This window comes from Mya arenaria, chromosome 13 (genome assembly GCF_026914265.1).
Source record: "Mya arenaria isolate MELC-2E11 chromosome 13, ASM2691426v1".
Classification (NCBI taxonomy): Eukaryota; Metazoa; Mollusca; class Bivalvia; order Myida; family Myidae; genus Mya; species Mya arenaria.
Genome location: NC_069134.1, coordinates 50,683,953 through 50,744,900, shown reverse-complemented (window position 1 = coordinate 50,744,900; position 60,948 = coordinate 50,683,953). Strand labels below are relative to the sequence as shown.

Sequence of the window (60,948 nt, the reverse complement as noted above, 5' to 3'; positions counted from 1 at the left end):
CTTAAAGTTTTGTCCGGGGCATATCTTGTAGAATATAAGAGTTATCAACTTGAAACTTCATATGTAGATAGATCTCATGGAGGGCAAGTGCAGTGCACAATAACAGTAACTCTTGCTTTCTTAGTTTTAAAATTATTGCCCTTTGTTAATTTTCATGCTTAAAGTTTTGTCCGGGGCATATCTTGAAAAATATAAGAGGTATCAACTTGAAACTTCATAGCTAGACAGATCTCATTGAGCGCAAGTGCAGTGCACAATAACAGTAACTCTTGCTTTCTTAGTTTTAAAGTTATTGCCCTTTGTTAATTTTCATGCTTAAAGATTTGTCCGGGGCATATCTTGAAGAATATAAGAGGTATCAACTTGAAACTTCATAGCTAGATATATCTCATTGAGTGCAAGTGCACAATAACAGTAACTCTTGCTTTCTTAGTTTTAAAGTTATGGCCCTTTGTTAATTTTCATGCTTAAAGTTTTGTCCGGGGCATATCTTGAAGAATATAAGAGGTATCAACTTGAAACTTCATAGCTAGATAGATCTCATTGAGGGCAAGTGCAGTGCACAAGAACCGTTACTCTTGCTGCCATATTTTAGAGTTATTGCCCTTTGTTAATTTTCTTGCTTAGGTTTTGTCCGTGGCATATCTCGTAAACTATAGGAGGTTTCAACCTGAAACTTATTCCGTAGGTATATCTGATTGAGGGTTCAAATGCCACCTACACTTGAAATGTAAATGGCAACATCATTGTCTATAAATGAATAAAATGCCAATCTAACAGCTATAATGTCGACAGTAAATAATTCGTCAGGCGACACATCCGATTCGCGGAGTTCTAGTTATACTTTTAAAACATGTTTTCAACCTGACCTGTTACTCATTCAGTTATGATTAAAAGAAAGGAATCCATGCCAATGTCTGTCATAATCTTTTATTTTTTGTGATTAAATTTTCACCTTAAGGTTGAACAATATTTTTAGCTTAAAAGATATGTAGAGCACCTACTTAATAAGATTATCCAAACATCACTCTCCAGGGTGATACATTTGATAATGGAGTAATAGTTGTATTGTTCCATTTCTTTTCGACCTTAGAGAGCTTGCATAATGGCGAAGAGTTAGTATTCCTCTATCAGTTAGTGGAGGGCCACACCAGTTCGAGCTATGCCTGGCTGCCAAGGCTGCTCTTCCCCCGGCCATCATAAAGAGGGGCATTGAGGTAATGTCGGGGTGTATATTACATGTGAGGGCCCCATGAACTGTTGTGGTAGCTATTTAAGGCTCGCACCAGCTCCAGCTATGCCTGCTATGTGGCTGCCAAGGCTGGTATTCTCCGGGACATCATAAGAAGGGGTATTGAGGTAATGACGGGGTGTATATTACATGTAAGGGCCTTAATTTGTTTAGTAGTAGCTAGTGGAGGGCCACACAAGGTTGAGCTATGCCTGTCATTGGCTGCCAAGGCTGGTCTTCCACCGGCCATTATACGGAGGGGTATTGCGGTTATGTTATGTTGTATATTACATTTGAGGGCCCCATGACCTGTTGTGGTAGCTAGTTGAGGCCCACACCACCTCCAGTTATGCCTTCCGTGTGGCTTCCCAGACTGTTCTAATACCGGCCAGCATCAGGTGAGGTATTGAGGTACGGCTGGGGTGTATAACAATCTGAGAGCTGGGGTTCGAGCTAGTTGAGGACAAAACCAGCTCCAGCTATGCCTGCTATGTGGCTTCCCAGGCTGATTTTCTCCAGACCAGCATTAGGAAGGATGTTGAGGTAATGTTAGTGTGTATCACAACTGCAAGACACAGGGGTATGAGCACAAGCTTGAGATATGCCTACCATGTTGCTTCCTAGGTTGGTTTATCCCCCGCTGTCATCAGGAGAGGTATGGAGGTAATGTTCGGGTGTATAAAACAAACAATGGCCTTATATGTACTGGTGGTTATAAAGCGATAAATAATCACTTGATACTGCTATGATATTGATAAGTGACAATTTGTTTTGTACCATTTGTTTAACAATATGGAGTAAATGGTCAAATCATGGTGTTGAATTATATATTTGTGAACTATTTCCAATGTAACTCAAGTATCACTTGTTAAAACTAATTTAATCCATTTCAGGCATCAGAGCTTATCTGCCAGTGTAAGCCTGTGCAGGGAGTGGATCCAGTCGACTCAGACACACAGTACAGGAGGTGGGTGGAGTTACAGAAATCTGGGCCCATTTCTCAAACGTTTGATTCAAAACTTCTGAAAACTTTGAACTCCAGGGAATTTAAAAACATTTATGAAATATTTCATTATTACTGCAATTTTCACAAGTAAATAGTAGAAAAATATGCTAATTCATATAAAGCACTCATTGGCATAATTGTCCTCACTGGGGAGCAAATGTTAAACTGTTGTCATAATGTAGAAACAACATGATATCCAAATTAATTAAGCTTGGCACACATTTTGCTAGAATCAATTCAATCATGTTTTGCATGGTCCTTGCTCTGACTAACAATTGTTCAATCATGCCCTTTTTTAATGAAATGCTTGAGACAAGCTTTAGGATTAGTTCCTGGGCATTCTTGTTTATAGTTTGATAGCTATATAATTTGCTGGTTATGCAGCTGCATTTGTTTGTGTTCCATTCAATTACAGTTTTCCCCAATTTACACTACGTTTTGCCATTTACATCTATTTGTAATAGTAGAATGCTTGTTGTATATTTGCGAGCATAATAGAATAATGGGTTATTATATATTAATATGTATATATATTGTGTATATAGATACTGTGTATATAATAACACATATCTTGATTTATACAATTGTATCACTAAGTTTTTAATTAACAACACATCTATTTCTTTAGTGTTTGTTGCAGATGTGAGGCGATCTTTAGCAAGTTTATGACATTGGATATGGAGACAGCGGACGTTAATTCTTTCCTCTCACAGTTTGTGCTTCCAATAGGGAAAATTGTGATCATATGTGTTAAGGCTCCAAGGAAAATTGTGAACACATTTATGTGTTCATGGTTGTTAAAATTTCAAGAAAAATTGTGGACAGTTTTCTGTGTTGCCATTTCTATTAAAGCTGCAGTCTGACCATTTTGACAACTTTTTTTCTTTTTCTTTTTTGTCTTGGAATGAATCTTGTTTTGTGTATATATGTCTACAAGATTCCTGACAAAAGATAAGATCGCAGTTTTTCATAATTGCGTTAGAGAATTGATTTTTTTATGGCTTAAAGTGAAACTAACTACAAGTGGAATTTTAGGCAGTTTCCCAAACAATTGAGAGCAGTTCTATTGTGAGTTATCTTATATGATCAAATTGAATGTATTTCTACCAAAATAAACTGATTTTGAGACGAAAAATGTCAAAACTGTCAATCTGTGAGAGTGCAGCTTAAAATGTTGAAGCAGTCATGCTTAAAGCACTTTGTAATGTAATAACGTAATAAAATAAATGATTAATGATTATGCCAATTGGTAAAATTCAGATAGGAAGTTTATTCTTAAGTTGTTCCATGTATTTGCGTATTTATAGAAAAACTTGAAAAATGAGAATCTTTGATGACAAGTTGTTATATCAGGTTGTTCAGAGAAAGGACACGATAAGGCATGATCATATCGGTACACATTAAGATATCACATTGAATTTAAATAATGAATTTGAAAACTCCATAAAGGTGTAAAGATACAGCTGTACTGATTACAAAGCCAAGTTCCCATCTGTCACTGGGTGTTTCGCCCCTTTTCTCGGTACACCCTCTTTATGGCGGGGCAGGTTGTGGTGATCACTCACTACCTTGTCTATGTTGGCTTCCAAGTCGATTCACTGTGTCATAGCCAGAGCCAACTGGATTATCGCCCCCGCCTGTCCCCTCTTTTTTTTCCTTCGCCCCTAACTAAAATTGTTGAGCTAGGGTCTGTTTTTCATAATAGGATCAGTGTCCGTAAAAGCATTTATTTATCCCTATATTATAGATGTGTTAACATTAACATGTAAAAAAGGAGAATTGTTTCCATCATGTTCTTGCGTTTTTTTTAGAAACACATGTATATGGTCCCTTATACAATGAAAGAGTATAAGCATAATTTCTTCATTTTACATCTAAGAAGTTTGCATAATAAATTATTTGTGTTATGAACATATTCATGAGTTTTTTAATTGTACTTTATTTTTATGTGCTATTGGAAGGCATTGTTGTAAAAAATGGTTGTGTGTTGGAATGGTTTTGCAAGGCATCTTGACATGACCTTGTGACAATTGTAACAACTCGGCCATCTCCGGCAGGCTTTGAGACCTTCGGAACTTAGCCATTTTCTATCAAAAACAAACTTTCCAATGTCAGAAATCTTTACATTTCACAACACTGCAAGTAGATCACGAAGTAATTTCAATTTAGCAGTTAAATTTAGTGACTTTACTTTGGGAATCCTAATTATTTATGCAATAATACACTTCACTTGCAATCATTTTAATCTTAGATATACAAAATACATGTTGAACACTACAAATAATTAATACTTTTATTTAAAATTTTACGTAGTACTTCCACTGATGTACTGGCATACATCCGAGGTTGTTTTCGATGGAAAATGGCAGAGGTGTTCCGAATGTTGTTTTCGATGGAAAATGGCAGAGATGTTCCGAATTGCTTCAAGACACACAAGTCTTGGATAATGAACGAGATGTTCCAATTAAACCTTGTGGCATTTGAAATGGTATCAGGTCTACACGGAAAAGTAACCAATATATATGTATGTGTAAATATTAAGATGAAACAATAAACCACCATTTTTTCTGTGGATAGCACAGTTGCCAAAATGAAAAACCATAATAAGCAACTATATTTCTACACCTTTTTCAGTAAATATCACTTCAAATCAGAAATACGTTGGTATATGTTTTGAAAAAACCCCACAACAATAACATGAAAATACCTTAACTCAAAAAAAGAGAAGAGAATAGGGGTGTTAAGGGACTTCTACTTGACCAATTTCAATATTCCAATGGGGGCTATTTGACCAAAATGGGAAAGTTTGACTTTGAAGCTATTTTGACTTAGGGGCAATCTGACAATGAAGCCTTCCATGTGATTTAAAGTTTTGTCTTTTACATTTGTCGGCTGATAGTGTCTCACAAAAACGTCATGGCCATGATTATTGCATGGTTGGGTTACGCACAATTCCTACATTATATCATTGATACTGTTTTATAATGTAATGAATTCTAATTGTTTTCAAGTGTACACATTTATTATTATTATTTTTAAATATTTTAAAATAAATAAAACGTCCTCCGAAACTTTTTTTGAGCTTTGATGAGTCGGGTCCTAAGGTTTAAAAGTCCTAAGGTTTGTAAGCAAAGCTTTAAAAGTTGGCAGCAAACAATTTTGCGGAAAAGTTTTTAAATTCACAATATTTTCAGGAATAAATGTTTTCATCTTGATATTTCTTTTTTCTTTAATCAGTTTGTACCATTGTTTGTTCATTAAGGTTTTTTAATCAAACGTATTGTTGTCTTATTTAACATTCTTAATTAATATTTATTTTTATTGTTGGCTGTTCCATTTTCTGATCATATGACCCTCCATAGTACAGCACTGAAACCTATTCAATACTGATGCCACGTTTCCACGGGGTTTCAATACAACCAATCTGCAGAGATGTTCAAATTCTGATTAAACTTTACACTCAGTATTATAAGAATAAACTCAAAAGTTATTTGAATAGCTCTTAAACAAAACCCTTATAAACTTCTTGATACAATCTGTTAATGCTTTAAAGTATCTATTAAAAGTTCTTAGTATCTTTTAATAGTTCTAAGAAACTCTTAGTAGTTCTAAGTAACTTAAGTAAATGGCTTTAAACAGGACCTTGATTTAAGTCCTTGTATCAACATAGTTGAAATGTTATGAAGTACATAATGACTTATGAAGGTACGGTAATTTAAGTTTTCCATTCTTATTATTCCCTGTTGCACTTATGCAATTTAGAATTCTGGTAAACAACTTTTCTTTGAATAGAGGTTGCGAAACTCTACGTGTTACACACTACTAATTAATTTCCCTATACATTCAATACAGACACACAACACTTTAGATCGAAAAAAATGCCATTTCTAGCATTTCACATATATGACAATCATTAATTGCCTTAATATTCAGTTCAAACCCAATTTATTTAAACAATAAAAAGGCAGTCTTGTCTCTCCTAAGAAAACTCGCTCACAATTTTACACTGTTTATTTCTCAATGAATCCATCCTTGGAAGCCAGTAAATTCTAGTTTCAGCCAAAAATATTTAATCTCTCAGATATTTATGATTTTTTTTCTCTCTGAGTGCAGGTATTCACTTTTAGACTGAATTCAAAGTATAAACTATTAACTATATGCATCACTCAGCCATCAACAAAACATCAATCTGAAGTAGCATTCTCAATCTGATATATAGGCATTCTGGACCACATCCTGTTGTTTTGGGTGTAGTCATATTGCATTTATAAACCTTGTAAGGTTGCCGGTATAAGTGGGATATTTTCTGTGCACTACATTAACCGTGTTTGAATATTGTGCACATTTAAGGGGATTAGCTTATGTTTTGGCCCTAACTACATTTTCCCCCGTAATTCATTTAAAAACACTTCAGTTATAACTATTTTACTCTTTGATACCGAAATTGCAGAAAAAATTAGACATAAGTTTCAAACAAATATTTTGGTTTTAAAGTCGGCATGCAACGAACAGTCACGCCGGTACAGTCAAGAAAAATTAGAAAACTGACAACTAAACCACACGTCCACAAGAACTCGTACACAAATATAAGGATAACTTAACCTTTAAGCCTTTTGTTGAAAAGTGTTTCTAGCGCTATTCAAAATCGTGGACTTCCAATACAATATTTGATCATATATTAATATTAATTTTGGTAAAGGGATCCAGCCGTTTCGGTATCTTAGTTTAACACCCTAAATGATTTGCCAAACTTTATTTCGTCATACAAGGACAAGAAAAGCCCCACTGAGACAACCATAAACTCTTCCTAAATACAACGTTTAGTCACGATATGTCAACTAAAGTTGTTCAGTTTCAAACATTTTTTTATATTTTGTAACAGTAACCTTGATTTTGACCCCAGGGGCCCCAAAAGCAATCCCATGAAAGGTCTCCATAAACTATTCCTAATTACCATGTTAAGTCAAGATATGTCAACCCTAAGTTATTTAGAACTTACCAACATTCTATTATAAGTAACAGTGACCTTGACCCTTGGGATTCCAAACACAATCCCATAAAATATATCCATAATCTCTTCCTATAAATGAAATTTGTTTGAGTTATGTCAACCCTTTCTTCAGTAATTCAGTTTTAACCGGTTTATATTTTTAGTTTAAGTGACCTTGACCCTAAGGGCCCTAAACGCAATCCCATGAAAAGTCTCCATAAACTTCCTAAATATAAAGTTTAGTCATGATTTGTCAAGCCTTAGAAAACTGGAGGTATTCAGTTTCAACTGTTGTCTATTTTTAGTTACAGTCAGTGATCTTGATCTTGACCCCAGGGGCTGACAACACAATCCCATGAAAGGTCTCCATAAACTTTTCCGAAATTCCAAGTTTAGTCAAAATATGTCTAATAACATTTAAGTAATTCAGTTCATACCAATTTTCTATTGTAAGTAACAATGACCTTAAGGGTCCCAAAAACAATCCAATAAAAGATATCCATATACTTTTCCTATAAATGAAGTTTGGTCAAGATATGTCAACCCTTACTTAAGTCATTCAGTTTTAACCATTTTTCTATTTTTAGTTTAAGTGGCCTTGACTCTAGGGGCTCCAAATGCAATATCATGAAAAGTCTCAATAAATTCTTTCAAAATATAAAGTGTAGTCATGATATGTCAACCCTTACTAACTATATTCAATTTCAACCATTTTTTTCTATTTTTAGTTACAGTGATCTTGATCTTTACCCAAGGGGCCGCAAACAAAATCCCATAAAAAATCTCTTTAAACTCTTCCTGAATATAATAAGTCAAGATATATCTTATGTTACTAAAGTTATTCAGTACTAACCAATTTTCGACTTGAAGTAACAGCTAGTGACCTTGACCTTGACCCTAGGGGCCACAAATGCAATTCCATGATAGATATCCATAAACTCTTCCTATTATGAAGTTTGGACAAGATATGTCAACCTTAACTTTTTCAGTTTCAACTGTTTTTTTTCTTCTATTTTTAGTTGTAGACCTTAACTTTGACCCTTGGGGCACCAAACAAAGTCCCATGAAAGGTCTCCATAAACTCACAAATACCACGTTTAGTCAAGATATGTCAACCCTAACTCAAGTTATTCAGTGTCAACCGTTTTTCTGTATTAGTAACAGTGACCCTGACCTTGACCCTCTGGATCCCAAACACAATCCAATGAAAGATATCAATAATGTTCCCATATGTGAAGTTTGGTCAAGATGTGTCTACTCTAACTGAAGTTATTCTGTTTCAATCGTTTTCTTTTTTTAGTAACAATGACATTGACCCTAGGGGTCCAAAACAAATCCCATGTAAGATATCCTTAATCTCTTCCTTTATATAAATTTTGGTTAAGATATGTCAACCTTAACTAATTTAGTCAGTTTCATAGGTGAGTTTGAAGCTGCCCACATTGCCCGAACAATGACATACATCATTTTTATAACCAGGTTTCAATAATTATGTAAAAACCAGGTTAAAAAAGTGCATTTCAAAAATTATAATAACACAAAAGTGATTTATGTGAAAATCAACACACCTACAAGCACAAGTGTAAAAGTAAAAAAGTTTAAAAACAATTCAAACCCCACTGTAACAGGATATCTATCTATTACATGTAGCTTTACATGTTCTTGTATCACACATCACATTTTCAGAAGAATTTCAAGCAGCTAAATGTGTTACTTTGTTATCAGATATTCTGAGCTTTCTTTAATAGTTTAAACTACCATTTATTTTCCATGTATTTTAAAAAAATTATATAACAGTTGCTAAGTCACTCTCCTAGGCATGATGTTGCATGAGAGTGTGGTCTTTTGTCGAGGAGGAAATCAGATGGGAAAACCCTCTTGTCTGACTTGGTGACCGAAAACAAAACTTATCGGCCCAGGCCAAGAACAATAACAAAACAAAAAATGGTAACTCATAATATCATTACAGCATTAACGTTATTAATATCAATAACAAAGTCCATGTATATGTACATAAAAATGTAGCACATAAAAACAATGTAAACGGAATGAATTCCCAAGAAGATGCACCAAAGTTGCGTTCATACTTTTATTTCAAAGGAAATCATAATCAACATTACAATTAACAAGCTAATCAAGCCATTTTATCATATGCTTTCCGATGGTTAATGGAGATTTAACAGTGAAATTACAAGAGCACTCAACTATACACAACTTTGTCTATAATACCGTAACATTGGGCGTCGGCAGCTGTTACACTTATGGCGGTTGTTTGGACGCCCAATATGCTAGTCGTGAATAATATGTTACGAGGATGTCAAACTTGTATTTATTATTTAGTTGGATAAACGTCCTTTTCACTCACTTTAACAGTGACTCCCAGGGCCCCAAAATGCAATCAAATGAAAGGTCTCTTGACCAAACTTTATACATAGGAAGAGTTTGTAAAGTATAAAATGAATGAAATGGAGGGTATTGGAGTTAAATAAGTGAAAATGCAAACTTGCACTATAATTTAAACTGGATGCTGACGCCGGGGCGAGTAGAATAGTCAATTTCAAATCAAACGTCAGCATGCACTTAAAGGGACTGTGTCACAGATTGGCACCAAAAAAAGTTTTTTTCTGTAACGAATCTCAGGACAATTATGAATCTCAGGACAATTATCTAATAGAATGTGTCATGCTTTGATATCATAATTGTAAAAACAAGAGGCCCAAAAGGGCCTATGCTCTACTGGCATGGCTTTTGTGGTCATATCAATCCAGAGCATGTATGTATGGGTAAAAGCCAACAGACATATACTTTATGTTTTGTGTTTGGGTTACCTGAAAACGTAGCACGTTCAACATCTGAGCCCAGAAAGTATTGTAAGCAGATTAGTTGCATGAACTATTTTAATATGTGCCAAGTAAAAGTCATCTGATAAAAAAAAATGCTTTCAAAACTGTACTCATAGTAAAATTTTTTGTAGTTTTAAAAGTTAAAAAAAGTTGGCCAAAGGGTCAAAGTCAAGGGCATCCTAGGACAACATCGATCAAACATTTGAACAAACATTCACAATCAATTGTGCTGAGATGGATGCACGAACACACAAAAAGATTTTCAAACCTTTCCAGATTTATGTTTACCAAACCTGTGAACCCTGGGTGTGGCCAGTAATGACACCAGGTGCATAACTTAAACATTCACAACCAATTTTGTTAAGATGAATGTGCAAACTACAGAACTTAAAGCTAAAAAATGGCCTTTGGGCTTTCAACAAGAACAAGGCAGAGTAATTCACAAAATCAACTGCAGAAGCAAAAAGCAAATTGTCTCTTAAAATCCTAGACTTGCAAATTGTCTCCCTTAACTCTAGAGTTGAATTTACATGTACATGTAAACTTGGCTAAAAATAGAATTCGCTTATGCAGACCTGGCTAAAAATAGAAAGCATTTCTTTAAAACTTTCATGGCCCATAATCTAGGCATTTATGGACGGATCTGGCTGGTTTTTGAAAGGAACCGAGCTCTAATGGATATCTATATACTGTACAAGTTTCATCGAGTTACAATCAAAACTGAAGACTGTATTGTGTTCACAAGCAATTGTTTACAGACGCACGAACGCATGACCGCGCGGACGCACATACTACGTACATATTACCATCGCATAAGCTCTTCTGGCTTTTGGCCAGTAGAGCTAAAAAGTACCAAATGTAAAAAAGAAAATTGTGTCAGAGACCGGGTTCGAACCCACGTCGCCAAAATTGTAGGCCAGCGTCTTACTCACTGCGCTAGAAAGGCTTATTCTAATCGGGTGACATAATTAAGCTATACACCTACCTCGGTAATATCACGTGATAACACCGAACACAGCAAATCACGCATAAGGAATGAATTCTACCTGGTAGACATACCCAGTAATCTTTTTTAATGGAAAAATATGAAATAACTGCTAAACTTAAATAAATTGTAAACTATGTGGTAGTTCAGTTAGTAAGTCTCAATGCATTGTACACATCGATGCCAAGTTTATGTCAGTTTTCGACAATTTTCTTTTTTTCTCTATTTTATCATACATGAGATACATTACTTTAAGTGAGAGCCGGGACACAAATTCAACGGCATAGTTTCCGAAATAATATTATGTTCCCATACAATTTGCTGAGCTTAAACAACAATTAATTGTCATAAATATCCGTTTTAGGCGCATAGTAAAAAGAAAAAGTGTTTGCTTCAGTGTTAGATTGTAATATGTTTCACCTTGTAAATACCAAAAGAAAACAGCTAATGTGAAATGCAGCTTTTGGTGCTTTTCTCAGTGAATTATATTATGATCTTACACTTAAAACAATTATCCACTATATTATTAAAAAGGCATATTTCATTAATAACTAACTGTTTGGGGTCTTTAGATGAAAGATTTCTGAAGATTTGTTACAAGAATTTTGAAATTCATCAATAGAACAGTTACACAATATTTATAGCAGTGTGTTTGAAATGAAGAACAAGAAATTAAAGGCTAATATATAAGTGATATTGAAGTGATAATATATTAACTATTTTTGAAAAATTGTAATACATTTACAATTACCAAAGTAAGAAGTACAATAAACCCAAAAAGCTAAAAACATTAAAAGAGAAAATGTAAGATAGAGGATAATTGTTTGTTTTCAGTGTAATATGCAATCTATTTCATGGGGTGAGCACAAAAAACTATATTTACCTTAAAAAGAAATATTTACTTTTGAGGTTCACGATGGTGAAAAATTTTGCAAATGTACACTAAAACAATTTTTCATAAATAAAAAAAGAAAATAAATTTTATTGTAGTTTTTCAGAATTGCGCACCAAATTGTATGCAAAAGGAACGTTATTTTGGAAAAGAAGTCATTGAAATTGTGTCTCATCCGTGTGCACACTGATGGTTGATCTGTGCATCAAAATGGGCTTAGATTTTAAAACAGAGATACGTTCAAAACAGTGATAAATATCGAATTAATACTCACTGACATATCTCTATTAACCATGGGAGAACATATAATAACCAACAGGATGTGATCCTTTGACAGCTGTTTTGATCCAGGTCTTAACCACTGGGCCACTGAGGCATGGATATGTCACAGACTATAATACTGTAACCCAGTACTAACACTGTTAACATAATTATATTAGAATTACAATATCTGTCATTCTGTGTTCTTGTTCAGGATAGAAATATCTGACACAAGCTAGGGCACCTGATTTTGACTGATGTCATGACGCAGTCATTTGTATTCACTAGTTCCTTCGATATCACGGTTATTTTGTTTTGTTATAAAGATATATTTTTGCAAAGTTAATGTTTATGGAACTCATCTATTGAAATCTCTTAATTATGGTTATATAAAGTTACTTTAAGTATATAATAAAAGAAATTAAAAGTATTACGCCACAGTGCGTGCCTCATCTGGCATGGAGAGGTGCCAGATGAAAGTTTCCAGCACAGCTGACATCACAGGAAATGCCTATCCAGAGTGCTAGAAAGAGTTGACGAGACTCAAAATTTTCTTTAGATTAAGGGAACTTTTAAACAATTTTTTTTAATTTACAACACTTAGATCAGAAACATTAGGGGACCTTATGCAACAAGTAAATTGTTTTTATCTTCGTTAATATAAACAAATACATTATTTCTTCAATTTGACCCATTTAAAAGGATTGAAATGTAGCAACTTTACAACAGTTGAACCCCGTTGGCTCGCACTCCTAGGAACCAGCAAAGATACAAGTACTTTGAGCCTTGGAAAATTTAAGCTAAGTGGGAATGCTTACATTCAGTATAAAAAAAACGCAGGACAATTACGGTCATCATGTGAATGTGAATACTAAATCCAATCTCAACCTTTAGAGCAACACAATTTCTTGCCATGCTAATTTGCCAGTTCCCAGCTACGTAAAGTGTGTCTGCACCATGAATGGAATGCTTGGAGCGAGTACGGCAGTGGTAAGGCAAGCAACTAGGTGTACACTGATGTCAACATGAAGGACAATAAAGTTTATTATGTGAATTTCGAACTCAATCTTTTCCCAGCTATGTGAAGTGTGTCCACACCATGAATGCAATGCGGGGAGCCAGTAAGGCAGTGGAAAGGGAAGCAACGAGGTTTACACTGTGATTATCAAGAAACACTGTCCCACATATATGCTCCACGCTTGGTCCTGGCTTATTCACTATTCGGCCACTTGATTTGTCATAACCTGTAAAAAATATACAAACCAATATGATACCAAATATGTCATAAAACAAAACCTTGGTGACATGCCAAATTAATAAGCTATTCTCAATATGTCAAGGGACATAACTCAACATTTTACAAAGGGAGATCTTTGAGAGTTGCTACATATTTGTTAGCATTTTTATCAAGCTTTATGAATAAAATTTAGATCAACACAAGTTTGAATTGTGGCAAACATAAATATTTTTACACAAAGATGAAAGTTAAAACCAACATCAATAATAACAAGGCTTTTGTTCCTTTATACTGCCCTAAAGAGCATAACAGAAAGTATGCCATAAGGCTCAGTAAAGGTGACAGATTACCTGAGTATTGCAAAGTTGCCCCTAGGAATGAGTCAATTATTGACCCAAGCAATCCACACATTCCTCCCACGAATATTAGGGGCCACTGGGGCGGGGACGAGGTAAGGTAGTCCTCATTGGCCACAAGAACAAGTGTGAGGTAAAAAGCCACGCTCACAACAGCCCCACCTACAAAACTGGCTAGTGTGCCTATAACTGATATCCCACCATTAGTTCCTGAAATTACACAATGAATCGGTCATCAGTGTTAGATATCAGGTCAAGACAACTTCCAGTACAAAGTCCTGCCAAGTGTTTCTATATTTGATATCCCTCCATTTAATTCCTCAAAAAAAAATGAACTGGTCATCAGTGTGAGATAATATGCCAGTCCACAGAGCTGGCCAGCGTTTCGATAACAAATATCGCTTAATTGGTACCTGAAACTTCCTGATCTTCTATCAATAATGGTAAAAAAATGTGTGCAAAGTTATTTAAAATTCCTTCAGACAATAGAAGTCAGCATAAAGATGATGAAGGTGCCCAAACAGTTTGATATAAAAGTTTAAAAAGAAAAAAAATGATTTTGTGTGATTTTCTCAATATTATTACGTATTTTACCTTAATAAGTTCCTTCTTTGTAAAATATTCTATAAGGTTGATAGACGGTATAACCGTATATGTCACTGTATTTTAATGAAAATCCAGCTTTATGATAGGAGTGATTCATACACTATTTCAGCCAGTCCAGACCTGTCAAAAAATTCATATGTACCGCTGAAGACATAAAACTGTGCCGCTTTGCGATTTTCACAACAGGGAAAAACTGCAAGAAAACATAGCCCAGGTTCAATAAAACACATCAAAAGCCCTTTTAAACATATTGAATGGTAGTGCAAAGAAAGAATTAAGGACACACAACATAAGCCATATGGTGTAATTATAAGGAATAACCAGTTAGCTTCTGAAGGTGTATAATGGACTGAAGGGTCAGTTGACTGACTAGCCAGTCCTATATAACCCTAAGTTGTGTGATATATTGCTTAATTACATGTCTTCCATTCTAGACCAGCAAAAGTAATATCTGACCAATTGTTAAAGCCAATTGCATAAAGCTTACAAGTTTATTTTTGGTTAGTTCAGCTATCCAACAAGTTTATTTTTGGTTGGGTCAGCTATCCAACATGTTTATTTTTGGTTGGGTCAGCTATCCAACATGTTTATTTTTGGTTGGGTCAGCTATCCAACATGTTTATTTTTGGTTGGGTCAGCTATCCAACATGTTTATTTTTGGTTTTATTTATCCAATAATTCATATTAACCAAACAATTCAATGATTACCTGTGGAACATTTATCTTTTAGTTTTATATAACTGGCTGTTGATGTTAGCAGTTCAGTACCTTTGGGAACAGACTGAAATGTAGTTATGAGCCAAGCTGTCTTGGACTTTCCAAACACTGATCCAATCTCGGATGAGAACGTATCGCCACAGCTACAGCAGAGCGACCCCATAACGGCAATACTGAGCCATGAGGCTATATAGTAGCGTTCGAAATCAATCAGCTTCTCCGTGCAGCCTACTTCCAGCAGATACAGGAAGGCAAGCTGCGCAGCTATCCCGCCATTGCAGAAAACTTGGATCCAGTTGCGCTGTCCACCTGAAAAACAGTTAACTGTGACAGGTTCACAAGGAAAAAATACTAAGGTTGGCCTTACCCCAGTTTTTTGTTTGTTTGTTTTACTTCCAATTTCATTTTGTCATGAAAATTGGAAAAAAAAGACCACTGGAGAGGATAAAAAAGACTTGCTTGGGGGTATTTTGCGGAGTTAGTAGGGTAATGTCTTGGGTCAAGGGTATTTTAGGGAGTTGGTAGGGTAAGGCCTTGGGGTGGGGATATTTTGGGGAGTTGGTAGGGTAATGTCTAGGGTAAGGGGTATTTTGGGGAGTTGGTAGGGTAAGGCCTTGGGTCGGGGATATTTTGGGGAGTTGGTAGGGTAATGTCTTGGGTATGGGGTATTTTGGGGAGTTGGTAGGGTAAGGCCTTGAGTTGGGGATATTTTGGGGAGTTGGTAGGGTAATGTCTTGGGTATGGGGTATTTTGGGGAGTTGGTAGGGTAAGGCCTTGGGTTGGGGATATTTTGGGGAGTTGGTTGGGCAAGGCCTTGAGTTGGGGGTATTTTGGGGAGTTGGTAGGGTAAGGCCTTGGGTCAGGGATATTTTGGGGAGTTGGTTGGCCAAGGCCTTGAGTTGGGGGTATTTTGGGGAGTTGGTAGGGTAAGGCTTTGGGTCGGGGGTATTTTGGGGAGTTGGTAGGGTAAGGCCTTGGGTCGGGGATATTTTGGGGAGTTGGTAGGGTAATGTCTTGGGTATGGGGTATTTTGGGGAGTTGGTAGGGTAAGGTCTTGGGTTGGGGATATTTTGAGGAGCTGGTTGGGCAAGGCCTTGGGTTGGGGATATTTTGGGGAGTTGGTAGTGTAAGGCCTTGGGTCAGGGGTATTTTGGGGAGTTGGTAGGGAAATGTCTTGGGTAAGGCGTATTTTGGGGAGTTGGTAGGGTAATGTCTTGGGTAAGGGGTATTTTGGGGAGTTGGTAGGGTTACAAGGCCTTGGGTTGGGGATATTTTGGGGAGTTGGTAGATCATTATAAAAACTATGGTCATTATAAAAACTATTTATTTATTTGTGTCTAGGGTTTTAGCTAGAGCGTTATGAGAGGGTGCTGCATCTTGTCCTTTTTTAGAAGCACCTTTCTGCCCACATGGAGACCTGTAATTTCAGACACTAGGGTTTTAGCCAGGTTTTAAGGACAGTGGGGCTTATGAAAAGGGACAGGGTGCTGAATGACAAAAGGGCACATATTGTATCGGGCAGTCATAATAATTAATTTAATTATAAATTTCATAGAATATGAAATAAATTGTGCTTATTTGGAGTTATATTAGGTTTTTAACTGCAAAATGTTAAGATTGTTTAAATTCATAATCATTTTTCAAGTTTTAATAAAAACAAAAGAAATATTTGATTATCTTAAGCATTTAATTCTTTAAAGGCAGGAGGGTGCACATTCTGGTCTCTTGGGGAGTTGGTAGGTAGGTAGTAACTACCATTCCTATGGATGCCACAGTTTAAATCCTTTCTGGGTATGTAAAAATAGTTGAATGTAATTTTAGCCCTGTTATACTCAACCATTTAAATGGGCTATAATATTCATACAGAATTTGCTAAAGAATGTGAAGTCATAGGCTCAGGAAAGTATGAGGCCAGTCAAGCGGTAGAACTTGCCAGCCAAGCATGCTTTCATATTACAGGCTCTCAAGCGTTCCTACTTTTAGAAAAGGCCTATTTTCTCCTACTTCTTGTTTAAGCCTTAATTTTTTTTGTAACAAACTATGATTTATTTTTTGGTCTGATGGCTGACTTTTCAACAACTTTAAACTATCGTTCAGGGCTTAGTTTCATTATTAGGTAGGATGAGATGGGTATAAGAGATTCAAATATATTTGTTAACATGAAAAAATGCTGTAAATTAATCCCAAACTGATGTACAGAAGACCTTATTTTCGTACATTATTTTGCCAAAAATTCCTACTTTCTTCAACTAAAAGCTCGTATTTAATTCCAAGTTTTCCAGCACACTGCTGGAGAGCCTACATTTTCTAAGCTAAACATGTACAACTCTAACAAGAGATATCCTGGGGCTTGTATGATTAGAAAATCTTACTCAATCTTAAAATCCATTTTAAATGTTGTAAATGTGTTTTTCCATTCCCCAACTTTAAGTTCATTTTTAGTACTGGCTATTTATGTATTCACACCAATAATTTTGCAGATAAAAAGCAACAGAAACAAGAGATGTTTGTCAAACATTATGCCCCCCCTGAGCGCCATGTTGTCAGGATTATATGAACAATTGAATGAAATATGCATGGACCGAAATGACAGCTGATTTGTTGCTGTTATAAGATTATGACCGTTAAAGTGTGAGGATAAAGTGTGTTATGACCGTCATGACCTTTGACTCTATGAACTCAAAATCCAGAGTCATCAGCTGGTCACCGGAAACCTAAATGTCAAGTTTGAGGGCCATGGGTGCAGGCATTGTCAAGTTATCACAAGACAAGTTTTTTTCGTTCAAGGTCACTGTGACCTTGACCTTTGACCCGATGACCCCTTAAATCATAAGGGGTCATCTACAAGTCAGATGCAACTCCAAGTCACGTTTGAAGGCCATGGGTTCAGGCATTGTTGAGTTATCACTCAGACAACCTTTTACCATTCAAGATCACTGTGACCTTGACCTTTGGCTCTATGAATCTACTGGTCAGACTTAACATCCATGTCAAGTTTAATGATCATAGGTTCAGGCATTGTTGAGATATCAGTGGGGGAAGATTTGTTAACTTTTTTGCGTTAAAGGTTACTGTGACATTGACCTTGGCCTGATGACCCCCAAAGTCGATAGGGGTCATCTACCGGGCAGGCCCAACCTTCATGTCAAGTTTGATGACCATACGTCTAGGAATTGTTGAGTTATCACTCGGACAAGCTTTGGTCTACGGACGGACCGACCGACCGACATACCGACATGCCTGTGCAAAGCAATATACCCCTCTTCTTCGAAGGGGGGCATAATTAATAAAAGATCATTTCTCAGAAACACATTCTAGCCTTTTTAAAAGACAAAAGATCAATTTCATTTTTACCAAATATAATGACTTGTAAATAAACGTACATCTTTCGAAATGTAATATTTCAAAGAAAAAGCAGTACCAAGAATGAAAGCGTAACAATGAAAGTAAGTTGCAGTTTCAAGTCCTATGTCTGAATTTGAGACAGTTTAATGGGGCATAGGGATCACTGCTTTTCTCAAACCTTCTTTAAAATCCTCTTCTATTGATTTCTTCTGTTGTGCTCTGAACTTTGTAACCTTGGACCCCGCAATGAAGAATGAAAGTAGCGCAGAAAAGAAGCCCAGGTTACTGATGGTCATTATGAAGCCAACGACACAAGCTGGAATAGACGATGTTAATATTTAAAACAGCCTCTTACAGATTGACATAAGTGATGGGATTGACAGTATGGCTGTTATAAGTTTATAGCGAAAGATCATTTCATAGTAATACAAGTAACTGTACAAATAAAGCAAACCAAATCTGAACAAAACATTAAAAAACAATGATTTCCAACCTGCTACTGCACCAGATATGTCCAGACTCTGCCTTCTCAAGCTCCATTGTGAGATGAGAATCGGCACCACGAGAGCTATGAGGAATCGGACAGGAGAAATGGGCTCTGCATCTAAAATGAGTAAGATTTAATTCAACTAACTGTTAAAGATTAATTGTTTATAATCAAATGAAAATACAGTCTAACAGAACATATCTGTGACCAGGTATTTGATACAAATTAAGCCCATGGAGCAAGAATTTGTGGATGATGTCATATTTTTAAGTTGGCAAGTTAAATTGCTGTTACATCATACTTGGTTTGATAACCAGCTGAAAAGCAGTAAATACAAGAAAAATGATAAACTCTGCTTTCGTTTTAATCTGTTTCAATATAAAACATACATACCGTAATAGTATAACATAATTATCATGTTGCAATCTAATGTTTGATGTTGAATAAAACATTAATTTTTAAACTTAGGAGAACATGAAATCAAACTTTAATAAATCAAAAACACAAGAAGTAAAAACATTTGCATTGGACCAGATCATGCTCCCAGTCTTCCTGCTAATGTCACAAAGCAATAGCCATTATTCCATCAAAGTGGATACTTTTGCATCGAAATAACCAGTAACTTTTGCCATTGAAAGAGTTGTGGCAAAAAAACACACACTAAACTTTCTGCCTCAAATATATCTGCATACCATATGTTAACCTATAGAACAATACAAACTTAAGATAAAAGTTAAAACCCTTTTTTTATTTAGATTAAGAGGGACCTTAACCCCAGGTGCACAAATTCACATGCTGATTAACATAACATGCAGACCAACATTTCGTGAAGGTTTATAACTCTCACTCAAATACATTAAATTGAATGCTCTCTAGGCCTAATTTCAAATAAGTCAAGGGCCATAACTCTGCTAGTCACAACCACAAACAAAACCCCAGATGCACAACTTCACATGCTTGTTGTCATTTCAAGTTTCATGACTGTGAGTCTGTGGCTCATTTCCTTAACACAATAGCAGTGACACAAGATTTCATGCTTTTTATGCTATTTTTATATAAGTGACAAACTCTACTTTTACTCCAGGTAATCTCAAGCTAAACCCAAAGGTGCTAAATTTCACATGCTACTGAACATTCCTTTTAAGTTCCATCACTCTTGCTCAGTCTCATACTTTTTGAGATAATAAAGCTCAGCACATACTTGGTGCAGCCACACACAAAACCCCAGGTACACACTTTTACATGCTGCTTTAATAACATAATTAGAGATATGTGTGACACACAATTTCATGCTCTTTGGGCTATTTTTAACTAAGTCAAGGGCCATAACTCTAGTATGTGCAGCCACACACAAAACCCCAGGTGCACACTTTTACATGCTGCTTAATATAATTGGAGATGTTGGTGACACAAGATAGCATGCTCTATATACTATTTTTTAACTAAGTCAAGTAACTCTAGTATATGCAGCAACAAACAAAAACCACAGTGCACAACTTGACATGCTGCTTCAAAGGTTTATCACTCTTGCTCATATTCTTTGACACTAGATTCCATACTCTAGGCTACTTTTTTCAACTAATTTAAGGGCCATAACATTGTATATGCTGGGCATGCCACACACAAAACCCCAAGTCCAGAACTTCACATGCTGCATAACATCCGTGTAAAGTTTCATCACTCTGGAAAATGCTGCAATGTGAATGGCTTTTTTTGCCAGTGGTTTTTTTCATTACATATAAAGGTTGATAAAATTAACAGCATCAACTGTTACAATATACGCCATTCTTAATTTAAGGACACTCATTTTGGTGAGAAATTGTTGTATGTTAAGTCTTGAAAGTGTAGAGAGCCAACCCTGTCAATACAGTTTTCACCAATTCAAGGGTCATAACTCTTAAATGACAAGAGGCGAAAATGCTGGCAAACAAACCTGACCTAAAGACAGATTTTAGGTCTTTTCTATAATTAAAGGATGATAACTCTTGAAGGACTCAATCAATATGGCTGGTGAACGACTTTGTCCAAGAAATAATTCACAAATACACATTCTGACCAAATTTGGTAATGATTGGACAAAGGCTTCTAAAGTAATTGATTGGACATTAGACCAATATTACATAATTTCTATAATCAAAAGGCAATTTAATCTTATTTGACCCTAGCTGGTTATCGAACATGTCAGACATATTATGCCATACACATTCTGACCAAATTTAGTGATGATTGGACACAGGATTCTAAAGGTATTGCTCAGACAAGACCGATTCGAGATTTTATTATAATTAAATGGCTCTAACTCAGGATCTCAAGTGACTAGAGCCATATGTCCGGTTAGTAAACTTGTCCTAGAGCATTCATATGTCCATACACATTTTGACCAAATTTGGTGATGTTTGGACAAAGGCTCCTCAAGTTATTGATCAGATAACAATAACATACTGGATATGCTGCAGATACTCTTAGACAAGTCAAAGAATCAACAAACTGTGTCAATTTAAGCTTTGTAAAACAACTGAACATTTAATCATATGGACCAAAAGTGGTACAACTCCTCGCGAATTAATATGACAAATCATTGCATCACTCGCGTCAAGCTTTATTTTCTGTCATGTTTCATAAAATGAAATAAGCTTACTATGATTGTAAAAAGTCATAAAGTATGAACACTTCCAGCTGAGTAAACTGAGAGGAATAAGCACCAGCAAAACATATACGGATATCATAGCCTAGCAATTTTAAAGGATCGAAGTAGATTGAGTACGAACATTCAGAAAAATATATACAGTATTTTTGTCTGAAAAAAATCAAAAAGTACTGTTGCAATAACCATTTTTAATTTCATTTATAAAATCCATATCAAATACGTCCTTTTAATGTTCAAACCTCATAAAAAGTACTTTAATTAAAAACCGGAAGTGATAACGATATTTCCTGCGGTTCTGCACTTTTCCCAATGTTGACAAAAACATGAATTTGACATTTTCATTCGAATTTCTAGCCAATATTAAACCATGAGTGGAAGAACGAAGAAACGAATAATTGGTAAAATATCATGGGGACCCCGTAAAAGTCACCTTAAAGAAAATGGAGTGGTAAGAACATTTAAGTTGGTTATGATCTTTGGCAAAAGTTTGACATAATATGTCACATATCCTTCATGATCATCAATCATGTAAATTACAGTACAATTTTGTAATCTCAAGGGGTGGGTAAGCGTATTTATATTCCCACTGAGGCAAGGCATAGGGCTTTCAACAGGGTCTGGAACCCAAGAGTCAATGACTCTTGAGGTCTGATTTTCAAGAGTCAAAATCAGTTTTTCAAGAGTAATTGTCCGTTGTTTTTTTAATTACGTTTCTTCGTAAATAATTGATCTCATGTGTCATAAGATGACATTGCAAGGTTTTATAAAGATCTGCTCTATTCGATCCACTGTTCATTCTGTAAAAATCTCAAGCACGTTGAAAAATAATCAATAAAACTTTTAATAGAATACCTTGTCTTATGTTCATGTCAGTAACTTTCGGAAGAGGAGTTGACATTATGCAGAGATAGAGATAGATTTCCTTTCGCCCCTTTTCATAGGTGGTTAAAAAATTCCCAGAATCAAAACTTGGAAAAATACATTCTAACTCTGACTTAATGCATGTTTATTATGTTACCCAATGCATCCTTGACAAATTCCAAAGTGAACCAGCGATTGTTAAGTTGCAACAACATCTTTCTAACTTTAACTTTTTAGTTTCACTTTCACGTTTTTCTTTTTTCCGGAACTAAACAAAAAAATTCTAAGTTCCTAATGCCAATATTGCATTTTTCATAAATGGCTTAATCATAACTCTTGTACAATACTGTTTTGTAAAATAAATTTATCAGTGATGACCATGTTTGAAGAACGGTTCTAAAATTAATCTCCAGAATACAGATTGACCATGGGAAAACCTGGGCCATTACACACACGATCTGGGATTTACATATTAATAACTGACTGAAGCGCGCTTATCAGCCAATGACAAAGCGGAGTTTCATGTCCACTACTCATAATATTGACAATCAAGTTCTACTTTTGATTCAATGATATAATTCTACCCAGGGATTTTGTGAGCTTTAGCAGTCACGCAAAATGTTTAATTTTCACTCATATTTTGCAAGTATACTATGCAAAATTTGAACCAGTATAACTCACCTAGCTATAATGATGTCGGGTTTTATCTTGATCTGAGAACTTCATTATTATAACTGTCTTACAGATTTGTAGATGTTTGATCAGACTTGAAGAAAAAGTCTCACTGTTCTTGGTACAGTATGAATTCATCTCATAACATGTGCTTGTTCAGGGTTCTTACAAAAGCTATATAAATCTGCAACTACATTATTCCTGTGAATAAATATTATTGTCTAAAAATTAATGTACATGTATGTAAAATTACAGAAGTATCTTTTCATCAAAAAGCTTAATAGAGTATTTGACATGTGATTTAATGTGTCATTAACACGTTTCTAGCAAATGAGAACCCTGACTTCAACATGTATCGGGTATATCTTATTTGGGTGTCACACACTTTCTTTTTAAGGCTTCACAACAATGTAACACAATTTTTGGTTCATCCCTTCATTGATTTGTATGGTATCAGTGATACTTTTTGGTGCCATTTTTCTGCCTTCTAAAGGCTGTTTCCCCTTGCGAAAATATGTTCATTTTCCCCCAAAATTCATGATATTTTCCCAATTTATTAAATACAGATTCGTGAATGAATAAAAAGCAATGAATTTTTTAAAAAAGTAAACAAAATCTTTATAATAAAAGCTCTTTTACAGAATAATGTATGCATAGAAAAGTAAAAACATGTATATTTGCTATTTAAACATGACTTTGTATTTTTCCCCCAAGCTAAAAAAAAGGCAGTTCGGAAGTAATAGACGGTGAAAATAATTCCAGAAAGAATCACTCGGCTTATATAGATTTATTAGCAAAATATTATTGTATGAAATCCACTGTCATTTATGGTGATACTGAATAATTGATATATATATCTGAATTATACAGTAAAACATGGGGATAGTATTCTTATCAAATACATGCATGTTTATTATTGTTCTTATTTTAAAGTGCCTATTTTTTTGTTATTTTTAGCTTGTTTGTCAATGTATAACTTTTAGTATTCACTCTATTGTCATAGCCCTGGTGTTGTTAATTTTCAATGAGAAAATTTAATGACGAAAAATAAAAACAATCATTAGCGATATTATCATGAAACTTGGTTCATATGTTCATTATCAGTCAATGGGAATACACTCATAAACATGCATTCCAAGTCCCATGAGTCTGTGTCAAATATTTTATGAGTTATGACCATTTATTCATAGGGAAAAATCATGAAGTTCTCACCACATAACATTATTGCATTTGTATCCGTTTGTAGTATGCTCAACTGCTCGTTATACATGTATGTTATACAATTGGTAATTGCTTTAATGATATCTGGAAGTATCAGTAGATGTACACTGTATATACATTTATTATATGCTTTCACGTAGTTCATAGATATTTATCAGTGAAATAAAACTGTTTAAAACAGTGATAATATCAATTTTATATTTTTTACTGTTATGAAATTTTAGTTCCTTCTCTCATTTAAATAAAACTTTAGCCGGCACAGGGCTTGGATACAATATCAACGACATCATTTTCTTAATAACTGACTACATGCACACACCAAATGGGGCACATGTTTCTAACAATATGTTATTAAATTTCTTTTTATTTAATTTTAAGGCAAATATTAAATATCAAAAAAATTATTATTTTTTAGTGTAAGATAGCAATATATTTCACCTTATGGACACCAATGAAATATAACTTAAATTAGTTAGTTTATTCTGTTTATCCGCCATTATAAGGTGAAGAGATTAGAAAATTTAAAGCTTTACAAATAAATACTATACAAAGTATGAGGATTAAAACAGAATAAACTAAACTAACTTAATCTGATAGACCTGGTACGAGTAATGTGTGTCAGCGTGACCTCATAGCTTAGAGCTTTATTCTCACAGATTGACCATTTTTGTTTTGTACTGGAATGAAGCATTTATGCGTATGTGTGTGGGAACCAGTCATATAAGACTGCAAAGAAAAGAGCAGATCGCAATTTTTCATATTTATTCAATCGTTAAATGTGAGAACCCTTTATAACTTAGCAATGTTACATGAATTAAAGCAGATAGAAAGACCAAGATGGCTTTTTGCTCAAGTTCCATGGAATAGGAATTGAGGATCTTCAGTATCAGTTTTGGTTGAACTGTCCCAATTACAAAAGTAACTGGCCAGCTAGGGGTTCACTAAAGGTGCCTATTGGCAAATTTGAACATACCTTTAAATCATTTAAACCATATGGTTTGTTTGGCAGGCTGTTCTAATACTGAGAACTCTGGGAGTTAGTTGTACAGTGTTTAGTGAGATTTAGCTACTACGAACAGCAAAACAAGTATTGTGTGTTCTATTGAAAAGCCTTTATGTTTGTTCTGACATTTCTTAAGCTACAATGTATATTAAATGGATGAGCTCAGTTCAAGATTAAAAGTCATACATGCATGATACACCAATATCCTGCATTTATCTAATACCATAATATTTTTTTATAATATATGTATGCCACCATGTTATACTTTAAAAACATCTATATAATTATGGGGAAAGAGAATGAGAAATTGATGATGAACAGCAGTTTTATGCCAGGGGGATTTATAATACATTAATTCTTGGTGTAACATACTGAACATTATATGGCTTGGGATGATAAATCCACAGAATGTAATTGCCAGGGGATGTTTTATGAATAATGCCATCTCATAATCTACATTGACTAAGTTTTCCATTTAGATAATGCATATTTCCTGGTATGTATTCACGGCAACAGACCTTTAATGTTCTTACTGTTTCATGTACATACATGTATCTCCATGTATACAGATGTCATGTATAAAAAAATTATCTTAGTGCGCTCTGTGTTTCTTTAGTTGATGTTCTGTTTGATTACTTTAGATGTACTGTTCAATTCAAATGAGATCTGTGGTCATGTTTACCAACAGACTCATGCAAGTCTGAAGATGCAGGAATACCTGAGTGCTTCTCGTGTCTGAGCCAAACTTTTTTTCTAATACCGTACATGCAATTTCATATGAATTAAATAAACACTATACTCTGATCTGTTTCAAAATAAAAAACAAAATGCATAAAAGAAATGTATACTTTTGACAGCAAATTTTCATTTCATTGTAACTTTCTTTCCAGGTGAGTTTTGATTTTAAATTTTCGTAATTTTATGTTCAAAATTATACCATTACTGATATTCACATTTATTGATGTGAAAAAGGAATGGGATAAAGATTTAAGATTTGTAATTAATAACAGTGCTTTTCTGAGTCTGGGTCCAGGCTTGGACTTGAGACTGTTCATGGCCCATGATCTTTTTTATTGTAGATGACTTTTCGGTTAGGGAATACAAATAAACTTGTCATTTCATCTAGGAACTGGACTCCAAATGAAACAATTACAGGAAAAAAAGAAAATTGTCAAAAAATATGCATAAATTTAAATCCTTGAGTACAACGCATTAAATCTTAATTACTGATGTATCTCATCGCTAACAACATGTATGTTTTGCAGTTTTGACGTATTTTTCCAGTTTAAAATTTACTGGGTTTGTCAACGGTATAATGTTATAAAATACCATGAAATTTAGATATACGGTAGTGTCGGTATGATAATTACAATATGTATCTATACTATTAACACGTCACTTTCACATGTATGGTAAATCTACACACTATAAACTTGGAAACCGTTATGCGCTTATTTTGTTAAACTCGGCTTATGGAGACAGCTATAAAATATCCTTTTAATAATATAAAAACTTTTTTAAGTGATGTTTTATCTGTCTTTTACTTAGCATGTATTGATAATTATAGCGTTGCATTTTAGGAAATTATAAATGTATTTGCCGATTTTGCGACCATTTGGTGTCAAGTCCCTTATTAAAATGATGGTTTTTAATTTCAGTGCCACGTTATCCTATACAATTTTGGATTCATTTGAAAGGGTTTTTGTTATATTTCGCTTGATATAATTTGTCATATTTGACTTTCTGACTAATTCAACCCTTTCAAATGATACCAAAAAACTGTGGGGCTCACATACAAGGGGTGGTATTCAGAACACTTTTATGGCATTTCTTAACTTATCAATATCCTAGAACTTTCATTGTCAAATTATAAGAAAATTATCTGTGTTTTTAATATGAAAGTATGTATTTTTGTCAAAATTGTTAAAAATTAAGTATTTCATATATTATAAAGTTATTATATCATATGCTTAGAGAGTACTTAAGTTAGGAAATGACTTAAGTTAGGAAATGACTTAAAATGACTTAAGTTAGGAAATGACTTAAGATGTTTTATGAATATCCCCCTGGACAGGCATCCAAAATTGAAACATTTATACATCTGGTACCTACCTTGTTTTGTTATTTTTTCATATTAATTTATTTACAGATAAACTCAGATTATTGGTTGGGTTGATAGGTGTATTTTTTCACAGTTTCAGTTTATTTAAAAGAATGATTATGTAACCTGTGATGTATGCATGTGCACACTTATTTCAAATGCTGAAAATTATTCAATAGAAAAGATCTTGGAACAAATTTGCTCAATTATTTGAACTGAATTTTCACTGATATTATGTCATAAATAATGTTCGGATTTAATGTTTAAATTTACGTTCGGATGAACAAACCAAGTATTTTCACTAGTGCTTGATATCATCATTTTTAAAAAAGCCTTTAGGTGCTTTTTAAAATCCAGAATTAGAGCAAGTCGGGCATCTTATGCAGGGCTTTTGGGCTTGTTATATTTTGACCACTGTGCTGTCCACCTACATGTATTAACAGTGACCAGTGCCATTATCAGAACTCATCAAATATTTGATTGAATTGAGATAAAAAAAAATGATGGCCCCTATTAGACATTGATGATCTTTGGTTATCTTTTCATTTATATGTTGATTAAGTATTGTAAAAAGTTATGAAAGCTGTCTTATGGACAGCTCTGCCATGGTTAAAAGTGTTGCATTTAATCTGTGAACATACTGCATGATTGTTTAATAAAATGTTGTTGTATTCTCTTATGTTTAATTCATGCTTTAAATCAGAGATCAAGTTACAAAACTTGTAAAACCACAGTAACCCTAACATGCTCTTCAGTTTGAAAAAAGTGAGAAATTGACCAATGATGTATTGTACTTTTTTTTCAGGGATCAGGAAAATCCCATCCCAGTATTTATCACGCCCTGGTGGTTATTTTCCTGGAGTTCTTTGCCTGGGGACTTCTTACAGCCCCCATGATAGACGTGAGTATGTTTGTAGGCAATATTGGTTGTTGTACGGACTGCCAATGGGGCCAATGGGAAATTTCACCGAATGAATCCACAATGCCCGGGTGGTCCTTCCCCTTATTTTTTTTGTGTGGGGCATTCGATCATCTTACATCCCCCATGATAAATGAGTATTGGCAGGGGGAAGGGAGGTTGGATGAAAGGGATAACTGCCGCTTGGAAAGTTCACCAAATGTATCTACATTGTGCCCATGAGGTTGTCTTTGAGATGGGGGCTTTTACAGTACAGCCTTCAGGAAATATGTGAGTATTTTGAAAGAAGGATGAAGAGGGGTTGTTGTTGTTGGGGTTTTTTGGGGGGAGGGGGGGGGGAGAGGGCAGTATTGCTTGTCATGGAAAGTTGACTAAATACAACATCATCTCCTGTTGGTCATTTTCCTGCAAGTCTTTGCTTGGGGCCTTTTTTTAGTTCCCATGATAGTTGTGAGTTATGTTTGCAAGGGAACGGGGAAGAATGGATTATCATGTAAAGTTGACGGAGTATCTACGCCACGCCCTGTTGGTTATTTCCCTGCAAGTCTTTGCTTGGAAGCTTCTTTTAGCTCCTATGATAGATGTGTGTATATTTGAAAGGGAACGGGACAGTACGGATTGTCATGGGTCAACGGTCATTTTCATCCCACATATCTGACAGAAAGATTAGTTGATGTTCAAACTCAATTATGTTCTGGTATTACTGTCCACATTTCATGAAACTAATAGAGGTCATTTGTTCGAGTCTAACCAAGGGCACATTTCCCCAGCTCAAAAAGGATGGTAGCGTTGGTTTGTTACCCAGGAATTAAAACCTGTTTTATCATGAGCTTCACAATAAATCAACAGTCACTTTATAATAAATAGAAATAACAGAATAATTAAGATCCTTATTTTGTGTTTTTTTGATGGGAAGAAATATATTTTAGTGCTTGACATTAAGCAGAAAAAGTTCACATGTAATTACTGCTTTTATTTTCCAGGTGCTGAATGAAACATTTCCCAACCATACTTTCTTATTGAATGGCCTTATTCAGGGTGTTAAGGTGAGTCCAGAGCGCTTGAAAAAATATTATAATTGTATTCACCCCCAGCATGTGTGTACCGTATTTATGTAAAAAAGGTCATGTGTCAAAGAATTGCTTAAAGTTAGTTATGACAGCGAGAGCTTTTCATAATTGTGCTGATAAGAAATCAAGTTTACTCCATGATCATTTGAAATTTTATTTGATGTATATAATAGGCCAATTTTTCAGAACTTTGTAAAATTTGTTTAAGTTAACAATGTTGTTAACCTTATCATTGTTAACTTTCAAATCTTAACTTCTCTAGGACTCTAATTGATACATTTGTGATTTCTGGTGTTCCGTGCAAGATTTTAGACAACTGTACCAGTTTTATTTAAATAAAATTAGACTCTGTTTAGTACATCATCAAATTGTTAACGTTTAAATGTTAACAATATGTCGTTAATCAAGTTGTAAACTTTAACAGTTCTCAAGTTCCAAACTATCGACCTAAGGTTCTTTTTTTGTTGTATATTTCAGGGTATTCTGTCGTTTCTAGCAGCCCCTCTGATCGGGGCCCTGTCGGACGTCTGGGGCCGCAAACCCTTCCTACTTCTCACTGTCTCATTCACTTGCGCCCCAATACCCCTCATGAAGCTCAGTCCTATGTAAGTAAAATGAAAAAGGGCTCTACTACAGTGGTCGAAATTAACACAAGCCCGAAAGCCTTGCACTGGTAATAAGTCTTCTGGGCTTGCTCAAATTCTGAATTTTATATAGCAGGGCTTGTTAACAAATTCGGTGCCAAGCAATAGTAAGAATTCATGCTTGTTTATCCAAAAGTCTAATTTCGATGACTGCTGCTATATAGGTGTATTCAATTGAGGTAACCTAATGTAAGTGTTAACAGTATTGTTTTTTTTCTGGGGAGGGGGGTGGGGTAAGGGTATTTTTTGGACAAAAATGTGAAGTTAATTTGAAGTATTTCTTTACTGCTTATTTTTCACATATGGAACAGAAAATATTGTTTATAGTGTCTCAGATGCATTATAAATGGAGTTTATTATTATTTTAAACTTAAGCAATACTTAGTAGCCACATGATAGTTTTGGACAAAGAAAAGAGACTTGGATTCAATGTATTCTTTTGTTAAACAAAATAGTTAAACTTAGTTATTGAAAGCATCATATTAATATGATTTAACATCATTTCATTGGCTTTCTAATACATTTCAGGTGGTACTTCACGATGATCTCTCTGTCTGGGATATTTGCCGTCACATTCAGTGTCGTGTTTGCGTATGTTGCTGATATCACTACAGAAGATGAACGCAGTCAAGCTTATGGACTGGTTTGTTATTTCCGATCATTTTGTTTAACTAGGAACTCATTACCTTTACGCTTAAAGGGTGGTTTAGTATAAGTTGCTGTATAAACTTTTGGCACACTTTTATAAGTAACTTACTGTCTCTTCTGCCATTTAATATTTTTTTTTATAAGTCTTTATAAATAAAGGACGTATCATAGTTTTACCTGCAGCTTACAGGTGGATGGGTGGGCTTGGTGTCTGTCTTAGTCCAGTTTGTTGTCGGCTCAATAACTTTAAAAGCTTTTGTCCAATAATCACCATATTTGGTAAAAATGTGTATTGGCATAATATTTTGGACAAGTTTGATAACCAGCCATATCACTTTGATCACTTAAGAGTTATTGCTGTTTGATCATTGAAATAGCCTCAGATTGATCTTGACTCAGAAAAGCATTTTTTAAAGCAACAAAAAATCATATTTATTCCATTTCTTATACAAAAAAAAATGTAAATAATAATAAAATATTCAAATAGTAATATTTTTCAACAAATGTTACCATCAACGCTCTGATAGAAGGAAAGTCACAATGAAATGAAGTTTTGCCATCATGAGTCTTTAGTCTGAATTCGGACTTGAGACTTTTCGTAATGACGGCCCCAACCGTTTTCATGTTTGGAAATTTTAACTTATTAACACTTCAAATTCAGAAAATTATCAGTATTTCGCGTAAACACTTCAAGCTCATTTATTAATTTATCGCTGAAAGATTGACAAACAGGCACAAAAACTGTAATTCCATGATTTAAAAAAATGTTGATAAGTTTTTGGTTTCAAGTGTACAAATCTGGAAAAAATTCTCCTTTTAAGATTGGGAAGTAGCCGAATTTTAGCCCCAATTTCAGCCTCTGCTAAAGAAAGTAAATAACCTGAAATTTGTGTAAGTATTTGACTGCACTGGATCCTTATAAAAGAATAAGAGTCTAAAAAACTTTGGTCTTTTTGCAACCTTAAAAATGATACACATAATCCATTGTCCATTTCAGGTGTCTGCCACATTTGCAGCTAGCTTGGTCACTAGTCCTGCCATCGGTGCTTACCTAGGGAACTTATACAGTGATAACGTCGTAGTCTGGCTCGCCACCAGTATAGCTCTCCTAGATGTTCTATTTATTGTAGTATTTGTTCCCGAGTCTTTACCAGAAAAAGTGCGCCCCACATCATGGGGGGCACCTATCTCGTGGGAAAAAGTGGACCCATTTTCCGTGAGTCTGTGTTTAAAAATGTTTATTTATAATAATATTGGTTATTATTTTTTTAGAAAATTTCAGAATCAAAAGTTATTATTCAATGTTTCATGATGAGTTTTTTTTAAAAATACGAGCTTATATACCTGCTTAATTGTTGTAATAATCATGCTAAGAGGCCTAACTCAATGTTATTATTATTACCCTGAATAGGGCAAAAAAAATGCCATTGCAGACAATGCATGTTGAACAACAAGTATGATACTGTTGGCAAAAATATGAATATTATAATAAAATTATCTGGATAAATGAGCTACAATAAAATATTTTTGTCTAACTGACTGCACATGTTGATACATTCTTATTTTATTTTTTATTTCAGTCGCTACGGAAGATGTCCCACGACTATCTCATATTGCTGTTATGTATTACCGTATTTTTATCCTACCTGCCTGAGGCCGGGGAATACTCTTGTTTCTTCGTATATCTTAGATTAGTAAGTATGCTTGTCAGTCAGAAAGCAAACAGATGAGCATATATTTTGATTATTTGCAAGGTATATTCCCACACTTTTCATTGGCCGAGAGGCTGTCATGTGGCAAACCATAGTACTGTGAAATCATTAATGTTCGTGGGGCATTAATGTTCGTGGTTTTCGTGGGTTGGGTGATCCACAAATTCAAGATCCCACGAAATATAAACCCTTATTCACTTTTTCGATTGCCTTGTTACGTAAATACTCTAGTATATTCTTTACAGAGGTCGCAGTATACAGTGTTAAAACCTGTCTCACTGTATAACTTACGATCATTATTCTGTTCATATATTATAACTGCCTTTAACAAATAATGAACCAAATCAATTAAATGTGTTTTATGCAGCAAATGACAGTTATAAGCACGTGTTTAAACGTGTGCTGTTAATGAAAATCTCCAAGTTTACAAGACGTGCGTGATGAGTGTCCATACTCGATTTTTTTATTTAATAAAATAATCGATTACTAGTATATTGAAGGTTACTAAGCACCGAACGTGACAATATACGCACCTTTTCGGTGTTTTCGCAGTTTGCAAAATTCTTAATTGGCATTCAATGGCTTCCCCTATCTGTATTTATGATCAGGATACATCTTCTTTTATTACCTTTATTCCCAATTAAATCGATGAGTGACATGGGTATATGCACTAATTGGCTTGTCGTACCACATTTGCGAGTGTCATAAACCGAGTGACGTAGAAGACGGAAATCACGGGCCAGCGCGTGGATATTATGCAGACGATCTAGGACGATCGCATCTTCGATTTTTTTTTCAAAAATGAAAATCCACGAATTCAAGTACCCACGAAATTGTTTTTTTTCGGCAAACCACGAAATTTCATGCCCACGAACATTAATGATTTCACAGTAATTAATATTCACCAGCAATAAGTTACATTTTTGTAAAAAATTGTCGTCCCCTTTGTATGCTTATAATGTGGATTTATGATGGGTATATAATAAAATGGAATATACACATCATCAGTCATTAACTGTATGATATAAATTTTCAGAAGGTGCAATTTGTTTTTATGTTGACCATAGCCTAGACAGAAATAGTCAAAAGTTTCCAAATGAAAATTCGAACACAGACTTGAAAAATGAACAAGCTTGTTTGAAATGCTCTTTATGACTAGAATTTTTTTTTATGACAAGTGTATCAAATTCAACATCCAGGCTCTTTGAACCATTATTGTTTGGCCTGTATTCATGTAGCTTGGCAGACACACAGGGATCATGTTGTCTGTCAGCAGCTTTGTCTATGTCTTCATTACACTTTCATTTTCACTCTCTTACTTAAAAGATTTCTTCCCAAATCTTACAAAACTTGGTAGCAATGGTATAACAACGGTAGCAATGCTTATTGGAATTCCATCGGTAGCAATGCTTATTGGCGTAACATCGGTAGCAATGCTTATTGGCGTAACATCAGTAGCAATGCTTATTGGAATTCCATCGGTAGCAATGCTTATTGGCGTAACATCGGTAGCAATGCTTATTGGCGTAACATCAGTAGCAATGCTTATTGTCATAACATCAGTACCAATGCTTATCGGCGTAACATCGGTAGCAATGCTTGTTGGCGTAACATCAGTAGCAATGCTTATTGGCATTACATCGGTAGCAATGCTAATTGGCATAACATCAGTAGCAATGCTTATTGGCATAACATCAGTAGCAATGCTTATTGGCGTAACATCGGTAGCAATGCTTATTGGCGTAACATCGGTAGCAATGCTTATTGGCGTAACATCAGTAGCAATGCTTATTGGCATAACATCGGTAGCAATGCTTATCGGCATAACATCGGTAGCAATGCTTGTTGGCGTAACATCAGTAGCAATGCCAATTGGCATAACATTGGTAGCAATGCTTATTGGCGTAACATCAGTAGCAATGGTTATTGGCATAACATCGGTAGCAATGCTTATTGGCATAACATCGGTAGCAATGCTTATTGGCGTAACATCGGTAGCAATGCTAATTGGCATAACATCGGCAGCAATGCTTATTGGCATAACATTGCTTATTGGCGTAACATCAGTAGCAATGCTTATTGGCATAACAACAGAAGCGATGCTTGTTTGCATAACATCGGTAGCAATGCTTGTTGGCATAACATCGGTAGCGATGCTTGTTTGCATAACATCGGTAGTAATGCTTGTTGGCATATCATCGGTGGCAATGCTTGTTGGCATATCATCGGTAGCAATGCTTATTGGCATAACATCTTGAATGAGTTTGATCACCATTGAATTGGAAAATGATGGATGCGACACTTGATTCCCAGAATTCAAGTTTCTGATATAAAGATGCATGTGATAATACAATGGATTGTGTCATGTTGACATTATTTTCATTTCTTCTTTTTTTTCAGATAATGTTATTCTCTGAAGAAGAGGTAGCTGTATTTATTGCTGTTGTAGGCGTTTTATCAGTCATAGCACAAGTAAGTTACCAGTCAGTCTTTCCTTTCAGAACTCCTCGGCCATTTTCTATCGAAACAACCTCGGATGTATATTGAACGTTTACAATGTCAGAAATCTTTACAGTTAACTATGCTGCAAGTAAATCGCATACCGGTAGTATTTTGAATTTAGAAGTTAAACTTAATGACTTTACTCTTGGAATCTGCATTATTAATGCAATAATACACTTCACAGGCAATTAGTTTAAACTATGATATACCAAATAAACGTTAAAACACTACAATTCCTATTATTCCAAATTTTGCAAACTTCTTCTCCAAGGTTGTTTTCGATGGAAAATGGCTGAGGTTATCTGACCGACAATCTTTGATGTGATAGTTAAGGAAATAGTGGAAATTGAACAAGTAGGTTACAGGCCACTTATAAAATTCCCAAATGCCATATATTGGAAGAAAGTTCTACTTACAGTCAAACTCCCAAGGGACCAGCGAAAATATATTGGGCCTTGGAAATTTCAAGCCAAGTGGGAATGTTTACCTTCAGTATTAAGAAATCGGTTTTTTACATCTAGTTCGAGTCAATGAATTTTTACTATATATGATAAATATTTAAAAATGTTAAAAAAAGTTATGTTGTGTTTCAGAAAAATAAAATAAAATGTTACCCCTTTTTGATTACTGTTTTGATTAATGGACCCAATCTGGTGTAGGAGTACGAACAATGTAATGAAAATGTAAATGTAGATCAAACATGTTCAGCAAGTTTTTTTTAATCACAAACCATTCAGTTTTATAACCTATAAAGATGGAAAGTAGCCAATGGCATAATATGGTAAAAATATGCTTTCATTCACTGTCACATTTAACACTGAGCAGTCTATTTTGAATTGGTGTAATTTTCCTGTGTATACTGTCTGTTTTACAGTTACTCAAGGAGATAGACACAAATGATGGGATTGTAACAACTAATGTTTCATTCTTGTAAAGAGTATTTTGTAATGTTGGGAATCGATTCCAGTTTGACTATCGATAATCAGTTCCACTAAAGTAACCGATTATCGAAAGTACAATCAGTTTTTGACAATACCTTAATTGTAGTTTTATTCTTGTACAATAACTCGTTATCCTTAACTATGCTTATGTTATGTGTATGTTTTAAGTAATTTGGTGCTGTTGTTGCTTTTGGGCATATTGTTAACAATAACAACTGAACGCTTCTGGTTTAAATAATGAACTCAAAGGAGAAAATTGGCTGAAATTAACCGAATGCAAACATCAAGAAGAAAAAAACTGGATGATTGATTATGACCAAATACAATTGTTTGTCGCCAATTTCAGGCCCATCCAATTAATATTTGATTGTAATCAATCATCGGAACATCACTTATATTTATTAACATATGAAACCAATATTTTCATTTGAATATTAGTACGTGCTATTTACGCGGGTGCCTTATATACCAAAAAAATACTTATGAATCTAGTTCAAAGCAAGATTTCCAGCATTAGTTGTGAATTCATACATATTTTAAGACAAGCAATGTATATGCATACAACTATAAACATTTTTAAAGATATGGTAATATGCTAATTGTTAATGTTCCCCCATTTCAGACTGTAATCCTAGCATTATTAATGAAGTACCTTGGCCATAAGGAATCCATTGTGTTCGGCCTATTGTTTGAAGCCATCCAGCTCGCGTGTTACGGCTTTGGCTCGCAGGACTGGTGGGTATTCTTTACCTTAGCTTAACTAGAAGCTTTATCACAGACATTAAACCATTTCATAGGTCTTCTATTGGTCAGTGGAAATATAAACGGTAAGAGTGCAGTGAAAAATAAAATCAAAGTTAAATGGTCAGGGTTATTTCATAACCTTGGTGTGAATAATGGATGCAACGTCGATATCGTTGTACAAAAAACTTTAACCTTGAGCAACCTTGGGTTTGTCATCTGAAACAGTACAATATATCAAAATGAAACTTGGTAACCAGAGACATTATTAACATGGATAGAAAGGTCCATAACTATAGCATTCATAATTTGTGAGTAATTTTTCGATTGTTTATATGAAAAAAAGCAGAAGATCGTGAGTCTTAGCTCAGCTGTGCTCTTGTTTTTAATACAACTTCCTGATGTACAGTTTTTTCAAATAGCTTATGCTAATAGTATATGGCTTTGTCTCTCAAAACTTGTTTGTATAGTTATTTTTTAATTAAAGGGTTTGTCACTCTATTTGTATAGCTAATCTTTAATTAAAGGGTTTTAACTTTGTCTAAATTTGTGTTTTGTTTGTTGTACAGATTATTATTTAGACAGTGTTTTCAATAAGAACCGGTTGCCAGTTGGACAGTTCAAATGGCAATTGGGCTGGTTCAAATCTGGAAAAATAAATTAATTTTTAAGTAGAAAAAGTAGTAGCTGTTCGGTTACTTTACTAGTTGAGACGGTTCAACAGAAACTCATTGAGAACCCTCATTTGGACCAAATCTTATGAAGGAAATGATATAATATCTGCCTTAAGCTAAAACTTTAGTGAAAGTAATATTTCTTTCGCTGCTTATCTAGATAAAAAAGGATATCTGTTATAAATTTTGAGATATTTCCTAATCTTATTAGGATATTGAGGTCAGCTGGTGTAGTTGTGGGCATTCCTTATTAACATTGAAACCGTGTTTAAAACTTTAAAATAATACTCCATTAAATCTGAGATCATCTCTTATTATTATATAATAATATTCATTTCTTTAACAGGATAATGTGGACGGCAGGAGCTATAGCGGCAATGTCCAGTATTACCTACCCCGCCATCAGTGCGTTTGTCTCAGCACATGCTGAGGCTGACCAGCAAGGTATGTGTTAGGGTTAGAGTGGTCTAGTGGAATAGGTGAGCGCCGCTTACCCAAGAGGTTGTGGGTTCCTTCCCCACCAGGGTGAGAGTGGTCTAGTGGTATAGGTGAGCGCCCCTTACGTAAGAGGTTGTTGGTTCCTTCCTCACCAGTGTGGGAGTGGTCTAATGGTATAGGTGTCTGCCTCTCACTCAAGAGGTTGTTGGTTCCTTTCCCACCAGTGTGGGAGTGTTCTAATGGTATAGGTGTCTGCCTCTGACCCAAGAGGTTGTTGGTTCCTTTCCCACCAGGGTGGGAGTGTTCTAATGGTATAGTTGTCTGCCTCTCACTCAAGAGGTTGTTGGTTCCTTTCTCACCAGGGTGGGAGTGTTCTAATGGTATAGGTGTCTGCCTCTCACCCAAGAGGTTGTTGGTTCCTTTCCCACCATTGAGGGAGTGTTCTAATGGTATAGGTGTCTGCCTCTCACTCAAGAGGTTGTTGGTTCCTTCCTCACCAGGGTGGGAGTGTTCTAATGGTATAGTTGTCTGCCTCTCACTCAAGAGGTTGTTGGTTCCTTTCTCACCAGGGTGGGAGTGTTCTAATGGTATAGGTGTCTGCCTCTCACTCAAGAGGTTGTTGGTTCCTTTCCCACCAGGGTGGGAGTGTTCTAATGGTATAGGTGTCTGCCTCTCACTCAAGAGGTTGTTGGCTCCTTTCTCACCAGGGTGGGAGTGTTCTAATGGTATAGGTGTCTGCCTCTGACCCAAGAGGTTGTTGGTTCCTTTCTCACCAGGGTGGGAGTGTTCTAATGGTATAGGTGTCTGCCTCTCACTCAAGAGGTTGTTGGTTCCTTCCTCACCAGGGTGGGAGTGTTCTAATGGTATAGTTGTCTGCCTCTCACTCAAGAGGTTGTTGGTTCCTTCCTCACCAGTGTGGGAGTGGTCTAATGGTATAGGTGTCTGCCTCTCACTCAAGAGGTTGTTGGTTCATTTCCCACCATGGTGGGAGTGTTCTAATGGTATAGGTGTCTGCCTCTCACTCAAGAGGTTGTTGGTTCCTTCCTCACCAGTGTGGGAGTGTTCTAATGGTATAGGTGTCTGCCTCTCACCCAAGAGGTTGTTGTTTCCTTTCCCACCAGGGTGGGAGTGTTCTAATGGTATAGGTGTCTGCCTCTCACTCAAGAGGTTGTTGGTTCCTTTCCCACCAGGGTGGGAGTGTTCTAATGGTATAGGTGTCTGCCTCTCACTCAAGAGGTTGTTGGTTCCTTTCCCACCAGGGTGGTAGTGTTCTAATGGTATAGTTGTCTGCCTCTCACTCAAGAGGTTGTTGGTTCCTTTCCCACCAGGGTGGGAGTGTTCTAATGGTATAGGTGTCTGCCTCTCACTCAAGAGGTTGTTGGTTCCTTCCTCACCAGGGTGGGAGTGTTCTAATGGTATAGGTGTCTGCCTCTCACTCAAGAGGTTGTTGGTTCCTTCCTCACCAGGGTGGGAGTGTTCTAATGGTATAGGTGTCTGCCTCTCACTCAAGAGGTTGTTGGTTCCTTTCCCACCAGGGTGGTAGTGTTCTAATGGTATAGGTGTCTGCCTCTCACTCAAGAGGTTGTTGGTTCCTTTCCCACCAGGGTGGGAGTGTTCTAATGGTATAGGTGTCTGCCTCTCACTCAAGAGGTTGTTGGTTCCTTTCCCACCAGGGTGGGAGTGTTCTAATGGTACAGGTGTCTGCCTCTCACTCAAGAGGTTGTTGGTTCCTTTCCCACCAGGGTGGGAGTGTTCTTATGGTATAGGTGTCTGCCTTTGACCCAAGAGGTTGTTGGGTCCTTCCTCACCAGGGTGGGAGTGTTCTAATGGTATAGGTGTCTGTCTCTGACCCAAGAGGTTGTTGGTTCCTTTCCCACCAGGGTGGGAGTGTTCTAATGGTATAGGTGTCTGTCTCTCACTCAAGAGGTTGTTGGTTCCTTTCCCACCAGGGTGGGAGTGTTCTAATGGTATAGGTGTCTGCCTCTCACTCAAGAGGTTGTTGGTTCCTTTCCCACCAGGGTGGGAGTGTTCTAATGGTATAGGTGTCTGCCTCTCACTCAAGAGGTTGTTGGTTCCTTCCTCACCAGGGTGGGAGTGTTCTAATGGTATAGGTGTCTGCCTCTCACTCAAGAGGTTGTTGGTTCCTTTCCCACCAGGGTGGGAGTGTTCTAATGGTATAGTTGTCTGCCTCTCACTCAAGAGGTTGTTGGTTCCTTCCTCACCAGGGTGGGAGTGTTCTAATGGTATAGTTGTCTGCCTCTGACCCAAGAGGTTGTTGGTTCCTTTCCCACCAGTGTGGGAGTGTTCTAATGGTATAGGTGTCTGCCTCTCACCCAAGAGGTTGTTGGTTCCTTTCCCACCAGTGAGGGAGTGTTCTAATGGTATAGGTGTCTGCCTCTCACCCAAGAGGTTGTTGGTTCCTTTCCCACCAGGGTGGGAGTGTTCTAATGGTATAGGTGTCTGCCTCTCACTCAAGAGGTTGTTGGTTCCTTTCCCACCAGTGTGGGAGTGTTCTAATGGTATAGGTGTCTGCCTCTCACTCAAGAGGTTGTTGGTTCCTTCCTCACCAGGGTGGGAGTGTTCTAATGGTATAGTTGTCTGTCTCTGACCCAAGAGGTTGTTGGTTCCTTTCCCACCAGGGTGGGAGTGTTCTAATGGTATAGGTGTCTGTCTCTGACCCAAGAGGTTGTTGGTTCCTTTCCCACCAGGTTGGGAGTGTTCTAATGGTATAGGTGTCTGCCTCTCACTCAAGAGGTTGTTGGTTCCTTTCCCACCAGGGTGGGAGTGTTCTAATGGTATAGGTGTCTGCCTCTCACTCATGAGGTTGTTGGTTCCTTCCTCACCAGGGTGGGAGAGTTCTAATGGTATAGGTGTCTGCCTCTCACTCAAGAGGTTGTTGGTTCCTTCCTCACCAGTGTGGGAGTGTTCTAATGGTATAGGTGTCTGCCACTCACTCAAGAGGTTGTTGGTTCCTTTCCCACCAGGGTGGGAGTGTTCTAATGGTATAGGTGTCTGCCTCTCACTCAAGAGGTTGTTGGTTCCTTTCCCATCAGGGTGGGAGTGTTCTAATGGTATAGGTGTCTGCCTCTCACCCAAGAGGTTGTTGGTTCCTTTCCCACCAGGGTGGGAGTGTTCTAATGGTATAGGTGTCTGCCTCTCACTCAAGAGGTTGTTGGTTCCTTTCTCACCAGGGTGGGAGTGTTCTAATGGTATAGGTGTCTGTCTCTCACTCAAGAGGTTGTTGGTTCCTTTCCCACCAGGGTGGGAGTGGTCTAATGGTATAGGTGTCTGCCTCTGACCCAAGAGGTTGTTGGTTCCTTTCCCACCAGGGTGGGAGTGGTCTAATGGTATAGGTGTCTGCCTCTCACTCAAGAGGTTGTTGGTTCCTTTCCCACCAGGGTGGGAGTGTTCTAATGGTATAGGTGTCTGCCTCTCACTCAAGAGGTTGTTGGTTCCTTTCCCACCAGGGTGGGAGTGGTCTAGTGGAACAGGTGTCTTCCTCTGACCCAAGAGGCTGTGTGTTCCTTCCCCACCAGGTTGAGAGTGGTCTAGTGGTACAAGTGTCTGCCTCTTACCCAAGAGGTTGTTGGTTCCTTCCCCACCAGGGTTAGAGTGGTCTAATGGTATAGGTGTCTGCCTCTCACTCAAGAGGTTGTTGGTTCCTTTCCCACCAGGGTGGGAGTGTTCTAATGGTATAGGTGTCTGCCCCTCACTCAAGAGGTTGTTGGTTCCTTTCCCACCAGGGTGGGAGTGGTCCAGTGGAACAGGTGTCTGCCTCTGACCCAAGAGGCTGTTTGTTCCTTCCCCACCAGGTTGAGAGTGGTCTAGTGGTACAAGTGTCTGCCTCTCACTCAAGAGGTTGTTGGTTCCTTTCCCACCAGGGTGGGAGTGTTCTAATGGTATAGGTGTCTGTCTCTCACTCAAGAGGTTGTTGGTTCCTTTCCCACCAGGGTGGTAGTGTTCTAATGGTATAGGTGTCTGCCTCTCACTCAAGAGGTTGTTGGTTCCTTTCCCACCAGGGTGGGAGTGTTCTAATGGTATAGGTGTCTGCCTCTCACTCAAGAGGTTGTTGGTTCCTTCCTCACCAGGGTGGGAGTGTTCTAATGGTATAGGTGTCTGCCTCTCACTCAAGAGGTTGTTGGTTCCTTTCCCACCAGGGTGGGAGTGTTCTAATGGTATAGTTGTCTGCCTCTCACTCAAGAGGTTGTTGGTTCCTTCCTCACCAGGGTGGGAGTGTTCTAATGGTATAGTTGTCTGCCTCTGACCCAAGAGGTTGTTGGTTCCTTTCCCACCAGTGTGGGAGTGTTCTAATGGTATAGGTGTCTGCCTCTCACCCAAGAGGTTGTTGGTTCCTTTCCCACCAGTGAGGGAGTGTTCTAATGGTATAGGTGTCTGCCTCTCACCCAAGAGGTTGTTGGTTCCTTTCCCACCAGGGTGGGAGTGTTCTAATGGTATAGGTGTCTGCCTCTCACTCAAGAGGTTGTTGGTTCCTTTCCCACCAGTGTGGGAGTGTTCTAATGGTATAGGTGTCTGCCTCTCACTCAAGAGGTTGTTGGTTCCTTCCTCACCAGGGTGGGAGTGTTCTAATGGTATAGTTGTCTGTCTCTGACCCAAGAGGTTGTTGGTTCCTTTCCCACCAGGGTGGGAGTGTTCTAATGGTATAGGTGTCTGTCTCTGACCCAAGAGGTTGTTGGTTCCTTTCCCACCAGGGTGGGAGTGTTCTAATGGTATAGGTGTCTGCCTCTCACTCAAGAGGTTGTTGGTTCCTTTCCCACCAGGGTGGGAGTGTTCTAATGGTATAGGTGTCTGCCTCTCACTCATGAGGTTGTTGGTTCCTTCCTCACCAGGGTGGGAGTGTTCTAATGGTATAGGTGTCTGCCTCTCACTCAAGAGGTTGTTGGTTCCTTCCTCACCAGTGTGGGAGTGTTCTAATGGTATAGGTGTCTGCCTCTCACTCAAGAGGTTGTTGGTTCCTTCCTCACCAGGGTGGGAGTGTTCTAATGGTATAGGTGTCTGTCTCTCACTCAAGAGGTTGTTGGTTCCTTTCCCACCAGGGTGGGAGTGTTCTAATGGTATAGGTGTCTGCCTCTCACCCAAGAGGTTGTTGGTTCCTTTCCCACCAGGGTGGGAGTGTTCTAATGGTATAGGTGTCTGCCTCTCACTCAAGAGGTTGTTGGTTCCTTTCCCACCAGGGTGGGAGTGGTCTAATGGTATAGGTGTCTGCCTCTCACTCAAGAGGTTGTTGGTTCCTTTCCCACCAGGGTGGGAGTGTTCTAATGGTATAGGTGTCTGCCTCTCACTCAAGAGGTTGTTGGTTCCTTTCCCACCAGGGTGGGAGTGTTCTAATGGTACAGGTGTCTGCCTCTGACCCAAGAGGCTGTTTGTTCCTTCCCCACCAGGTTGAGAGTGGTCTAGTGGTACAAGTGTCTGCCTCTCACTCAAGAGGTTGTTGTTTCCTTTCCCACCAGGTTGGGAGTGTTCTAATGGTATAGGTGTCTGCCTCTCACTCAAGAGGTTGTTGGTTCCTTTCCCACCAGGGTGGGAGTGTTCTAATGGTATAGGTGTCTGCCTCTCACTCAAGAGGTTGTTGGTTCCTTTCCCACCAGGGTGGGAGTGTTCTAATGGTATAGGTGTCTGCCTCTCACTCAAGAGGTTGTTGGTTCCTTTCCCATCAGGGTGGGAGTGTTCTAATGGTATAGGTGTCTGCCTCTCACTCAAGAGGTTGTTGGTTCCTTTCTCACCAGGGTGGGAGTGTTCTAATGGTATAGGTGTCTGTCTCTCACTCAAGAGGTTGTTGGTTCCTTTCCCACCAGGGTGGGAGTGGTCTAATGGTATAGGTGTCTGCCTCTGACCCAAGAGGTTGTTGGTTCCTTTCCCACCAGTGTGGGAGTGGTCTAATGGTATAGGTGTCTGCCTCTCACTCAAGAGGTTGTTGGTTCCTTTCCCACCAGGGTGGGAGTGTTCTAATGGTATAGGTGTCTGCCTCTCACTCAAGAGGTTGTTGGTTCCTTTCCCACCAGGGTGGGAGTGGTCTAGTGGAACAGGTGTCTGCCTCTGACCCAAGAGGCTGTTTGTTCCTTCCCCACCAGGTTGAGAGTGGTCTAGTGGTACAAGTGTCTGCCTCTCACTCAAGAGGTTGTTGGTTCCTTTCCCACCAGGGTGGGAGTGTTCTAATGGTATAGGTGTCTGTCTCTCACTCAAGAGGTTGTTGGTTCCTTTCCCACCAGGGTGGGAGTGTTCTAATGGTATAGGTGTCTGCCTCTCACTCAAGAGGTTGTTGGTTCGTTTCCCACCAGGGTGGGAGTGTTCTAATGGTATAGGTGTCTGCCTCTCACTCAAGAGGTTGTTGGTTCCTTTCCCACCAGGGTGGGAGTGTTCTAATGGTATAGGTGTCTGCCTCTCACTCAAGAGGTTGTTGGTTCCTTTCCCACCAGGGTGGGAGTGGTCTAATGGTATAGGTGTCTGCCTCTCACTCAAGAGGTTGTTGGTTCCTTTCCCACCAGGGTGGGAGTGGTCTAGTGGTACAGGTGTCTGCCTCTGACCCAAGAGGTTGTTGGTTCCTTTTCCACCAGGGTGGGAGTGGTCTAGTGGTATAGGTGTCTGCCTCTTACCCAAGAGGTTGTTGGTTCCTTTCCCACCAGGGTGGGAGTGGTCTAGTGGTACAGGTGTCTGCCTCTTACCCAAGAGGCTGTTTGTTCCTTTCCCACCAGGGTGGGAGTGGTCTAGTGGTACAGGTGTCTGCCTCTGACCCAAGAGGCTGTTTGTTCCTTTCCCACCAGGGTGGGAGTGGTCTAGTGGTACAGGTGTCTGCCTCTGACCCAAGAGGCTGTTTGTTCCTTTCCCACCAGGGTGGGAGTGGTCTAGTGGTACAGGTGTCTGCCTCTGACCCAAGAGGCTGTTTGTTCCTTCCCCACCAGGTTGAGAGTGGTCTAGTGGTACAAGTGTCTGCCTCTGACCCAAGAGGCTGTTTGTTCCTTCCCCACCAGGTTGAGAGTGGTCTAGTGGTACAGGTGTCTGCCTCTGACCCAAGAGGCTGTTTGTTCCTTCCCCACCAGGTTGAGAGTGGTCTAGTGGTACAAGTGTCTGCCTCTGACCCAAGAGGTTGTTGGTTCCTTCCCCACCAGGGTTAGAGTGGTCTAGTGGTACAAGTGTCTGCCTCTGACCCAAGAGGTTGTTGGTTCCTTCCCCACCAGGTTGAGAGTGGTCTAGTGGTACAAGTGTCTGCCTCTGACCCAAGAGGCTGTTTGTTCCTTCCCCACCAGGGTTAGAGTGGTCTAGTGGTACAGGTGTCTGCCTCTGACCCAAGAGGCTGTTTGTTCCTTCCCCACCAGGTTGAGAGTGGTCTAGTGGTACAAGTGTCTGCCTCTGACCCAAGAGGTTGTTGGTTCCTTCCCCACCAGGGTTAGAGTGGTCTAGTGGTACAGGTGTCTGCCTCTGACCCAAGAGGCTGTTTGTTCCTTTCCCACCAGGGTTAGAGTGGTCTAGTGGTACAAGTGTCTGCCTCTGACCCAAGAGGCTGTTTGTTCCTTTCCCACCAGGGTGGGAGTGGTCTAGTGGTACAGGTGTCTGCCTCTGACCCAAGAGGCTGTTTGTTCCTTTCCCACCAGGGTGGGAGTGGTCTAGTGGTACAGGTGTCTGCCTCTGACCCAAGAGGCTGTTTGTTCCTTCCCCACCAGGTTGAGAGTGGTCTAGTGGTACAAGTGTCTGCCTCTGACCCAAGAGGTTGTTGGTTCCTTCCCCACCAGGGTTAGAGTGGTCTAGTGGTACAAGTGTCTGCCTCTGACCCAAGAGGTTGTTGGTTCCTTCCCCACCAGGTTGAGAGTGGTCTAGTGGTACAAGTGTCTGCCTCTGACCCAAGAGGCTGTTTGTTCCTTCCCCACCAGGGTTAGAGTGGTCTAGTGGTACAAGTGTCTGCCTCTGACCCAAGAGGCTGTTTGTTCCTTCCCCACCAGGTTGAGAGTGGTCTAGTGGTACAAGTGTCTGCCTCTGACCCAAGAGGCTGTTTGTTCCTTCCCCACCAGGTTGAGAGTGGTCTAGTGGTACAAGTGTCTGCCTCTGACCCAAGAGGCTGTTTGTTCCTTCCCCACCAGGGTTAGAGTGGTCTAGTGGTACAGGTTTCCCCCTCTCGTTCCAGATATTGTGGGTTTTACCCCAATTGGGGTAAGAGTGATCTAACAGTACAAATGTCCACCTCTCACATAAGTGGTTGTGGTTCCATCCCAACCGGGTAAAGAGTGGTGTTGTTGTACAGTTGTCAGCCTCTCACCCCAGGAGGTTGTGATTCCACTCTGGGTGGTGATGCTGTTGTTATGGTATTTACTTAGTTTAAGTTTCTTTTCAAATGTAAAGATTGAGAAAGTTGAATCAATTGCGCAAAAGATTGTGCTGTGTACAATGGTGTGTCATCCATATTTTGTGCCAACCCCGCAACTATGGTAGGAAAAGAAGTTAAGTATATCTTTGTTACTTCCCTTGGAATATTTAAGATAAACCTGTTTTCCTTAGTCAAATTTTGTCTGTGTTGGCCAGAATGCCTTTGGTCTCATAGTTCACTATTGCCTTTAAACAGGCAGATAAGAAAAAAACTTAGATACATATTTCTCAACCATCTTTCACCCAGAGGACCAATAATAACTGTTTCCACAAGCCCAAGTATTTGAAATTATAAATGAGCGCAGGTGTATGATTTCAAACATAAGGGCAAATGTATGATTTCAATTATGAAGGCAAGTGTATGGTTTTAATCTCGAGGGCAAATGTATTATTTCAATCATGAATGCAACTGTATGATTTCACCATGAAGGAAAGTGTATGATTTCACCATGAGGGCCAGTGTATGATTGCACCATGAGGGCAAGTGTATGATTTCACCATGAGGGCCAGTGTATGATTGCACCATGAGGGCAAGTGTATGATTTTAATCATGAAGGCAAGTATATGATTTCACCATGAGGGCAAGTGTATGATTTTAATCATGAAGGCAAGTATATGATTTCACCATGAGAGCAAGTGTATGATTTTAATCATGAAGGCAAGTATATGATTTCACCATGAGGGCAAGTGTATGATTTTAATCATGAAGGCAAGTATATGATTTCACCATGAGGGCAAGTGTATGATTTTAATCATGAAGGCAAGTACATGATTTCACCATGAGGGCAAGTGTATGAAGTGTAAATAAAAAGGTTGTCAAAACATTCAATCTGTGAGAGTGCAGCTTTAAGCCATAAGCTGCAGTTCTGCAGATCCTCTCGAATCCTCTACATATTTGGCAGTTGAAACCTAATATTACCTAAATAAAACAAAAGCATTGATATTTTCTTTCAAATTCATAATGTTCAAGTTCTTATCATTCAAATACAGTGTGTCATTGTCTCCTTTAGCACCCTGTCCCTTTTCTGCAGCCACCTTGGACATATAGTGTCTTTAATATAATCATAGCCATTTGCTTGATATATTCTTAGCAGCAGCACAAAGACATAAACATATAACTGAATATTCAATAGAACACAAAGGCCTACTAGATCAATGATAGATGAAAACCTTGTACACCAGCCCCAGACAGTGCTAAGAAGATTGCCATTTTCACTTGTACAAAGATGGAATCTTCTTTTCTCGTAATTCTAGAACATAGGTTATTAATGTCTAGCTTTGAACTTCTGTTGCTATATTATCTTAGTTAAATGGTTAAGATTATTGGCATATCACCGAGACTGCTTACGTTTGCAATGCTTTTCCCCCAGATTTAGTCAGTTCTGTTACATTAACTCCACCATTTCCTCAACATTCGTGCTGGGGATGATTTTAAATGAGTTTGTCAGTCAAATGTCAAGAATCTGTTCTCTGTTAAGACTAATGCCATTGTATTTTGGATGAAATATGGGGTTATCTTAAGTTCGGGGAAGTTGAAAAGACGCATTATTCATTCTCGAACGCAGTGGTCATAAATTGGCTCAGGGAGATCAATATTTGAAAAGCACATATAGAGCTGCTTTTTTTTACCTTCTGTACCCTGTGCGTAGGAGTGAATTAAGATTAAAGCTCTATGGTTATATAGTACTCAATTTCACAGAAGCTTTCTTTGATAAATTGGACATGTACTTTACTCTGCTTTAACGTCAAACTCAATTTTGTTACAAGAAACTTAGGACATCTTAGTGGTTTCCGACCTATTTTAGCCCTGATAAATTGTTTTGTTCGGATTACTTTCATTATTTGATGTTTTGGTCCATGGATTAATGTTCTCAATGCAGTTGTTCAAAAGGACTGAATTGAGCAATCTTGAAATTTCACTGGTGCCTCACTCTCAAAGTGTGCCCAAATTATGATCATGGAACTTGTGCATCTAAGAGTTAAAACTGTGTATCGTTCTTGTATCCTCTGTTTTTATAAGTAAATGAAAGAAAATTATTTTCATCAAGGTATGTCTTAAAAGATGCAAGGGATTATTTTTTCTAAAAATTGCAATTTCTTTACCATATTGAGTCCAATCAACATGGTTCTTTTATTGTCTGTTTATCCAGTACTCCAAAACATTTTTCAAGATATTCCCATGAAACTAGGTACACCAGTTGCCATACTGGCAAGGCCCGTGACTCTAACTTTGATAATTACTGAGTTATGCCCCTTTGCATCCTTTTAAAAAATAAAAACAAATGAGCATCAGCCTCTGTTTTTTCTTCTTGTAAATTTTTCTTTTTATTTTCAGGTGTAGCCCAGGGCGTAGTCACGGGTATTCGAGGCTTGTGTAACGGGCTTGGCCCCGCATTGTTTGGCTTTATTTTCTACCTCTTTCACGTTGATCTGAATGAGACGACGAACATCAGTGATGTGTCCAAGTCAAAACAGCTAAATGGGTCGGCATCCATCCCTCATAAAGATGTAAGTGAATTGCATATTGCCTTTCCAAACTTGTTATAAAGTAATATAGTGTTTATTTTTTGCTTTTCTTAACTATTAAGTGGAGACACAAGCTCAAACGCTAAGGTGCTTTTACAGTCTTTAATCACTACTGACTATTAATTACGTATATATATCAATAGCAATGCTGTACCAAAAATATGTCTTCTCATTTTCTTAATCTTATCTTACCTTAGCACTGGAAGGTAAGCTTTGTCTCTGATTTTGCCGTTCTATCTAAAAACAATGACAAGCAGGAATAGGCCTTAAATAAAATTTATATAAGCAGAGTAGAAATGATGAAAGCAGGGTAAAAATGATGTAAGGAGGGTAAAATGATGTAAGCAGGGTAAAAATGCAGGGTAAAAATTAAGTAAGCAGGGTAAAATTATGTTAGTAGGGTAAAATGACGTAAGCAGGGTAAATTATGTAAGCAGGGTAGATTATGTTTTAAAGCAGGGTAAATCATTTAAGCAGGGTAAAATGATGTTAGCAGGGTAAAAATAACATAAGCAGCGTAAAAATAAAGTAAGCAGGGTAAAGCTGAAATTCCAATGTTTAAATCATGTTTGATATGATGCCAAAAAATGGCAAATTTAAAACCAAACTATAACACCTATTTTTGCTTGTCACAGCTTAATCTTTCTTAACTTCACTGTTTCTAGTTTTGATTGGCTTTCATAAAGTGTTATTAGTAAAACAAGGCTTGATTAGCTAACCTTAGATTAACATGTACACAGTGTAACAGATTTTCGCCTAAGTAACCTTTTCTTGACAAATTTCCCTATCCCATAAGCAATTTCTGGTTACTTTTTATGTATATTTTAAATTGAATAATAACATTACAGGTGGGTTTTTTTATATTCGATTCAAAGCATACTGTCCACAAAGTATGGAACTATATGATGTGTATATTTAAAAAGATTAACAACATTAACAATTAAAATATTTAAAGTTTGAGCAAAATTGCAAATTAAACATTCATATTTTTTTTTTTAAATCCATCTATTAACATTCATATAAAATTGGTTAAAAGTGTTTTTCTCTTAATGTTGGAGAAAAACTAGACCATTTAACTAACAGAAAGTAAAATGCAAAAATTAAGAAATTCCAAATATCCAATGTTTACTCACGTTTCAGTCAGTAATTCCTGGGCCACCATTTGCCTTTGGGACGGTCCTCGTGATAATCGCGATGTTGGTGGCAATCAACATACCGGAATCCCCTCATCCAAAGAAGTCCACAGCCAAGACTACATCCAAGTCAGCATCGCAGCTGCACCAGTCTATGGTAGAACAAGGTAGGGTATTAGTAGACTCAGTCTGGTAGTCATAGTAAGTTTAAAGGTACCGGTAACACATAATGTGGGCATTCCCTGCACACCTCATCCAAAGCGAAAACTACAGTGAAAACTACATCGAAGTCAGCACTGCATCTACAATCCAATCCTAATTACAAAGGGTTACTATATTTAAGGGCAAAGTATTGCAAACAAATTTGATAAACAGCCACATTGCACTAATCACTCTGGAGTTGTAGTCCTTACATTGTCATTATTTAACCAAAGTCATTTTAACTGTCCAGTCACACTCAAGTGTTTCTTATGAAATCCTAAGCAAAGGTATAACAACTTTATTTTATTTTATTTTATATTTTCAATGCTTTTAGCTATGATGCTTAAATATAACTTCAAAATAATGTTTGACAATGATGGTCTCTCCTGATAACTGGCAGATCCAATTCGGAGAAATCTAATTGATTATCAAGCGTCTCTCCTTTGACAACCTTCTTGTTTTACATTTTCTATCACTTTAATTACTGATACATAAATGTTATTTTTTTTATATATGCTCCTGTCAAATATGATTATGAAACTTATGAATACATTTTCAGGTTTGATAAAGGATAATGTCTGCTTTACTAGTTATACCCCTGTCAAATATGATTATGAAACTTATGAATACATTTTCAGGGTTGATAAAGGATAATGTCTGCTTTACTAGTTATGCCCCTGTCAAATATGATTATGAAACTTATGAAAACATTTTCAGGTTTGATAAAGGATAATGAAGATATCCAGCCCTTGATGGCAGATGAAGAAGAAATTTTGTGATAAGCCCCGCCAGGAAGTAGGAGTGTTATGTAGGGCTTTTGTTGTTTGCCATAGATAGATGTTGCATAATGCTGCTGAAAGGAGGGTGTTAGTTACAAGCATTGGAAGACTGGATGTTTGAGTTGCCACTGTGGACGTGATTTGATTTAAAGAAAATATTGTTAAGGGTGATTAAAAAGTGTGTTGTCATGATAATCAAAATTTTAATGGGAGATTCTTAAGTTCAAATGAAGAAGAAAGTATATGTAAGAATTATTTATCCGGAATAAGTCTTCGCTCACTTCTCTGTTTAATTTGTATGTGTTCAGCTTATTAATTAAAGCAAAGGTCTATTCATATCTGACACACAAAGACACTGCTGATGGAATTTGTTTGTAAAAGCTCGTACTATTTTTTGCTAAATATGTTCCAGAGGTATGATCGATGCAGCTGGCACTATCATGACTAGAAATAGCCTTTGAAAGATATAGGTTTGTTATGTATTATGAATTGTTATTTGACGATGGGAAAGGGATTGTTTTAGAAACCCAGATTTGAAGAAATATTTGTTTCTTGTCCGTTATTTGAATTGATGTTAAAGTAAGGCCATTATAGATAAATATATTGTTCGGCATCACCAAACCAACTTCCAAAAATACATGTGACAGAAAAGTTTTTTTAGCATCCCTGTTGGTTATTTCTTTCATCATAACAGAATTAAGGGGTTAGGGGGTAAAAACAAAAACAAAAAATAAAACAACCTTCCTACTCACCCTTCAAACTGTTGGACAGGTTAGGCCAACAAATTATTTTTCAATTGTGGCCTTATAAATACTAGATTTTTAATTATTAAAGTGTAAATTGTCTTTGTGATATATGCAGTACCTTCGGTATTTGTTGTATTATAATAATTCTTTTGTGGCTTTTTAGAGCTTTTATCTTACACATATACACAGTCAAGTAAATGTGTTTTACTGATGGGATGTTGTTAGTTGAATGTATGCAAACTAGTATCTGCCAAATTTTAGACTGCATTCTACTAAAAGTTGTTAAAAATGTTTGTCATTGTGATGAATAGTTTAAAAAAAAGGTTGGTTATCCATCAGGGATATGTTCTTCTGTATACATCAAAAACAATCATTACAAAGTTATATAGATGGCATTCTGCTGAAATTGTCCGGGTAATTGGTAGTATATAAAAAATTGAATTGGTATTCTGTCGGTGACATATTTTTCTGTTATCATCAAGAAAGATAAATCTAAAATTAAATAGAGCATTCTACTTAAATTTTTGCAGTAACTGGCAGTTTTTTAAAAATGGTTGTTTGTTTGTAAGAAACATATTTACTGTATTCATCAAAAAAGACAAATCCAAATTATAAAAGGCATTCTACTAAAGTTTCTCAGTACTTGGCAGCATATAAAAAATGGTAGTTTTCAGTCAGGGACATTTTTCTATAATTATTTAAGATATAATTATCAATCGTTTGCTTTATCACATAGGCTACAGAGAATGCTAAATGTTACCTCAGCTCTGGTAAAACATGACAGTCATAAATGTATAGTGTCTCACCAGGGGTGAGAGTGGTCAAGTGGTATAGGTGTCCGCCTCTTACCCAAGAGGTCGTGGGTTCGATCCCCACCACAGGTACTTTCTCATGGCCTTTTGAAAAGAACACAGTACTGGTTTCTGCCCAGGAAATGGACTTGAGTGGTTCTATAAGCTATCAGCTTTCGTCACAAATGAACTAAAATAAATGAGTATATGCTACTATAGTGTCTGATTTTGTGTTTTGTTTTGTTGCTTTGTCCCCTGCAAAGCTTGGCAGATGTATAGGAATTACTTGTCCTTCAGTGTTGGCGTCACGCTTGCCTTTCCATTCATAACTTTTGGATGGATGGTACATGACCCCTATTGATTTTATGGTCATTAGGTTAAAGGTGGCCTTTACTGGAAAAAATGATGGGCGCTCTGGACAGAAATAAACTCATCTGTTTTTGTGGAATTCTTGATTTACAATTAGTTTTTACCTAAATATGTTGTTAATTTAATTGAAATATGTAAATATAAAAAAAAAAATCATGGTGCAATGTGTAAGTACATTAATTCTTAAGTGTGTATATATTTCTATTATTCTACATTGTATAAATATGCCTGATATTGTGATAATTTGATGCTATGTTCTGGCAGATATTGTTGTTTTTATCATTGCAAACTGTTCATTGTTTTAGTCATTGAAAAAAAAATATCATTGTGATGAAGTTTTTATTAAAAATTATTTTTTCATGAATTAGTAATGACTTGATTTTCTTTTAGCCCAGATGTTTAAGTATGTTCTTCCCTTGAAATTAAGCACCCATCGTAACTTAGTAAAATCATAGTACTTTGAGACAATATTTTGGAATAATAATGTGTACGGCAATTCTTATCTTCAGAGTTGAAATACATGTACATGCAATGCAAAACTAAAAAAAATGTCAATTATAAACTAAAATTATTATAAAAAGTGTTAAGCCATCGATATTTTAAATATGAAGTAAAAGAAATATGGGCGACATGTACTTTTCCCACCGCAATACAAACAGCTCTTAAAAGTAAACGATAGTACCGGTGTCTTTATTCAATGACAATAAACTTCACATATTTAATTTTTTATTTTTTTTTAAATGAATCATTTGAATACTGCTTTAAATAACAACTTATATAATTATATCCGTGTAATAAATTATCCATTTGTTATGGTGTCATGTTTTCACTGGTGAAATCCAGTTGCTGTAAGCAGTAATAATTATGCAGTATTAGATGTGCTTTATTTAGCTTTTTTCTTCCATTTCGAGGAACGCCTGCAAGACTGAAGTTACTACCAGAATTTATAGAAAGACTTGCTGCAGACCCCAATATTACAAAAATACTCAAATCTATTGTTTTATGCTGTGGTAAAATGAGTTGAGACTGAGTTTTTTAGATTTGACTTAAGTATTTTTGTGATCTTAGGCCAGGTCATATTATACAGCTGCCTAGTCAATGATTCTTTGATTTACACAGTTAAAGTCATATTCAATTTCATTATGGCCACGCAAGTAGAATCTTAAGAAAAACTCTTAAGCTAGAAAGCATGCCAATTATAGTCTCTTTTAAATGACGTCATTTCTAATCAACATTTTCCCACAGAATGCTGCAAATAGTTGTTCTGGAAATGACGACACTAAATTTATCCAAGCTACGTCAGAGCTAATGTCTCTGTGTTACTAATGAAATGGGTATATTTGGAGTTATTTATAGACATAAATATGTGTAGGGAAAAACCCAAACTCATGAAATATGATATATATTTTGCATCGCCTATCATCCTCTGAGCCAATGAGAGACTTTCTATTTATAGGTCATATAATTAATTATTATTTTTAATGGTTATAGTTATTTGATGATATTTTCATAATATTCAATAGTCATTATTTGTATTGTGTTGGAGATTAGTGTTCATATTGCTCAACATATACTGTCTAGTTCATTTTACGGGATAATTTGTACAAGCTGTATTCTGTTATACATTTTTCTCTCAGTTTCCCTGCTAGCCCAGTGGGTAGGGATGATCTGGCATCATGTCGTTTCATTCTAGGCGTTCGCGCTGCAGGGGTTTGCATGTTATGAGTCCCAATTAGGGCATTTCTGAAACAAAGATAAAGAATAATAGGTCAATTTTTGTTAGGCTTAGCGACAGTATGTAGTTCTGTTTTGGATATATATTTTGGTCCATCTTTACCATCTGAATGTTTATACTTAAAGGATCATTTCTCATTAACATGATAAGCCAGTGCCACTTTAAAAGTTTTGCTTAAGAAATAAAAACTTGTTCTTTTCTTTTGTTCTATTCTGAAAAGAAATTATGAAGACTTAATTTTAATACTTTGGGCTTATATACAAAGGGCTATTCCATTTAAACATTCACCTCTCTCCCCACAAGGGCACTTTTAGTTTGAGTTTGTTCTCTTCAAGTTTTTTTTTTAATCAAGGTAAAAAACATGAAAAGGAACTTCCTCTATTGAATGCCATTTTTCATCCTCCTGGGGTGGGGTGTATGTTTAAATTGAGTATCCCGAACTAGAACATTCTTTATTTCATGTATTTCACCAGTTGTAACAATTATTTTTATCATACGATTAAACATAGTGCTGTACTTAGGTTTGTTCATAGGTACATATACATTTATTAGAAAGGTTTTAAGTGTGACTATCATTTAAATACATAATTAGTGTGATTAGAAAAGTCTAAAAAAAAAATCATCCATTTCCCTTATTGACATAGCAGACAAATTTTATGTTCTTTTGGACAAACTTTGTAATGGATATCCTGTATCATTGCTATTTCAATATGGGTAGTTCAAGGGGCACATTATAGGTTGCATTTTCATGTTTGACTTTAAAGCTGCACTCTCATATATTGAATGTTTTGGCATTTTTTTTAATTTTTGTCTTGGAACGAGCCAATTTTTGCGAAAATGCATGGAAACCAGTTATATAAGACTGCTGACAAAAAATTAGATCACAGATTTTTCGAAAATTAATTAGTCATAAAACATTAATTTTCAAACTGAAATATGAAGATCTGTGATCTGATCTTTTGTCAGCAATCTTTCATCATTGGTTTGCAGATATTTACGCAAAAATTTGCTCTTTCCAAGTCAAAAAGTTGTAAAAACGGTATTATTTATCTGTGATAGTGCAGCTTTAATGATAAAATCAAAATATTGCATATGGCCACAAGTTCCCATGTTAAAAAAGCGCCAAAATATCGCTAGTATATTTTTTAATCTGTACCTTAATCATATGCATTTTTTGTTTTGATCATTAAATTCAAATGAATTAAACATGATAATGCATTCAAACTAAAGAAACAATATTTTTTTAAATCCACCTATATTGTCCCCCTTTAAGTTGTTTGCCAATGCTCCAGTGTTCAAATAAATCTGGAAGTGTTCCTGGGACCAGTTTCAGCAAGAACTCTTGGAGTGGTTTTTCAACTGTGCAGAGGTACTTTTGAAATTTTCTCCGAGGAATGAAAATCGATCGATCCTGCTGAAATGGCCCTTAGTTGTTGTTAACCTAGGCGTTTTTAAGGCATAAATATTGTTAGTGTGTTTTGGGCTTCCAGTGTTATGTGCTTAAAATAGTGACTGTGCGTATTACATTAATGAACTTATTTTTCATTCTCCACAATTAATACTTTGGTTCAATATTTAATGTAGTTTTCACTCTTATCTCAGTTATAATTTCAAATGATTTAATACAAGTGTGGCCATCTTGTCAATATGCATAGGGTGTGATCAATTCTTTAAATCTTATTTTTTATTGTAACATGATGTTTTTCCTTAACAATATGTTTGTCTGGATATATTCAACAAAGTTTATTTGCATTTTAAAAATTGAAATTTTAATTCCAGGCATTTACAAAGTATTTGATTGAATTACCTGATCTATCTATTCAATTCACTTGAATTGCAGGATCTTGCTATTCAACTGAATTACCTGATCTAACTGAATTACCTGATCTTACTATTCAACTGAAGTGCAGGATCTTACTTTTCAATTGAATTACATGATCTTACTATTCAACTGAATTACGCGATCTTACTATTCAACTGAATTGCAGGATCTTACTTTTCAGTGGAAAAAAACCTTATCTTTCAATAGTTTCCTGTAAACTCGCTGATAAGATGGCCCTAATAAGATGTTCATGAAATACACTTTTAATTATTTAAAACTGGTTTATTGAAACAGATACTTTTTTGATTATTTTTTTGAGCAATTAATCAAACATTTTTTGCTGAAATACTATGAAACCCACAACGTGTACGGTGCTACATTGTACATGGTTTTTGTTCTTCATTTACCTCTAAAAATATTTCTTTTGTCAGTTTTCTTGTATTATACTTTTTTTGTATATAAGCAATTGTTTTATGAGTAAAGATTAGTGACTTTCATTTCGAGGGGTGAAAGCGAAAAGGTTCTAAGTGACATTAAATAAATAAGCAGATAGAACCTTTTCGCTTTCACCCCTCGATTTTCTTTCATCTTACTGTTATTTTCTGTATTATATTGTTGTATTTCATTGCTAAAATAATGTTCATAAATTGTCTCAGAAATAGTATGTTTTATGAAATTATTTGATCCGACAAACAAGTTCTTACAACATTATATTAATTACTCTCGTTGGTCAGAGCACCCGGAGAAACCCACTTGTCCGGCTTGGTGACCACAAACCAAACTCTCATGCGCCCAGGCTGGGAATCGAACCCGGGTCGCCTAGTTATCTTGCGTTGGATACCCCCGGTACACCATTTTGCTTTACTACAAATAAAGTGTTAACGGAAATAAGTACAGTTGCTGCCGACGATAGAACTATCTTGCAACAGCCTTCCTTCTCGTGAGAAAACGTTGTTTAAACTCAGATGATCACATCAAACCGGTTCAAACTAAAGCGATATATTGTCTAAAACAGAGTAATTAGGCCCTGAATGGGAAAGTTTACTTAATTCAGCAACAACGACAGTTATGAAGTGTTATGCATTAGTCAATTGTAACCATGTCCGGGAGGATAGCCGGTGAAATGGGCCGTGTTATTACCTTCCAGGTGGCCCGCAGTGCCGGGCGAATGCTGTGGTTTTGTCTTAGCGCTCAAAATAGCGGGGAATGGGCCTTACCTTGAGTCCCTGGGTGCGGGTCATTTGGCGGAGATTTTACCAGCAGTTTGTTCCCGCAGGGCGAGGATTTTACCCGGGCTTGGCTGGACCGAAAGTCAAAGCCCACGTTATTCGCCGGACCTGGGGGGGGGGCATGGTTACAATTGACCGGTGCATTATCGAATTAAGCGACCTAGCAGGTCATGGATATTGTGGGAACAGACATCCCAGTACTCATTTTTTACTATTTTGGCGGGGAAAGTTCCCCGGGGATTTGTAACCTAATGAGTGATCGAGTATGAAATTATTATTACCAAAACCATGGACTTATATGGTTAAATTGTTCGTGCCAAAAGCGTTCAAGCTGGAGATACAAGTGTTAGCAAAGCAAGGAAGACATATATAAACGTTGTTATAAACTGGGTATTAAAATTAATATCAAAATTGAGCGTTTAAGCAGGGTATTAAAATTGGCAGCAAATAAAGCGCTCAATAACTAAAGAACGCTTGCACCCAAGACTTTATTTCTTGGAATGCCAGTTGGTCACGACTAGTAATTGACCAAGCGTTCAAGCAGGTTATTAAAACCAGTAGGTCAAAAGTCAAGGTCGCGGTCACATTGAGGGGAAGAAAATGGTTTCGGCTCTACACTTGCAATCAGGAAAGTCATACTTGGTGTGCCAGTTGGTCATGACTAGTAGATAACCTCTATTGATTTAGAGATCAATTGGTCAAAGATCAAGATCATGGTGACCTTGAGGTGAAAAAATGTTTTCCGCTGATTTACCAAGGAATAAAATGCAAGGTCGCAGTATAGGTTGCAGTGACCCTGAGGTAAAGAAAAGGTTTCCGCTCAAAAACTAAAGAACGCTCGCATCCAAGAACTTCAAACTTTGAATGCAAGTTGGTGATGACTTGTATATTACCCATGTTCAACCGGGTTATTAAAATTGTGATCGTGTCTGACTGTCAAGAAGGTCTTCAAAAGCTAGTGACCGGGCAGAGTAGGAAATAGCAACTAGGCATTAAGGGAATGACTTTACTTCAAATCAGCGCAAATTTAGCGACCATGCCATTTTAGGCGCTAGACCGTAGACATACAGACCTAAGTACTGCAAATCGAAAGCAGGTCTCTTCAGATCTACTTTTTTGACATTGCATGTTAAAGATTTTATGCGCCGAGTTTACAAAATGGTATCGTGTTATGCGGTTTAAAATAGTGCGAATTAAAATACAACTTTATTTAAATACGCTCATAAGATTACAACGATAATTTCAAACTTTGAAGCAAACCGAAATCTTGCTTTGGAACAAAGAGAATAGACAATAATAGATAATAATGCAGAAAATGGACATGTGTGAACTAAAATACCCTGTCGTATTATCTGCTTCACATAGACAAATCGTCATCAGGCAATATCGGATTTCATTTAATAAATCTTGGGTTCGAATGTCATTGTTTGTGGACAGAATTGTAAAAATGTAAAGTCAAGCCTTCAACTGTCAGCGCTTTCATTGGAAACTGTTACACGCTTTGTGACCAAGCAGGATATGTGAATCAGAACTGTTCCCAAACTTATCCACAACATAGGTAAGCGGTATATGAATATTGTTACCAAGTCTAGTGGCCAAGCAAGATATGCAAACCCATTGGGTGTCAGTTATGAAACAAGTTTAACGAATCAAGTGACCGAATGTTTTGAAATTAAGCGACCATGCAGTGAATAAAATGGTTGTAATTGACCATCAGGCATAATATACAATTGCCAACAAATTTAATGCGCAGTTTTTGAACAATGTCTTAAACATGCATCAGTACAATGTGAACCTACAGGCTAGGGAAATGTTTTCAGTTCTTTCTTTCAGTAACCAAGAAGCCTTTATTAATGGCTCACTCTCTTGCGAAAGGATCTAAATACCTTTGGAAAACATCATCTATGTTCGTCATAATGAAAAAGGGGCTTAGAACCGTTTATGCCGTCTTTTGACGTATTGAACATTTGTTTTGATTATAAGAACAAGAATATAATCAACCAGACCTCGCCCGAAGTGCACTATAACAAATAACGATTGAGGTCAAACTCCGGCTTATTCATACTAATTCAATCTTACTTCAAGCTGGAATATTCTTGGGAAAGTTTGGTAAACATAGACGACGCGAAATGAATTTTATCGACCGGATAAAACAATATCGCTTTGGTATTACAGTGAGATCAATTAATTAAATCCGAAAGAAAAGATGTATTGCTTTTCCGCTGAATTGCTTTAAAATCATCAAAATCTAGACAATCCTGCAGGAGCATTTATTTCCGCGTAGGAGTTAGTAGGCGAACAAGGAGTATTTTGCCTTAAATCTAAATTTGTATTAATGCTTTCAAATTGAACATTAAGAATGTCATTAGTTTCTATGGCATTAAAAACTGAATTGGATATTTTAACAAAGCTATCATTTTGTTTTCATTTTATTTTAAGTGCGTTCTAACGTATTGTATTCATCAATGAGCGTTTCCAATGCGTCAACCAACCCTCCTATGTTTCCACAAGATATCGTGAATATAATACTAATATATGATTTCCGACGTTTTGATTGTTTACATTATAGCAGTAATATTTTGTACCCAATCCTCATTAAATTTGTTGAGAATGATTGGCACTGTGTAATGTAGGTCAAGTACAATTATCGGATTACTTGGCGAAAAAGAAGAGACAACTTAGCATTATTTCAAAGAGACATTTTTATCCAACTTTTATAAATGGTTGCCAGAATGCTTGTTTTGTATGAAAAGTATGTCATATTTCAGTATTGGTCAAGACTGGAAACAGGCACCGTGCCAAACATCATGAAGTAAACCTAGTAATCACATTTTGAACTCAAGCTTCATTGACTTTGTTTAGCTTAATAATCTAGCAACACGTTTAAATACAGGTCATGTTAGGGGAACTAATAGGTCACATTGTTTAATGTTTTTGAACAATGAAACATAAACACCAATATGCCCCCACCTTAATCAAACTTGGTCCTACTGTTTGCGTTTAATAAATCTTAATAAACCAAAATAGACCACAAAAGCACAACAAATCGTTATATGGATAGGGCATACGTTACCATTTACCCTTTGGTGTGAATGGTGTGAAAATGCCGCAAATCTTCCTTGAGCCAAAGTCTCATAAAATATACTCGAAAAATGAAATCTCTTTTAAACATCTGGTTATGTATGAAATAGTCTGTGTATTATGCTTGAGAAAGATTGAACATTAAAACAAACGAAAATTATTTGTTCTCTGAAATGCATTTGAAAACATGTATTTTATGATTATTTTACTCTTTGATTCCGAAAGATTCCGAAATTGCAGAAAACAAATACAATTCAGGTATAAAAGAAAATCCGGTTTTACCTGGGATCGAACCCACGATGGTACATTCAAGAAACAGAATCCTTATCCATTTGTCCACAGGGACTTGTACATATCACGTTGGATATTTTGAGATTCATTAAAAACATTGAAAGCATTAACCAATCATGCTA

At 36.8% G+C, this 60,948-nt stretch overlaps 2 protein-coding genes across 2 annotated transcripts; one reads left to right on the top strand and one right to left on the bottom strand.

Annotated features, from left to right (window-relative positions):
• Window positions 1-6,233: 6,233 nt before the first annotated feature.
• On the bottom strand, window positions 6,234-21,705 carry LOC128214650 (transmembrane protein 19-like). The gene is made up of 6 exons (XM_052921217.1): window positions 21,595-21,705; window positions 18,963-19,073; window positions 18,648-18,785; window positions 15,176-15,433; window positions 13,796-14,011; window positions 6,234-13,452 (listed from the first exon to the last, which is right to left on the bottom strand). Exons 1-6 carry the CDS (start codon window positions 21,680-21,682, stop codon window positions 13,286-13,288), a joined length of 978 nt encoding a protein of 325 aa, XP_052777177.1. The 5' UTR covers window positions 21,683-21,705; the 3' UTR covers window positions 6,234-13,285.
• Window positions 21,706-21,896: 191 nt separating this feature from the next.
• Window positions 21,897-53,035, top strand: LOC128213773 (hippocampus abundant transcript 1 protein-like). Its single transcript, XM_052919822.1, has 13 exons — window positions 21,897-22,051; window positions 28,267-28,362; window positions 29,364-29,426; window positions 29,928-30,055; window positions 30,623-30,737; window positions 31,740-31,958; window positions 32,323-32,436; window positions 34,855-34,926; window positions 36,520-36,632; window positions 37,659-37,756; window positions 48,459-48,631; window positions 49,790-49,949; window positions 50,701-53,035. The coding sequence occupies exons 1-13, from the start codon at window positions 21,971-21,973 to the stop codon at window positions 50,760-50,762; spliced, it is 1,494 nt and encodes a 497-aa protein (XP_052775782.1). The 5' UTR covers window positions 21,897-21,970; the 3' UTR covers window positions 50,763-53,035.
• Window positions 53,036-60,948: the final 7,913 nt, after the last annotated feature.

Excerpts from the sequence above, each read along its gene's own strand:
- LOC128213773 (XM_052919822.1), top strand. The coding sequence starts at position 21,971 with ATGAGTGGAAGAACGAAGAAACGAATAATTGGTAAAATATCATGGGGA. Across the intron at positions 37,757-48,458 it reads TGCTGAGGCTGACCAGCAAG|GTGTAGCCCAGGGCGTAGTC; the intron begins GTATGTGTTAGG and ends TTTTATTTTCAG. Across the intron at positions 49,950-50,700 it reads CCAGTCTATGGTAGAACAAG|GTTTGATAAAGGATAATGAA; the intron begins GTAGGGTATTAG and ends AAACATTTTCAG.
- LOC128214650 (XM_052921217.1), bottom strand. The coding sequence starts at position 21,682 with ATGATATCCGTATATGTTTTGCTGGTGCTTATTCCTCTCAGTTTACTC. Across the intron at positions 15,434-18,647 it reads AGAAGAGGATTTTAAAGAAG|GTGGACAGCGCAACTGGATC; the intron begins GTTTGAGAAAAG and ends ACTGTTTTTCAG. Across the intron at positions 13,453-13,795 it reads GGCAACTTTGCAATACTCAG|GTTATGACAAATCAAGTGGC; the intron begins GTAATCTGTCAC and ends TATTTTTTACAG.